Below are 72,089 nucleotides of genomic sequence, written 5' to 3'. Positions count from 1 at the left end.
CCTTCTGTGGCAGGTAGGGTTTCCTGTCAACTTGAGCAAGGGGTGGAGTTAAACCGGTCAGTCAGGTCATAGTCAATGATGCCTTATCCTGAGGATTTGGAGAACTCCTGTCTTCCTCCCTGAAATTGGGATCCACACTCTCACTTCTTCAAATTCTGTTGACAAGCCAGATGGAGCCATGCGTATGGCAGCCAGAGCCCTGGAGCTGGAAAAGCCACGCACAGAGAGCCACTCCAGTGTTGAGATGCTTCCACAAGGCCTTTTCAACCACTGGCCTGTGATCTTCCTGCATTTAGCATCATTGCATGTGCTGCGTGAGTCTGAGGAAGAATTTATGGACTAATATTGGACATATGGGCTAATGTCAGGCTTATGAGTGAATATCAAACGTATGGGCTTGGTCTGGACTAGGCCAGGATGTTTTCCTAACATGCAATTACTCTTGGATCCAAAACTCTCTTTTACACACTTATGAGTGTCTCTGGATTTGCTTCTCTAGTCAACCCAGACTAACACACCTACATTGGCCCAACATTTCTCTCTCAACAGGGCTTTAAAGAAATAGTACCAGTCGGTGGAGGGGAAGCTATTCCAAGAAAACATTAACAGAAGATAGTTATGCCTTAGGAGGATGATCCATAAGACTTTCTACCATAAATTAACAAGGAGATTTTGAAAGGGAGCTAAAGGCAGATAAACAAAAAGCAAAAACATAGAACCAGGAATGGTTTGGGGCTCACAGTAAATTCTAGCTCCAATTTAAGAACAATTAGTATGGGTGCTATCGCAAAATGTTTTGAAGAAATTAAATGGTGCCTGGCTCTCAGATAAAATAGCCTCTGGGGCCTTGAAGTCTTGTCTCCAAACAAACAGCCATCTAAGTAAGATGCCAACTCAGTCCACGTGAAAGAGGCACAACATGAGTCATCAGAGGATTGTAAATCATATAATCCAAAGTCAAAGGAGGGATGAGTAGCAGAGCCTAAATTGTGAGAATCTGGTGTGCAGACGTACATGGATGACAGTGGGGGCCCCAGATACATTTGTAGGAACTGCATTAGAAATAAGCCTCTGGGGATTTCCTTCTAGCCTTAATAGAGCGAGAGGAGGAAAGTGGTCACTGAATCAAGTAGTGTATTACAGAGATGACCACAGGACATCAAAAGGATACATCTGACTTGAATGGCTAAAACTTTGTCAGTTGATCCCCCTCTAATGCCCATTAGGCCTGATCTGGTTTTAAACAGTTTCTGTATTTTTATTCTATTTTGTTTGTTCATATTGGGGCCTATCTCAGATGTGTTATGCCACTGGGGTCACCCTCTTGAATGTGTTTTGTATTTTTCTGTTTTTCAGTAAATGAAACCCAGGATTGGTGACCTTATAGGGACAGCACGTAGAGTAAGAGTTTCTAGGGGAGTGTCGTGGTGGTGGTAGTAAAAGGAGCTGAAGTCAAGGAGTCCAGGAAGGAAGAGAATGTCTTGAAACTGATTCTGGCACCAATTGTACAGCACTGCTTGATGGGACTGAACTGTGGGATGGTATGATATCAGTATTAGCTCCCCAGGGGGGAAAATTGAGGACTTATTTATATATTTGTTAGTCACATGGATATCCTCATTTGTGAAGAGCATTATGAAATGATATGTGCTTCATAAGGGGGAAAGGTCATGTGTCCTGCCATGCTTCAGCAAACACCCTGAGGGATGACTATTAGCACTATCATTTGTAAACCATTGCCCGTGTTTGTACAGAGAGTTAGGGCAGAGGCTCAGGCTTTATTTACCACTGAATTTTTAGAGTCAGCAGAGTATTTTCCCATAACTGATCTTGTATTTTTTCCTTTTACTAATGGAGTTTTACAATAGCAGTTTCCTTATAAAGACTGTTTTAACTTTATCCCACTAATTTTTGTATGGTGTGTTTTCATATTTAAAAAAGTAATAATTGTGCTTCATTTCCTCATAATTTCTTCTTTGCTCTTTCAGCTACAATAGAAAGTCAAAAAATTGCTACAAAATCATAAACATCTCAAATAAACAAAGTATCAAATTATGAAGTTATCTTTTCTTGACATAGCCTCCATTTAGGGTTCCATCTCTTTAACCCTCCCCCCAAAGAATTCCGTGTTCTTTGATTTACAGCACATTAAAATGGCAGTGTTCACATTCCTACGGGACTCAAATTGGGTTCCTTTTCAGTGTTCTTTGCGTTTGGGGAACCCGAAGAACTCTGAAGAAGCAAGATGAGGAGGGAGTGGTGACAGTGTGTGCTTTCCCAACGAAGTCCACTGAGGAGAGTCCCCGCAGCCCTTGCACAAGGAACAGAGGCACAGTTGTCATGGGAAAGAAAAAATGCTCAGGACAATTTCCCGTGGCCTGTTTCCCACCAATGCAGGTCTTTCTGTTTTTGAACTTGATACTAAGTTTACATGTCCACCCGGTATCGTCTGAGAACGTAGGAACGAATGCATTCCTGTGGGATTACAAAAAGGACTCGCCATCACCTTCGATACCTTCCATTAAAACTGGCTAAGCCCATCCCTTCAGAAGTCACTGTTTTTATTGCATCATTTAAATTACGTTATGGGACCCTAATAAGACAAAGACAATTGTATTACTGAGACAACGTGTCTGCTACTGATGGCAGACATACGTTTAAGTATAGAAGGCCCTCTCCCATCATCTGGGGGCCGAATCTTCAGTGCTCTGCAGGGGTAGGGAAGGGACAGAGAAGAAGGCCAACTTTTTGGCTCTTGCTAATTTTTTAAACAGCCTCTTGAGGAGGCTATTTCCAAGGCACTCAAGGTTTCAAGTACGTCGCCCTGGTTTCATTGTAGGATGACATGGGTGTTTTGACGCAGAGTTGTCTTAAAAACTCACTGACCGCTCTGCAGGAGAAAAAGATCAGGCTGTTTGTTCCCATAGAAATGTACAGTCTAGTGAGGCCTACTCTGTCCTGGCTGTCCACTGAGTCAGAATTGATTCAACGGCAGTGGCTTTGCTTTTAGTATTGGTAAGGTTGTAAGTTCAGCATTGGTGGAGGGATAGTGAAAAACTAACCAATTTGCCTGGAAGCTTTACCTTTGCAAGGTTTTCTTGCAAATCTACTGGTTGTTAGGTGAAGGAGTTAGTTGCCAATTTTTTTATGTTCTCTTTTCCCTGCATAGCCCTCTTAAAACCAAGAGCTGTAAGAGGTCCCAATAAAATGATTTAAAGAAAGAAAGAGAGAAAAAAGAAAATGATGATGGCAACATATGTACAAATGTGCTTGACACATATGACTGTGATAAGAGCTGTATGAGTCCCAAATAAATGATTAAAAAATAATAATACCTATCCAAATAAAAATAAACTTAACTTTCTGATTTAAAATACTTTCAGTGTTCTAAGGCCATGCTTACATCCTTTAAAATGTACAAAAGGAGAAACATGGGTGAAGGGAGACAGCAGACAGGGTAAAATATGAAAATAAAAATAACATAATCAAGGGTTCATGAGGATGGGAGGGTGGGGGAGGAAGGGGAAAAAATATGAGCTGATACCAAGGGCTCAAGTAGAAACTAAGTGTTTCAGAACTGATGATGGCAACATATGTACAAATGTGCTTGATAAAATTAATATATGGATTGTGATAAGAAATGTAAGGACCCCCAATAAAATGATTTATTAAAAAATAAATAATTTTTTTTATAAATTATTTCATTGGGGGCTCATACAATTCTTATCACAGTCCATTAACCCATCCATTGTGTCAAGCACATTTGTACATTTGTTGCCATCATCATTCTCAAAACAGTTTCTTTCTACTTGAGCTCTTGATATCAGCCCCTCATTTTACCCCCTCCCTGCCCACTCCCCTCCCTCTCACGAATGCTTGATAATATATAAATTATTATTTTGTCATATCTTCCACTGTATGACGTCTCCTTTCACCCACTTTTCTGTTGTCCATCCCCCAGGGAGGAGGTTATATGTAGATCCTTGTAATTGGTTCCCTCTTTCTACACCACTTTCCCTCTACCCTCCTTATATCGCCACTCTCACCACTGGTCTTGAAGGGATCATCTGTCCTGGGTTCCCTCTGTTTCCAGTTCCTATCTGTACCAATGTACATCCTCTGGTCTAGCCAGATTTTTTAGGTAGAATTGGGATCATGATAGTGGGGTGAGGAAGCATTAAGAACTAGAGGAAAGTTGTTTGTTTCATCGTTGGTGCCCTGCACCCTGACTGGCTCATCTCCTCCTCACGACCCTTCTGTAAGGGGTATCCAGTTGCCTACAGATGGGCTTTGGGTCTCCATTCTGCACTCACCCTCATTTACAATGATATGATTATTTGTTCTTTGATACCTGATACCTGATCCCTTTTATACCTCATAGTCACACAGGCTGGTGTGCTCCTTCCATGTGGGCTTTGTTGCTTCTGAGTTAAATGGCTGTTTGTTTACCTGCAAGTCTTTAATACCACACATGCTATATCTCTTGATAGCCGGACACCATCAGGTTTCTTCACCACATTTATTTATGCACACATTTGTCTTCAGTGATCATGTCAGGAAGGTGAGCATCATGGAATGCCAATTTAATAGAACAAAGTGTTCTTGCATTGAGGGAGTACTTGAGTAGAGGTCCAATGTCCATTTACTGCCTTAATGCTAAACCTATAAATATATGCTCATAGAAATAATTTTTTGAAAAAGAAAAAACAAAAAATGTATAAACATGTATACCATGTTTACATACTTTAAATATATCTGTGGTATGTAAAATGACTTCTGAAAAATGATCTGGAATTAGGTAAATATGTCCTCACAAAACTGATGCTATGTGTTCTAGTTACACAGAGACAGTGCCTTATCTCTACCAGGTTTTTCCATCCTTACGTTTGTTCCTATGGAAACTGACCTCTCTCTCATACTCTCTGGTATCACTTTAGGAGCAGGTTACAGTAGCAGTGGCCAGAAGGAAACATGAAATATTCATAGAGTAGCTACTCAATGACTCCACTCTCATGCATCTAGGTATATGCTTTCTCTTAAAGGCCACACACAAATGTGTCTACCCGCACAACACATCTTTACTTCTTGCTAACAATCTAGACCACAAATGTGAAAAAAAAATATTTTTTTTCTGGCTTGGTAATAAAACACTTCAGTGATGAGGCCTTGTGGTCTAGCAAGGCATGTGTGGAAGTAGATAAGCCATAGAAGTGGACAAAGCAGGGATGGAGCTGTAAGATGAAGTTACTGACTGGGGATTTTTCAATTCTGAGACAGGATGAATAAGAAGGTCCCATCTGCACTCTCAAGTCTCTCATGATGATCCAAAAGTTAGATTAAAGGCTCAATCTAGTGATAAATGGTCTTAAACTGGCTTTTCAAGGATTTTGAGAAGGGCTGCTTTTTTTTTTCTTTCAGCTAAGACTACAACTAAAGGACAATAATGTCATAAAAGAACTAGCCATTTGATTTGGAGTTATCTCAAAAGATATACTGAATTACATTAGAACAAGGTGTCCAGTCCAAAGTGTTATTGAGAGAATCATTGAAATTTTCTATTTTATCTATTTAATTAAAATTTGTTAATAATTTTCTAGGCTGAATTACCTGGATGTAAATGTTGGTGAGTTAAATTCATTGAATCAAAGAATAATAAATTTCTTGAGAGCACAGATTTTGTTTTATTCATATTTTCCTTTGTAAATCCTAGAACTGAGAAGGACTTGGATCGGTTAAATGATTCTGAAATCATAATGTTTTTAGGATCACGGATAAGCTGAATGCTGTTCAACCATTAGGACGTGAACTGGGAGTGAAAATTCTATTCAGTTTTTGGTTATCTGTTCTATTGTTTATTTTTAGGAAAAATATGTTTTAATAAAAGTGATAACAACACATAATAAGATTAATAAGGAATGCATGAAGATATAAAGGATGATCTGGAATTAATGAAGAAGGATGGAATCCTGCATTCTCAAGTTTTCAGATCACCAGTTACATAATCTATAAAGTAGGAATAAGAGTAGGCTGAAAAAATGGCATGAGGGCCAGGTCTAATCTCTGACCACACAGCCGAGACTGAGAATCCAACTCCGTATCTCCTCAAGGATCATATGCCTTCTAACTTCTTTTACCCTTTTCTGACACCAACTATTCCTTCCACTTCTCGCGTGGGTTCAGCAATCCATTGCAGTGACTGCCCAGAACGCACAGACAGTATTCATGATTGTGGAGTTATTAGGGAAGCAATTAGGTTACCCTTATTAAGGCTAGAGTTGTTTGGTCCACAACACTTCTCAGCCATTCTGGCAGGCATGTCCCTCTCGAAGTCCCTTGATCTCCGTCCTGCTTGGGCCAGTTTTACAACAAATCTTTAAGGCTTATAGTGCCAAAGGACACCTGATTCTGCCAGCCAGCAGCCTGCTCAAAAACACTCAGTTTGATTCATCCCGTGGACGGAGAAGCTCCATGTCCTGTCTCATGGTCTCGGTGTTACAGCCTCTCCTGCCTCTTCAGGCAGGGATCTCACGTGTCACTATTCCTTTGTCATTTTCCTGGGATTCCCAATTCTTAAGACGGTCCATTGGAATGACCAAATTGGCCAATGCCCGAGTTCGAGTTTTCCACATCTTTTTTGAATCTCCCATCCAATCATTTGGTGGAAGTTGCAAAGACTATGGAGAGACAAGCCATAGGAAGCAATCTCAATTCACCACCAGCCTCCATCTTGATATATCAGGATTTCAGCACACTGCTACTCCTTCATGGCTGGCCTGACATTTCTTCAGCGCTTGCTCTAAATGCCATATTCTTTATGCTATGGTATATTTAATATCTAGTCAAAGATTGATTATTATTTTCATAAAATGAAGCAATTTATTCTAATATAAATTGCTATACTGAAATCCATGAACTAAAGTATACATTCTGACTATGTAAGACAAGTGTCATTGTCATCTCCTGGTGGAAGCTAGCAGAATTAAAAACACAGCAAAACAAAATCATTGCCTTTCAGTGGATTCTGACTCATGGCGACCCAGCTGGAGTTTGGTGAAAAAATACAAATTTTGAAGAAGTCTCGACAGACCATCAATGTAGGAGAACCACTGTCTGAAAACTTTTTTTAAAATCTTTAATTTATCCCAGTCAGTGGAGCTACACTCTCAGCTATTTATAATGAGGATGTCAAAATGTAACTTTCTTAATCAGCATGTTCTAAATATATTCATTAGCCATGATAAATGGAGAAAAGATTGAAATGGTCAAGAATTTCATCCTGCTTAAATCCACAATCAATCCTCAAGAAAGCAGCAGTCTCCAAAACCCACTGTACGTTGCGCTGGACAAATCTGCGGCACAAGACCTCATTAATGTGGTAGAAAGCAAGAACCTCACGCGGAGGCCAAAGGCACTCCTGACCCGAGCCCAAGATACTGGCAATCACAGCGTAGGCATGCGAAAGTTGCACACTGAAGTTCTCAAAGTTTAGCAATTGGGGTGTGGTTGCAGAATGAGATATCTCAATTGGATCAACTTTGAAATATAAAGATTTACATTTATGTTTCCTGCATACACAGTTCTACCATTTTTTGGCTGATTAGTTAAAAGTCAAAACTCTCTTTTTATATTATGGATGTGGAGACAAGTATAGACACTACCAATATTTGTTGTCTCCAATTGTTTGCCTCTTATTTATTCTAAGGCGGCTGCCTCAAACCCAATCATGGGTGACTTAGGAGTAAGGAAAGGCAATCTGCTGTTGACAGGTCATAAGCTGGAAATCCTACGGAGAAGTTTAGTCTGCCCACTTGGGATATCCATGAGTCGAAAGTGACTTCATGGCAACCAGCAGCAGCAGCAATTGGCTCTGAAGCTCACTCTCATCAGGCTTTTTTCACGCCTGCCAGTAAGCCTCTTAAGACTTTCCTCACCAAAGTAACCCACGGCATTCCTGCGATACCAAGGGTTTTATTAATATTATTATGTACATGTTGTTTACTTTAGAGTCAGTAAATGGTCACCTTTACTTTTTATCTTTTTTACTCAACATTGTACTCAAGTTGAATGTATTGGTGATGGGATTTGCTTGTTATTATTATTTTTTAAGTTTCCAATTGGCAATTTCTCCACAAATTTTCTGAAATTTGTCAACTTTCTAGCGATCTGTTTTTTTTCCAGATGTCCAAATATCTTAGATACTTTCAGTTTAATTTTGCTCCAATTGCCATTTCTATCACCATCCCCCCAGCTCCCTGCTCTGGCAGAACTGACTAGTTAATTTCTGGGTCTGGTGACAGTTGGACTCCCGAGACTTCTCTCCCTTCTTCCAATGTCTTACACGCAATTAAAAACATTCTTTGTCACCTACTTGCCTGTTTACTCCTTCATTCCCTGAAATCGATCCTCTGGTCTCTCCTACACTGGGTCTTAGCCAAAAAGACCAGAGCTGGTTCCTGCAGGACTTCATCACTTGCTGCTCTGAGGCCAGTCTGATGAGCAGTGCCTCTCTGAGTCAGAGTAGAAATAATACTAAGGGAATAAACAGCCTCATCTTTCTCCCACACAGTGGCTGGTGGTTTTGAAGTGCTAACCTTTCAGTAAGGAACCCAAACTGCATCGCCAGCACTCCTCCAATACATCTTAGACATCATGAATTTAAAAATTTCCGTCCTAGAGCTGTATCTCAAGTACTTAAGAGTCTAACAGTCCTTAACACCTAGTAGGCACTGGCTAAATATTTCAAATGAGTAAATTGCTATATATATTTATCTTTTTATTTCCAGAAATTATTTCTTATTTTATTGCTGTTTCTATGCATCCTGTTTATATTTTGTAGATGAAGTACTTTAACACTAGGTCTTTAATTATACATTTTTAAAAGTTTCTTTTTCCTCATAGATTTTTTTCAATAGTTTTCTTGGCATATAATTCATATATCCTATAACTCGGTAGTTCAAGCACATCAAGAAGGGTTGAACAGTCATCATCGCAATCAGTTTCAGAAGATTTTCTTTATTCTTGTCCTCATCATTATTAGCTCCTCATTTCCAATCTCCCCTGCCATACCCCCAATGAACCCTTACTTCATGACTCCATAGATTAACCTATCCTGGATTTCAAATCCAGAAGAAACATTAACAAACAAAGAAAGCACTCACAAGAATAACCAAGTGAAATATAGAAATTTCAAAAATAAGAAAGGGGAAAATATTAAAAACCAGGACAAATTTCAATGGATCATGAGGGAGATCAAATGACCAGGTGCTAAGTTTTGATCTAATTTCACCTGCACCAATGCACTTTTCAATGTGTTCTGCATGTCAGCAAAGTTACTCACACCCTGTTCTCTCCTCATGACATTTTTGTGCTTCAGTGTTTGTCTTGTTTTCCTTCCCTGTTTTTTCAGTGATGGTTGGCTCTTTTCAAGAAGCCCTGATGGCGCAGTAGTTAAGCACTCAACTGTTACCTAAAAGGTTGGTAGATGGAACTCACCTGCATCTCCACAAGAGAAAGGGCCTTTTCTCTACAGCGATCCATTTCTTCCATGAAGAAACATCCGGTTTCTCCCTGATGAGTATATATGGGGGGGGGGGGGCACATGATATCAGCTCCTTATAGGTGAGACTTTAATGTGGCCCTGTTTTAAGCTTGTCACCAATTGTGTTATATTCTTCCAAAGTGTAAACCTCCTGTGTTCTGTGAGGTACAGGTCGAGAGGAGGTCTCTAGGAGATCTATGTCCATACTTCCTACCGGCTGATGTTCGTTTCTGAAACCGCTTCTGTTGCTGTTAGCTACCACTGAACTGGCCTCAATCGGGATCCATGAGCCTTCATGAGCTGAATGTTCTTAATGTGAAGACTCTATGGAAATGTGTTCAGCGTCATGGAAACACATAAACCTCCACTGACAGATAAATGGTGACTGCATAAGTGTGTTGGCTGGAAATCAAACATGAGTCTTTACATCCCAAACCAATTTGTTACCATAGTCAAAATCTATCCCTGCTGGACAGAGTATATTTTCCTGTAGAATTTTTCAAGACTGGAATATTTAGGGAAGCAGTTGATAGATGCAAAAAACCAACTAGTCACATAGACATTTAATAGTATTTCACCATTTCACTACCAGGCCTCCAGGTCTGTTGCTTAGAAGGTGAGAATCCTGCCATGAAACCAGGAATGCTCTTGTGCTCACCTTCTTGTAGCTATTGAAATGATGCTATTGTTCTTCTTAGGTTCCCTGAGTCAATTCCAACCCACATTAATCCTATGCACAACAGCGGGAACCACTGCCCAGGTCTCTGCCATCCTCACAATTGTTATGCTTGAACCCATTGTTGCAGTCACTGTATCAATCCATCTTGCTGAGGGCCTTCCTCCTTTTGACTGTTCCTCAACTAAGCACGGATGACGTCCTTCCCCAGGGACTGGCCTCCTGACAAAGTCTTACCATCATTGCTTCTTAAAATACCTACAACTTTCAAATAGTTGACTTCATAAGAATTGCTTTCTCTCTCTCTCTTTTTTAGGTACTTAGAGGAAAACTTTCATTTCTTGATAGTTAATATTATCACATCTATTCTTTTATTTAAAATTTCCCTATTTTATGAGTTAGCATGTAGTTGTCCTTTTCTACGATTACTTTACTAAAGTAGCGTTGGAAGGGAGAATGTTTAACTCTATGTGCTCAAGCAGCCATGCTTAGCTGAGAGGTTTTGCTTCGTCGTTCAAGTAAAACTAGTAAAATGATTTGTGATCAACAAATGCAGAAAGCCCATTGTTTACTGAATGAGTTTATGAGACAGTTGTCTAATCAGTAACTGGCTTCTATCATGGTCAATTTTCTGATTTCACAGAAACAACTAGTCAGATAGACATTTCTAAGCTAAAGATCTGTGAGCTCCACACGACATGACCGGGTTGTAATATTTGGGGATGAGCACAGAATGTTCAATTATTTGGCAGAAGAAATTGGGCACAGTTGTCTGCTTTTCCTGACTTGCTTTCCCAGTGAGAGAGTCGCGCATTCAGAAGTCCTGCGAGTGATCAGAAAGCACTGCAGGGTTTGGAAGCTTCAGGAAGAAGAGGTCTGCTAACACCACAGAAAGCTAAGGACATGCTATTTCCCTTAGACTCCAAACTGTATTTTTTAATTCAAGTGAAAAGTGGGATCAGAGATAGAATAATGAGTGGGTAATTGAGGAGATAAGTGATCATGCCCAGAAAATGATTTTAGTGAAAATATTAGAATACGTGAAGAGGCAATTGTAAAAGTGTTAGTATGGGGGGCTATAAAAATGCTATAACATTTGGAAGAAAAAAGTGTGCCATTACATAAATTACATAAATTGATTTAAGAGAGAAGGTTACTGATTAAATCAGGTCACATATATTGCTGTACTGTATTGTAGGGAAATTTATGATTATTACAAGGATTCCATTAAATGACCTTTGTTACAAAAGGAGAACAGATTTCTTAACTGCTCAGATGCAGACTATGTAAAGATTCCTTTGCTAAATATTAATTAATTGTTATGTAGCCTGGTATGTGAAAATTATTTATTGATTTATTTATAATTTTAAGATTAATAATGATATGTAATCATAACTAAAATGTTATTTTTAACAAATAAAGATTATTTACATTCTTTTTTTGTTGTATTATGTATTTATACATCCTAAAATATTGTCCACAATTTCCAAATATTTGGGTATTGTTTATGCAGAGATTCTGAGTCTACATAGAGATATAGGTATAGATTTAGGTATAGGCATAGCTATAGATATCATGATGGTTAGGGATTATGTCAACTAGACACTCCTGGGTAAGAGTAGGGTCAGAATTCAACCTATCAGTTGCATGGAAGCCCGATGATACCACCTTGGTGTCATAGCCTTTTTGTATAAGAGGGAGACACGAAGCAGAACTGAATCTTCTTTGGTTCTTTACCTTCAGCCAACGCTGACACTTTTGTCTGGTTCCTCAATCTCCTTTGTATTCTCTGTGGATCCCAGAGCCGTTCAGCAGACTGCTGAAGGTGGATTTATTAGGATGACTTTGGATCTCTGCTTCCATCAACCTGTGTTCCCCCTTGGCACCCCATCTCTGTACATCAGCTTCCCTGAGTTAGGGGAGCCGGACTTGAACCAGACTGGAATGACTTACTTCTACAGCTGTGTAAGCCGTTTCTTGACATCAGTTTCTTTCTACAAGCAACACCTCATTGATTTTTCTTATCTAGAGAACCCAAACCAACACACACAGCGATACCAAAAGCCAGATTCACTGCCATTGAGTCAATTCTGACTCACAGTAACCCTACAGGAAAGGGTAAAACTGCTGCTGTGGCTTTCTGAGACTGAAACTCTTTACAAGAGTCAAACCTCATCTTTCGTCTGAGGAATGGCCAGTGGATTTGAACCCATGACCCTATGTTTAGAAGCCCAACACATAACCACCCACCATCAAGACTGATAAGAAAGACAAGGCTTTCCACTCCCATAAAGAGTTACAATCTTGGAAACCCACAGTGAAAATTCTACCCTATCCTATACGGTCAGTACGAAACAGAGTAGACTTGATGGCAGTGAGTTGGATAGATATGGAAATTAATGAGGAAAAATGATAATCAAATAGGCAAAAGATAAATGAAGAGTTAAAATTATGAATAAAACTAAAACTAGTTAGTCTTTTTCTTTGAAATTAAAGAAAATATTATTTTGTAAAGAAGATATAAAAGACTCAAAGTAGAGTTATAAGAAAACAGGATAAAATGAAATTTAGATAGCAGAAGTCGTAGAAACTCAGTTATGTAGACGCCGGGGCACCAAGGAATGGAGCAGTATTAAGAATGTTGCTTTTCCCATATCTCGCTCACCATTAATCCTAAATGAAAAGAACAATATGATATTTATGTCACCATGTCTACTAGTCCTAGGTGAGAAAGAAGACGCGCCAGCACGGGCCACAGTGATATTAGGAAAGCATCTTCACGGTATATAGTGCTAAGAAACAATTTGGAAATGGACAAAAAAGAGTGAAACTTTTTCTCTATAAATCATTTTATTGGGGGCTCATATAGCTCTTATCACAATCCATGCATCCATCCATTGTGCCAAGCACATTGGTACATTTGTTGCCATCATCATTCTCAAAACATTTTCTTTCCTCTTGAGCCCTTGGTATCTGCTCCACATTCTTCCCCTCCGTTCCTCACCCTCCCTCCCTCACAAACCCTTGATAATGTATAAATTATTATTATTTTTCCACGTCTTCCACCATCTGATGTCTCCCTTCAACCATTTTTCTGTTGTCTGTCCCCCCAGGGAGGAAGTTATATGTAGATTATTGTGATCGGTTCCCCCTTGCTCCCCGACCTTTCCTTTCCCCTCCTGGTATCTCTACTCTTATTATTGGTCCTGAGGGGTTTATCTGTCCTGGATTCTCTGTGTTTCCAGCTCTTATCTGTATCAGTGTACATCCTCTGGTCTAGCCGGATTTGTCAGATAGACTTGACATTGATGAATTAGAGGAAAGTTGTATACTTCATTCTTGCTACACTGCACCCTGACTGGCTCATCTCCTTCCTGTGACCGTTCTATAAGGGGATGTCCAGTTGCCTACAGATGGGCTTTGGGTCTCCACTCTGCACTCCACCTCATTCACAATGATGTGATTCTTTGATGCCTGATACCTGATCCTATCATCATCTCATGCTCACACAGGCTGGTGTGCTTCTTCCATGTGGGCTTTGTTGCTTCTCAGCTAGATGGCCTCTGTATCTTCAAGCCTTTAGTCACCTGTTTATATTTCTAAAACTCTGGGAATTACATGACCCTTACAAGTGATGATGAGCCAATTATAGATATTTAAAATGTATATTGGAGGGTAAAGTTATAGGGAGAGGTGAGGACTAGAGACAAAAGAAAACAGATAAAGTGGTCCTAAAACAATAGTATGAATAATGCTGAATGCTTATAACTATTTATTAAATATCACATAAAGTTTTAAATGATTTATTCCTATTCACTTAATCCTTATGACAATCCTAAATTATCTCTATTGTGCATACTAAGGCACACAGTAGGTAGAAATGTGAAGTAGTTGAATATCTGTTGGCTTGATCTCAATGCCTCTTTCATTTCCATATTCCTGAATTCTGAAAAAGAAAATTGAGATATGCTAAAGGTTAAACCATTCTGGGTGGTGCAAATAACCAACATGATGAGATGCTAAGAGGTTTGAGACCACTGAGAGCTGCTTCTGAAAAAAAAAAATCAATCTACTCAAAAAAAAATCGCCACCATGAGTTGGAACCAACTCGATGGTGACTAGTTTTAATGGGCTATGTGGGTGGAATAAGAAACGGGAAGCTATGCTAAGTACAGAGACTACTTTCGTTTCTGGGCTCTAATACCCCTTTCTGAATGGAAAAACATACCCTTGATTTCTGACTATGAAAATGGCTTACTGTTCTTTGTCTTTTTAAGTGATAGCATAAGTAGGTACTCGTTATTGGCACTTGCTCCCACAAAGATTACTGTGGAGGTGGGAACATTTGAACAAACAACTGTTGTTAAACCATGTCTATTATAGAAAGACAGTTTGTTCCCAGCAGTCTGACTTAACACTGTAAGAAAATACTGCAAATCAGACAAAGGAGAAAAACGGGACATGCGTTTGGCTTTAGCATCTTGGAGGGGAGTTTTGAGAACTGTGGAACTTTGGGACACAATCAAATGGACCACCATGTCATTCTCTTTCAAATCATATTTTTCTTGAAGTTAATAAATTCTGTTGTCTCTAGGAGGAGTAAAAGGCTTTATGGCAGCAGGTTTGTCCTTTGTGGGGGCAGGAGTTATTGTCTACTTAATATAACAAAATCATTTTCACTCAGATTGTATTCATTCAATTATTCCTGTATTTACTGACCAACTTCTTGCTAAGGACTTCTTACAAAATGCTTACAATGGGTTTCTAGCAAGTATGTAATGCCATATTAACTTAATTAATTAAAAGTAAAAGCTCCATGAAATAAGTGAGTACAATGGTCCTGCAAAACAAAGATTTATGAATATTTTCTGAAATGGGAGGGTATGTAGTAATTTTTTAATCGTTATGTTATTCAGTAGTGCCCACTATATATATGGAAATCTGGTTTGCTTAGCCCCACTGCCATCAAGTCCATTATGACGCATACAGCGCTCTATGGTTTCCTCCCTGTAAGTGTCCTCACTCCTGAAGGTCACACGGTAAAAAGGAAGACAGAGAGCTCATGCACTCTGGAGTTTCTCCTAACAGCAGCGTTTTGCAAAACGATGTGATTTCACAACCAAAATCTTGACATTGGCTCAGATTTTCCTGTTCCATTTTTATTCATGATCAATATATGTTTACTGCTATATAATTTTATCATGTTTTTAGGTTGTTGTAACCTGCCATAAAATTATATCCCGTGTGCAGGTTTTGTGCCCACTGTGATCCAAACCTGGAGCGGCTCCCTTGCAAGGATCCCGTGTGCTGCTCTTTATTTCAGTCTTCCTTTTCTCTCTGAAACTTCTACCCCTCCTCACCTTGGCGGACCATTGATTTGTTGTGGATTTCTAGAATCTCATTATTTCAGGAACATTATTAAATAAAATAACAAAATAGGTGACCTCCTAGGATTATTTTCTTCATTAAGCTTACTTCCCTTGATAGTCACCCAAGTGTTGATGTGTATCCATGAGGAACCCTGGCGGCACTGACAAGGAAGCACTGGAGTGCTATTCAGGGAAGAGGAGCTTCAAACCCACCAACCACTCGGTCACAGAAAAACAAGGTTCTTGACTTTTGTGGACCAGGATTCACAGATTCAGAAACCCTACAAAACGTCCCTATGATTCAGAATCGACTTTATGCGGGTGAATTTAGTTTGGGGTTAACATTCCCTAATGTGGATATACCATAGTTTGTTTAATCATTTGTTTGTTAGAAGACATCAGGAGTACTTATAGTTTGCCTGTTATGAATAAAGCTGCTACGAATATTCATTTGCTACTTTTTTGGTCAAAAGATCAGAAGATGTGTTACATTAAGTAAATCTGCTGCACAAGACGTCTTTAGAGTGTTGAAAAGCCAAGCTGTGACTTTGAGGACTAAGGTGCGCCTGACCCAAGCATGGTTTTCTCCATTGCCTCATCTATATGTGAAAGTTGGACATTGAAGAAGGAAGATTATAGAAGACTTGAGTCATTTGAATTGTGGTACTGGAGAAGAATTTTGAAAGTGTAAAAACTGCTAAAAAGGACAAACAAGTCTGTCTTGGAGCAGGACAGCCAGAATACTCTTTAGAGGCAAGGATGGCAAGATGTCGTCTTACATGCTTTGGACATGTTGCTAGGACAGACCAGTGTCTGGAGAAGGCCATGACGCTTGGTAAAGTGGAGGGACAGCCACCAAGGGGACGCCCTTGCTGAGGTGAATTGGCACAGTGGCTGCAGCAATGTGTTCAATGCCGGGGCTCTTGTGAGGATAGCTCAGGACCAGGCACTGTTTCATTCTGTTGCATATAGTGTAGCTAGAGGTTGGAGCCTATTTGGTGTCATCTAACAATGACAACATCTTTTTTTGTATGTGTGTACATAGATGTTCATTAATGTTGGATAAACTCCCAAGAGTAATTTCTAGGTCCCATCATGAGTCAGAATAGATGCCATTAAAACTGTTTTTAAGGCCATTGAATGTCACAGTTTCCCATCTTCTACTAACCTAAAGGGCAGTAGATCAAATGCAGCCAGCATAACATAAAAAATAATGGCCTCGTGACCGATCTGTTTTCCATAGAGATTACAGTCAAGACAACCCTATGGAGTAGTTTTACTCTGTAAATATACAGACTTGTAATGAGTTCGAATCAACTTGACAGTGACAGGTTATGCAAAATGGGATATCTAAAAAATTCCTAATAATACCCCTTCTGTTTTACAAATGCAAATTGATGTCGGTGAATGCTTGGTTTCCATGGACCTGAAAGTTTTACAGCTACAAGGCTTCTAAAGGATTTTTCATTATTCACTACATCAATTTCCTTTTCAATCTCTTTAAATTCCTTTTGATTTTCTTCCATTATATTATTTTAATCAAGTTACTCTTTGAATCCGAGTGCATGTTCTTGTTCTCTTTAAACGGCAACATGACCTGTCCTGTGAACGACGGCAATGACACGAGCCCACACAGTCTCTTGCTTCTGTAACTAAAAGTGCACCCACCCAAGGCCTCACAGAGAAGTCATGGCATTAGGGGCATTTGGTTACAAGTCACCCAGAATACAAAGGGGAAAAGTGGTTGATGCAGACTTCTAACATGCCCAATAAGGAACCTGATGTGATCCTTAGTCAAAGATGGCATTTTCAAACACGGAATAAAAATATCCTTGGTGGTAAGGAACATTCATCAATGTCAAATTTTTCTTAGCGCAACATTAAATAATGTTAGGGCTTATTATGATTGGCATCTCAGTTGGTTGAGGAAGGTATAGAATTTGTGACTTTTAACTCACCATTCTACAGTCTTTCTCCTAAAAAGTTATGAATTTAATGAGTTGAGGTTCATGCTAACATGTTCAGCAGTTCTTCTATAAGACAAGTTATAGACGTTCATGTTCTCTCTGAAGTCAGAAAACAAAATGCCCCAGTTTTGGTGAAGAAATCTAATCTTTATTTCTATGATGTTAGCACAATATACTCACACAATAGCTTTGATCTGTACTTAACAAAATACATTTATAGCACTTTACAAACTTTTTCAGTTTGGAAAACATTGCATAACATTTTATTAAACACAATACTTTATATATATTATATATATTCATCATTTATTTACTTTAAAAAGATAATTAATTCTCTTTATTCAATACTTGATTTTATCAATAAAGCACAGCCTAACAAAGGAAGAAGTGCTCCCATTAGCAAATGCAATAGATAGAACGCTAAGAAGGGCTACCACCTGTCAGTCTGATTTATTTCAAATTAAGGTACCAGTGGAATGTAAACAAATATTTTTTGTAGTCTTTTAATTTTTTTTACAAAAGATGTGTTATCAAATATACATGCAGAGGTCTGAGTTCTAATGACTATCATTATTTTTCCTTAACAATGTGGTACAATTTGTTAAGTCATTAAAAACTGTAGCCTTTGGCACTTTGAGTAGAAAAAGAATATATCAATATTTATGTAAAGAAAAAAAACTTCAATGACTGCAGAAGTACTTTAAAATCCTTTGTAGAAATAGGAAAGATTAGGAAATACATAACATACTGCACCTCAAATGCTGCAGTGTTTGCTTGTTTGTTTGTGAGTTCAAAGTACTAAAAGCAGCCCACCTGTCCCTCCTCATCAACTGGCCAGAGCCAGCAGGAGTGTCCTGATGGTGGTGGTGGTGGTGAGGGTAGGCAAGGCATCATTTACTCCCACTTTCTGAGAAGGAAATTGCTAGAAGGGATGTGGTTGAGTTTGTTTTTATTGCCAGAGTTTTCACTTCTGCTGGTTTTAGCGAAATCCTTCATGTCTTTAGGAGGTGGGTTTCTCTACGACAGCTCTGCCCTTTTCCTAGGGAAGGTGAAAAGATCGCAACTCTAAACCATTCGTTCTGTTCCCACTGAAACCTGAACTAAGATCAGGTCAACCAGCGGTGTTGGTCTGTTTTATCCCTTCAGCAAGTGTCTATTAGAGTTCTTAAGAAATGGTGTAGAAAAGGTTTAATATAAATTTCAAGAACCAAGTGTTTCTTCTTACTGAAAATATCACACACGTGTTTAAATTGGAAAACACTTCAAAATGTTTCTTTTTATGTTCCTCTTACGCATAGTATTGATTTCCGTTGATTTAGGCTCAAGGCTTCATTCAGTATAGGTAGCAAAACCTGTTGTTGTTTGGCAAATTAAGCACTAAACTGTGCCTATTCACATGTTTTCCAGTATCTAGCTCTTCTTGTTGATGTCTAATTAACAATAATATTTTGGGGGCGAGAGTAAAACCCCACCACTGTGGCTCTGATTTGATAGTTGTCGGGGTACCAGAAACAGTTATTGATCTGGAACCAGATGGAAGCTTTGGATTATTTGTTAAGCCAGCAACCCAGGCCAGCTAATTAGTGACATAGAAGGATAGGCTTGACGGCTATTATTGGCCATGTAACCCAAATGTAAAGTGTTGGTTCTGACTATTTTGTTTGTATTTGTTTATAAGCTCACAGCTGTATACTTTGCTCAACTGTTATCATTGCTTTTAAAATAGAAACTATCTATAGAAACTATCTATAACATCAAAAATTTTAAAGTCAATAAATAAAATGCCGTAAAATGCAAAATATGATCACAATAACCGTGAAAGACTTTATGAAACAATATGTATTTAAATTACTCAAATTTACTCACTCAAAAAAACAGATTCTTCATAAGCAGTACCAATATGTAAATAAAAGGTAAGCAGCAGAGAAAGTATGCAGGAATATAGGAGCGAGTCCCTTTCACCGACAACATGTCTAGGCGACTTTTGTTGTTGAAGAAAGCATAATTCTGAAAGAAATGCACAGAACCTTTTCAATGTTTAAGTGTGACAAAGCCTCCAGAGCGAAGGTGCAGGGGGGGGGGGTCCTATTCTAACACAAAGCAGCCAGCATCTTCTCAATAAAGTAGCGTTTCTTTGACAAGGAACGGCACACCACTATTTCACAGCTAAATGGTTTAAGAGTTTACACTGCATCTGTACCATAAATATCAGCACCACGCCATCTTGAGCTTTCGGTGCAGATTCTCCAAAATGAATATATAATACTGCATGGCCTAGGTTGTAAGAAAAACAAAAAAAGCGTGTTCTTGATTCCCAGGTAATCAGGAAGACACTCTCCCCAGAGTTGGCACGCTCAGGAAGTAAAATGGTATGCGTCGAAGGAAACCATTCTTTTGATCCTGCCCTTGGCAAGACCTTCATGTTGAAGACTGGTCACCTTCGTTAGCTTCTCGCGGTGCGCTTCCCCGCCCCTGGGGGTGTGCCTTCTACGGACCAGTCCCGGGTCCTGGTGTGTCATCGAGTCTGGAGAGAAGGCTTCTCACAGGCTGCGTCCCAGCACAGGTCGATCTAGTGGTCGTCTGTTGGGAGGGGTCCCAATCACTGGGCCTCACTCAATCCTTGTAAGCGCGCGTGGGCGAGGTCCCTTTGTAGAAGATGTTCCTGGTGTTCTCGGGGCTGTTGCTTCGCTCGGGGATGAGGATGATGTTGCCCTTTCTTCTCAGGGTGGAGTCGCGGGAGGAAGAAATGGACAAGGTCTCGGAGCCCATCTCACTGCCCTCGACGGGGGTGACGCGGATGGTGGTGATGGCGTGGTGGTGGTGCTCGCTGCTGTCGATGTTGCTCCTCTTGCGATCGGCAGAGCCCAGGCTGTCTTTCAGGGACTCGCAGCTTTCCGAGTCCCTGTTGAGATCGTTGAGCTCGTACGTCTGGCGAAGGCTGCCTTTCTCGGGGGCTTTCCATTTCCAGGAGCCACTGCCTTCGCCTTCCGTGGAGGGGATCTGGATGACCGGCCGGTTGCTCTCGGGGTGCGCCTCCACCCTCACAATGCCGCCGGGCTCGTGGTCCGTCAGGGTCTTGTAGCGAATGGAGCCGGTGCAGGAGACCGAGCTGCCGTCCGTGTTTTTGGGACTGCTCTGCAGGACGCCCTGCTGCTTGGACATGGCGATCACCTGCATGATTCGGGGCTGGCTGTTGCTCCTATTACAGGCCACCGTCTTCTCGGCAGCTTTCAACCATTTAGCCCGAGCAGAGCTACTTTTGGGGGAGCTACTCATGTTTTCCTGGGTCTCCTCAGGGATGTGCACCAGCTGCGAGGAGCCGGGGCGGGACTGGATGGACACCCGGGGCCCGCCGGACATGCTGTTGTTGCAGCCGGGCACGGTGCCAGGCTGGAGCTTCAGGTACTGGTTGCCAGGGCCGTGGTGATCGCCGTTCACCCCGACCCTCGACGGCTCCGAGCTTGAGCGCATCTCTATGGACCGGGGCGGTGACTGGCCAGGCTCGGGCTCTATTACTTGCAGGGACAGCTTCCGGCTTTCGTTTTTGTTTTTCCACTGGGTGAGAAGCTGCTTTGACCGAGCGGAATCCATGGAGGCGTGGATGGCCGCATTTCTTCTGACGGGGTCTTCCACCGACGGCGTGTTGGCCCTCGGCAGGGTGTTGCTGAAGGTGACCATGTTCTCCTTCCCCATAGGGCTGCGTGGGGTGATGACTTCTACGTCAGCGTTTCCCCTTTTGAGGTTGGTCAGGGAGCTGGCGTCTCGGTGGTTGCGGTTGAGGATGCCTTCAGTGTGAGCAATTCCATCGCTACTGTTCCCGCTTTTAGCAGACAACATTCGGCTGGGGTCTTGGCTAGGATCCGTCAGAGACCTGAGAGCTTCTCTGTGCTGAAACATAGTCTCATCACTGGGCAGAAAGTTTCCCACGGCATACAGACCCTAGTGTTCAGAGAAGAGAGTCAGTCTCAGAAAATATGTTTACCCAGCATCCCCCAGAACACTCACTAATGTAAATCAATCGGGTATTGACAACTATTTACTAATACGGAAATCAGAAAACCAAACATTTGATTTTTAACTCTGCGCATGGTTTGTAAATTATCACATACATCAGCGAACTTGTTGCTAGGTATTGTGGAATTCATTATATTTATTATTAGCTGGACTTTCCTTTCTCCACTCATTGAATATATCTCTCTATTGATATATACTGACTGATATATGAGTATATCAATATCAGTAACTATATCTCTACATATCAAATCCTTCCCTGTGTATATTTTGAGCAGAAAAATCAGACAGAAATAAGGACATTCTTCTGCTTTTCAAAACATTTCACTTTGCCTCTAAGAAATTTTGTTGAGTGACAGCTAAAGGGTGTAAATGATTGATTTTACCTTTCATTTTCAAACTGACTGTAGGATGGAAAGCAGAAGAGGTGTGGAAAATGTAGGTCAATGGATGAAAAGTATGATATGATATCAGAGTTTGAAATGAGGTCAGAAGCAGAAATCGCTATAGCTCACACTGAGCACGCCATTATGTACCTGCACTGTATATGTCGAATACTCGCGGACGGGAGAACAGCCAGTCATAGATTAACTCAAAATTATCCCTGCCATCAAGTTTCAGACTCACAGTGACCCTGGAGGGCAGACTTGAACTCTCCTGGCGGGTTTCTGAGCATATAGATCTTGAAGGGAGCAGAAAGTCTCTCTTGGGGAAGCTGGTGGGTTTGAACCACCGACAACTTGCCGCTAGATTGGTGCACCTTAATTCTTTCCTGACTTAAACTTTGAAAGTAGTATTTTATTGGAAAGTAGTATTGGAAAATATTTAATTGGAAAGTAGGATTTGATCGATTTAGGACTATTTTATTTAATGTTGCCTTCATATTCAAACTATTTTGTTTGCTTGGGGAATAAAAATTTGGAAAAGACTAAAATTCAGATTCAAATGCTTTACCTTTGTTTTACACATCAAATATTTAATCTCCCCCTGGATTTTCAGGTTGTGAGATACTTAGTTTGGAGGTATGATCAATCAGAAGATGCTTATTTGTGCTAAGTACAATAGAATATAATCACAGGGATGTTTTCTAAGTCAAAACAAAGACATTTCTTGGATCTACCATTTTAAAGTGTACTTAACAATAAAAAGCAACTTGGTTTAGAAGGGACAAATTATGACTTCAGGGCACTGAATGCACACAGGAATGAAACAAACACCAGCTCCTCTCTCTCCAACTACACTTGCTGTTAAATAACAGGTCTACGCTTTCACTACCAGAGTTAAATTAGTAAGTTGGGGAAAATCAATCACTAGACTATAAATTCTGTCTGCATTGATCATAACTGTGAGGAACAACTGGAAGTACCAATCTTGAGTTCTATGAAGCTCATGCTATTCCTAGGATCTATGAAAAATCACACACACACCTTGTGCAGGTGAGAACTGTGCACGTGAACTATACAGCAGCAGCTCTCAGACTTTATTCCTCGGTGACAAACATCGCCAATTAGCACTCCATGGGGAACCCGAGGTTATGCACACATCCTGACACATTTGCTCATTTCTCCTCCACAGATGAAAACACGTAAGGAGAAATTGGTTGAATGTGATAACTCAGACTATGCTATTTTGTAAAAATGAAAAAAAAACCCAAATCATTGAATACTTTTTACAATTTTATTAAAACAATTATTGTTCTGGTGATACCTTTCATGAGTGTACAAAAACCACGTGGCCGAGAAGTGCTGCTACAGATAATCCATTCTTACTGCTGTCAACTCCTTCTTCATTTCCTTCAGTACTGCCTTTCCCTGACTGCTGCTTACGTATGCACGATCTCTGGCTCTTTTGTATTCTTACAATATTGACCCGTCTTTCAAATGGCGATAATACTTCTACTGCTGATGCTGATTCCTAAGTCTATTTCTCCAACATGGGTTGCTCTTTTGAGCTTCAGACTCAATTCTTCAACAAAAATATATAAATACTACATGAAATTGCCTCTACCCCACCTGCTGTACCTGAGCTCACCTAGCCCCACAGATCCCTAGCCCCACCGATCTGTTTGCTGTGTCTCAGACCTCTGGTTTGCTAACGAAGTCACCATCTGCCCAGGCTTCTAAGCTAGACATGTGGCGTTCATTCTTTATCCGTCCTGTTCCCTCACCTCCCTATCTACTTGTTCCTTCACATGTCCGCATCTCCACATATGCAGTTTCTTCTGCTTGGATGACCTTCCTCCTTTCCTTACCCGAAATTCTCATTAAACGCAGGGCAAAACAAACAAACAAAAATCCACCCCCAACACATCAGTTCTATGAAAAGTCCTCTAGCTTCTTTAAGGAATTTGCTACTTTCAAGGTACTTGGCTCATGCATACCATTTTGCATATTTTAACCATTTATGTTTGTTAGTTTTTAGATATTTAGTCTTTTCAGGGAGACAGCTTCTTGCTTATGTAGTGCCTGGCACATATTAGATAGTAAACTAAAAAACTGACTCATAATGACCCTATTGGACAGGGTAGAATTACTTCTTTGAGTTTCTGAGACCTTAACTGTTCGAAAGCCACATCTTTCTCCTGTAGAATGCCTGCGGGTTTAAACTGCTGACCTTCCAAATCAAAGCTCAACACACAACCACTATGCCAGGGAGTGACTAGATGCATGCATGAATGAAACAGACAAGTTTATTTCCTTGTACTGAGGCTATTTCTCTTGGAAGGAGGATAAAATACTATTAACTCAATTAAATATAAAAGTAAATTAGATGATAAATTAAATATGTGAGATCATAGTTATATCCAGGTGCTATGTTTGTGTTGTTGGGCAAGCAATATATCTGTTCTATACATTAATTTACTCACCAATAAATTAATAGTAACTGTTCATACTCCATTTTTGTTGTTGTTGTAAGGATGAAATGAGAAAATCACTTCTAAAAATCAGCTTCTGGCCCATAGTAAGAGTTCAATAAATTATGTTATCGAAAATGGGTTTTGTGTTTTGGCTAAGTATGAAATACCATCAGAGATTTTTCTTATTAAACCAGTAAATTACTATGTTGCGAAATATTCCATGGATATATTTTATTTAAAATTGTAGTGTATCGAATAATAATGAAACATTATTTACCAAGTACAGAGCGATTCCTCCTCCTATTAAAAAGCCGCAGTAAACATCAACCGGGTGGTTCTTATACTGAGTTATTCGTGTTAGACCACAGATGATCCCACAGATGATAAATGTAAAAACCAGGAGAGGTTTTAGAAGCTTAGAGGAATCCGTTAATGTTGAGTTGAAGTACATCTTAAAAATGGAAAGAAATAGGTTAAGCCTACTACAAAGACATTTTATATGAAGTTATAATCAAGTGAAAGCTACACTTAAAAGCCTAGCTGGTATAATCAACATCAACATTGCTGTTTTGTTCTCCTTTCTCTGCACCTGTAGAGAAATATGTCAGAATTCATCAAATAAATAAAAGTTTAGTCAAATATCCACTTCATCTCCTACTTACTTGTTACATAATTTTTGGTTGGTTGTTCTCACAAAAGACTATGCACTATTGTGTTAATCAGCTACAATGACTTCTTATGCAACATTTATCAAATTTACACTGACTTAGAACCAATGTTACATGAATATTGACTGTAAAGTGTGTGTGTTTGTAAGAACTTGAATCGGTTTTAATTTTGTTTTGGGAAAGGTAACCTCTCACAGTTCACACACTCTCCTATGGAGTCTAATATATGTCAATCACATAGACATGGTTGTTGTGTCCATTCTAACACACAGCAACCCTATGTCCATCATAGCTGACCACTTCCTGGTCCAGTACCATCCTCACAGTCATGCCTATGTCGGAGCCACTGTGTCAATCCATCTTGTAAAGGGACTTTCTCTTTTGTGCTGATAAATATTATTATACTGTAGGAAAGTTCTTGTATCAGACTGTGACATTTACAGTTCTGTTAGTACACGATCATATAATGTAGGCCCCTGGAGACAACACTTATTCCTCTGATTTCCTGAAGGACGCAGCTTCAGTGAGAAAGATCCAGTTACTTACCGAAACGTACACAGCTGCAAATGCCGCGAGGGTCGCGTGTTGAGAAGGAAATGACTTTCTGCCAAAGAAACACAGTTAAATTATGCCTTTTAATTCAGATGTGCCACTAGTGAGCATCTCTAATATCGGGTGGTTAAAATGCTCAACTTTAAGCCACAAGGCAGTGAGGAATAACTTTAATTTCCATTTAGGGTGTTCTTTTGTTTTTTGTTTTGGTGGAAGAGGAGCTGTGGCCCAAGTGTGCTAGTGGCCCTCGGGATTCAAGGGTTTCATGTTGCGCTAACATAAATGCACATGCCGCATTCCTAGGTGAAGGACCACATGTTTAGCCCGTTGAAATGCTGACTGAAAGGGAAAACTGATTGGAAGACATTGTAAATTGTTCCTACATATTACAGACATTTTCGCTTTAGAGTAAAAGTTGAAGATTTTGGTGTTTGGGGGCTTTTGTATTTGATCTGATTGAAAAAAAATCATGCATAGGCAGAGTCTTGACAATTCCAGTGCTTATGCAAGGCCAGTAGTTATGAAATATTCCAGGTTTTTTAAGAAATATAAAATCCCAGGCGTTATTGCTACCAAAATTTACATAATTAACGATCATACTCAGAGATGTAAATATCACAGATATCTAGCCATTCAGTTAAACTAGGGCAAAACATGGAATGTCCTCAAGCCACATTAAATGCCATAATGACTGTAAACCGTTAGTGATAATAAATATGCTAAATGAAACCGATTGGGGTAAACCTGAAACCAAAGCAAGAGTAGGGTAAATCACAAAATGTCAGTGGGGGACTGGAGATAAAAATGTGAGACTGCAATTCAGAGACAGGAGGATTTGGAAGGCTCGCCAATGGGTTTCTGTGAATGATCACTAAAGAGATCATGAAATTGAGGAGAAAAAGAAGGCCCAAATCATTATGACCAACATAGCTGGGTTTAAGATAATGCACCAACCAATTATGGAATTGACTTGGAATTGGTTTCGGTCTCAGTTTCTAACCTTCCACTGTTGATAACTGTCAGGTCGGATCCTGAGCAAATATCTTCTACAATGTAGGCATTTTCTTTGCAAGATACATTCAGAGAGGTATAGTTCGGCTTACACACAGTCAGAAAGTACGGTGCCTGATAGCCTGTGGACAGTTGTATGATATCTGTAATGAGAGCTGTAGAGCAGAGTCCAAACACATGAACACCTAGAGAGTGAGAGGAAAGAGAGTGTTATTGAGTAGCTAATCTTGATGTTCAGCCACCGCCAGCCATGTTTACTTACACGAACGTGCCAACTTTAGAACCTGTCAGAGTCATTTCCTCTAAGTTCATTTCAAGAAGCTCTAAATAAATAAATTAATAGAACCCAAACCAAATTCCCTGCCGCCCGTGGCATAGTGGGTCACTTGTTGGGCTGCTAGCCACAAGGTTGGCAGTTAGAAACCACCAGCTGCTCCTTGGATGAAAACTGAAGCTTTCTTTCTACTCCAGTAAAGATTCACGGTCTCAGAAACCCACAGGGGCAGGCAGTTCTACTTTGTCTTATAAGGTCACTATCATTCAAGAAGTTATAATTTATAAATCTAAATGGTTAAACTTATGAACAAATGTCATTAAGGAAAAAAAATGACAAGTATCACCAAAGGACTAAATTGAGGCACTTTTCTCAGAGTTTGACTAACCAGGGCCAATTCTTACTGCTATCAACATCTGTCAAGGCCACTTGGAGCACACTAAGTTGACTGTGTTATTTGAGATGCACTAAATGTGGGGAATGAAACAAAATTCAAAAAATAATTTGTAATTGTTTTTTATATTTGGACTAGTAGGGCTCTCTACCCCCCTATGGTCCTTAAGTTAACCATAGTTTCCAAATCCTAAAATTGTTTGCTGGGTGCCACCGAGTACATTCTGACTTTTGAAGAGAAAGTTCTAATTCCCTACAAGTTTGTGGTTACATTAACGATGTTAATCAAACCAAAGTAGAGAGCAGCCAAGCCCAGTGCTGGAGACCACCCCACCTCCCCAGCTTGCCTGGATGTTTGGAACGCTCCTTCTTGGCTTAAACCATACAACCACAGAGCTTGACGCTTGCCCGCATACCATTTCTGCAGGAGGTCCCTTTCCTGGCCCGACCATTGGGAGTCTAGTTGGCTGCTCACACACACATGGTTAGCAACTCACATGCTCCATGCGGGTTGCCTTGACACTCTGGATTCTGATTCGTGATATTTTCTCCCATCAAAATCATGATGAATTGCCCCTGGGGATTCTTCAGTGAACTCTTTAAGACCAAAGCGGTCAGCCTACACATCACCCTTCTGTAGCTTTCCTTCTCTCCTCTCGTCACCCGTCATCTCCTTTCACCCACACACCCGGGCTTCGTGCCACAGGCCTTTTCTGTGCACATTCGCAGCCCATGCAAAGTCTGGGAGAGAAATTGGGATAATGAGAGAAACCCACCTACGTTTACTTTTGGAGGACGAAAATCCTTGCCCCAAGCCCAGCAAGAATGAGGTTGCCGAGTGTGAAGCCCGGCCACAGTGGTCCTCTAGAGCACGGGACAGTTCACTGTCACATGCTACGCATTCTCCGCATTTTGTTACACAAGAGCAATTTTCTCAGGCACTAGCTACTTGCCCATGGGTTTGATTTCCTGACCTCAACTTGTGACCCTGCTAAGATGTCTCTGTTTGGTCTATGAGTTTGATCTACATTGTTGAATGGAACAGATTAGCTGTCAGTGACTGGACCTCAACTCAAGGTGCCCATGTACTAAAGGGTCAGGCAATTGTGACCCATAGGTTTTTCATTGGCTCGTTTTTTAAGAAGTAAATCACCAGGCCTTTCTTGCTAATTTAGCTTACTCTCAGCACTCTACTCCCCTGTGTTGAACATCGCAGCACCACGTGAGTCTCCACTGATACACTAGCGGTGGCCTTGCTTGAGGTGGGTTGGCCAGGAATGGAACTTCCCCTGATCCACGGGGTTTTCTCTGAGTTGCCAACAACAATAAAAAAAAAAAGAGGCAAAGCCAGAGAACAAATCTGAGCAAAAAGAGTACGGCTGCTGTGTTCTACGGTGGCATTTCATTTGCAGTAGCGTCTGCATGCAAATACTCCAGGGCAGTGAAAGATGCAACCGTTCTTGTGACCAGCATAATTTTTGAAGCATTACTGGTTCAAATCAGCATGTTAACATTTGTTTTCTGTGTTAAAACAAACAAAGAAAACGGAACACACATTTATTGAGACAGTTTTCTTTGAAGTAGATTCGTTTCAGCCTGAGCTAAGACAAAACATTCTTAAGTGTATGGCCAGCTAGTGCTGACAAGAAGGGGTGTAACTGTAAGTAGCATGTTTCAGATGCAAAGCTCGACTCTTGGTGTTCTCACAGTTTCTTGAATAATGTAAAGCTTATTGCGTACTTGTAATTATATATGTAAATTATAGCTTTAAAGACTTAATACATGCACTTAAATATAAGATTGTTATTCCAGAAAAAAACTGCCTTTCTTTGTATTTGGTTCCGCACACCCACCCACGAATCTAACAGCCCTTCTCAGGAAAGAGTTGAAGTTGCAGCCTCCGGCGTTGATGTTGGGCTCCAGTCCAACCCCATGCCTCCTTTTGGACAGGCAGCAGTAGAGGATTCCTTCCCCGACCATGATCTGCAAGACACGAGGTGCGTTACGAAGGAGCTCAACACTCACAGACAAATCATATGTCATTTCTCAACACTTCTTCAATTTTCCAAGGTGAAGCTGTATTTTTTCTCAAAAGCTTGGGCAGTCTAATGCAATTTCTCTGGAGTGAGCAAGCAATGAGCGGAAGCAGTCAAGGGCACTGCGAAGGGCATTAGCTGGGCATTCCATACCCTACAGGCCGTTAGATGTGTCATCTTCTGGCATCGCAAATTGACACTCTCAAGTGCTTGCACCACTCAAGTTTGGACCCTTTGCCCAACAAGACCGAATGATGCCCACTAGATTAATCACGTCGCGATTGTCTTTAACTTTAGAGTCTTGACATTTCATTGCCTCCAGAAGACAAAACTGACAGCCAAGGAGTCCATTCCTACTTATAGTGACCCCACAGGACAGGATAGAACCTCCCCAGCAGGTTTCTGGGGCTGCCAGTCTTCACACGAGCAGCCAGCCTCATCTTTCTCCCAAGGGAGGCTGGCGTACTTGAACTGCTCACTCGTCATTAGTAGCCCCAATGCACCACACCACTAGGATTTATTCCTACAGTCATGAAAAGATGACATTACCGGAGAGAGAAGAAAACAGGCACCAGAGTTTGATCAGCTATATTTAATAAGTAGATTAGTGAAGTAAACTAATTGGGGATTGAGGACAGGATCAATCCATGGGAAGTAGATGAAAGGGCAGGTGCTATTTAGAGTAGAGTGGTCCAGTAAAATGTTCTGCAGTAAAGGGAGTGTTTTCTGCACTGGCTCATATAGGACTGTTGGATACATAACAGAAAGCTACTAAAACTGAGGAATTATACTTTAAAGTTTATTTTAGTGCATTTAATTAATTAAAACGTAAGCAGATTTCACGTAAATCAGTTTAATATTAATTAGCCACATGTGACAATGGGCTACCACACTGGAAAATGCAGGTTATGATTAGAAAATCTGGTGAGCGTGGACATGAAATCACGCTGTAGTGTCAGGACTGCCTCAAAGGAGGAGGAGCCTCTAGAGCAGGACCGCATTGAGTCAATGAACTCATACTTCGGGGATGTCAATGTCATCAGGAGCTCTTCATTGATGTCTTTTCCTACAAATGGAACTATGCCCCCTGGCATCTTGCCTTGCCCTCTAGTACAGCTTGATTAAAGTGTACTGTATTTATTCTTTTGAATGTTTCTCACTAGGCTAGGATCTCTGGGGGAAGAACCACGTATCATGTGTTTTTACCGTCACTCTAGTCCTGTACCTGACACTCTAGGACTCTTGGTTTCCACCTAACACGGGCATTGAGGTTGTCGATTTCTCTGTACAATAGCAGCAAGATTTGAAATGAGTTTTTGTTTTATAAACATTTTTCAAATACTCAAGAAGAGATTGCTTGGGAATTGGATATTGTTTGCATAAATGAGAGGAGAGATGCAAAGCAGGATTGAACAAATATCAACAGTCCCTTAGGGGCAGTAATCAAGCCACCACAAAGAGTATAATAACATGAAGTGACTGAAATAAATTTAACAGGGGGAAACTCTTCTCCAAATCTCATTACTAGCATAATATGTATTTTAGGAAGTGTTTAAAATTATAGTTTTTTTAACCCATGCCATTAATAATATGATCTCTTGCTTCAAACTAGTAGGCACAATTTGAACTCAATTTATATTTAGTTATACAGTTAATACAATCTGTGTACAATTCTTCAAATGTTTAAATCTGTGTAATATGAATCACCCATTTAAATGGAATTATATCAATAACTGAAAAATCATGTGACATAGGTGTATGGTAAACTACTTTAAGATCAATCATTGTAGAAAGAATCAAAATGTCATTTTCTCATTTATTGAACATTAAATTGATCATTAGTTCATAATGGAAAACACTACCCTACATTAACACATCAAGTTAGACGTGGAAATACGCTTGGCCTATACTCAGTGAAGAATCACGTAACAAGTCTCACCAGAAGCTGAAGTTGGTTTAACATGCTCAAACCACATTTGTTGAAAGAGTGCTTTGATTTCAGTGGAAGTGGTGATGTACGATGGAGGCAGACCTTTTGTCAGTGTTTTGACATCACACAACTAGCCCTTCCTCTCAGAAGCATATTAGTTTCCTCCTCACACTTGGATTCATTTAACCTTGATCTCTATGTCCTTGCATGCATTTTCAAAATGACTTCCTTTGCTTTCAAGGTAGGATACTACTAAGGGGGAGGAGAGACACTTCCTAACTCATTTCCTCACTCTGAAAGGCATACTATTGTGCTGCAATGTGATTTCAGGGTTCAAGTTTTGACAATAAAATATTTGTTGTTGTTTTGTCCTTTATAAACTGAAGGCAGTTTATGACAAGTATCATCTCACAACACGCTGTTTATGCTGTACATAATCCTGAACAGAAACAACAAAAATGTCTGTTGTTCAAATAACGCAGACAGGTGTTGGGAGATCCCATGGAGACTCAGCTCCAGAGAAGATATTGAAAGGAATGCCTTGTTTATTATTGTATCACTATTGCTCTTGAGATGTCTGTCACTGGGAGAACTCTCTATTTAGAAACTCTTTCCCATGAAAACAGCAACAAAAGCATCAAGGAAAAACAAAAAGCAAAAAACAAACAAAAAGCAGAACAACACCCACAATAGTTTAATGCTTATTATAGTGTCTACAGTATTCAAATTTGTAATGATTGGTTTTCGGAAACCCCAATTAGCACTGGGGCTTCTAATGTGTACTAAAGATAAGGATCACTAATCAAATTTTAATAGAATTTTACCATAAAATTAAATAGAGTCACCCTCTACTAATATAGAATCCAAGTGTATTGTCAGTGATAGAAAATCATTCATTTTTTTATTTATGTGATTTCCATGGCAGTTTATGATAAACTCCCATATTCCGTGTTTCTTTCACTGAGAAATGGTCTCCCAAGGACCCAAGAACAGCGCTTGCCTCACTATTACACTAGAGTAAGTGAAGATTGACTATTAAGGAAACATTTTCTCATTTAAGGAAAGTAATATTAATTTCACAGGCATGGATAGTTTCACATACAAAAGGTGTCATGAGTGATATATATTTTTTAATCTCTCAAAGAATGGAGGAAATACCTGAGAAGCAAACAATAAATGATCAGTGCAAAAAATCAGTTGATATTTCTTTTGTTCATAAGAATGTCCTTTTAAAGATTCTTGTTAAAATGGCATTTCTCTATTGCTTTGTTTTCTCCCCATGTGAACTGAGTAAACATAGAAACCCTTCTCACACAAATTTATTCTAGAAACCATTTCCACACCGCCCCACTTTTAAATAGGCTGCTGTTACCATGACTATAAGAGAGAAACAGCATCCTTGGAAGCCAGGGGCTATTAGTCTGTTGGTGATTTCCACTTTTAAGGTGGGGAACAAGGCAGAAGAAGTGGTAACATGTGTAGTAAGATGAGAAGCAGAGTGGTAGAGGCTGTAGCAAAAGATGACTACAGAAGCAATAGGGCAGCCGTTGAGAAAATACTTGTGTTGAGAGAAGACTTTACAGAAAGAAAGAAAATTACATTCGAAAAAAATTCCCAAGTTTTTGAAGAGTCATGTGAGTATAAACATTTGAGTGGTGGAGAGCAGCAGAATCAACATTTGTCTTACTACCAAGTGATTTACCTCCAACTCGTGAGCATCTGGTGATGGAGAAGCCCTGAGAGACTCGAGGTATGCACGTTCCCTGGTTCACCTCTGATTCCCTCAAGCCACTCCCCAGCTAGGGCCCCTGTGGAAAACCAGGGATTCAGTATCACCCGAATGGAGGAGCCCTGGTGGAAAGTGGCTTATGGCCGCAGGAGAAAGATGCGTTTTTCCTCTTCAACAAGATCAACAGCTTCAGAAACCCTCTAGAGAGTCCGAATGGACTCAATAGCCGTGAGGTTTCAGGAGCGTTTGCCTCTTGGTAGCACAGGGCAAGATGTTTGTGGAAGTAGTGGGGACCAGGCACCTACGGCCCAGTTTGGGGGAAGTGGTCCACAGCAGATTTTCTTTTTCACTTTTCAGGATTTAAGAAAGAAAGATTCAAAGCAGAATCTTTCAGAAAGCCCTCCCAATCTACCAATGAGTCATCTTCTTTTTTTTTTTTTTTAACAGGAAAGGGCATCAGTGATGGAGTCCAGGTTCTTGTATTTAGGACATGTTACTGTGTAGTGAAGGAAGGGATATCTGTAAACGGTGCTGGCAGACTGCGATAATTAGACCTGCTTTCCTAGAAATTTGAGAAAAGACTCTGAGAAGCGAGACTGGAAATAGAAAAGGTAAATTATTAAAGTGGTTACATATTTACACAATAAATCGATAAAATCATGGACATTTTTACAGTGTTATATTCTACTTCAAATATATTGATAATCATGGATTCAGACATTACAATTCAATATAGGAGAGATGCTTCCGGGTTTGATAGATTTAAAAAATTTTGCTCTTCTCAAATGACAAGATGATACATTTTCTACTGTGGCTGTTTTTGTAAGTCTTTAGGGAATTAATAGGGAAATGGTGCTATCCTGAGCAATGCTGCCCTTTTAGAATGTTTTATTAGGCTCAGAATCTCAGCTACTTCCAACTACATCATTACCATTCTAATAACCCTGGGCTCACTGCAGCTTGAATAGCTCATTAATTTGCAAAGTACCTTGAGACCTTTTAACTGTGATAAAGTTCTATGGAAACCTGAGTTCTAATATCTTCAGAGAGTATTTTACTTTATGAATTTAGTGTGTAACTAGGATGCTATAATTATTTAACGTATGGGAAACTGAAAAAAACAATAAATCAATGGCTAAACAAAAGCAGTTTCAAAGATCTAAGGCAAAGTTTGTTTGTTTTTCCCTCCTTAAACGGATGATGTACACAGCTGGAATAGGTCAATTCATTAAGGAATCTTGTAAAATCTTCATTCAAACACCGTTTTTAATTTAATAGCCACTATTCTGGCGCTCACAAGCATGATAAGAGTTGCTACTGGGAGAAAGAAGTATTAACCTTGAACATGATTTCTTTTTTTTCCCTCTAACTAGTATTTTGGGAGTAGAAAAATGATGGAAAGGGTTTATTAGTTTTTAATCTATGATTTTTCCCTAAATTATGTTCTATAGGCATATATTAACTTAAAAACAACTTTTTTGTTGTTCAATTCCAGCTGGCTAGTGCATTCCTCATTTATGTTACATGTTTAAAATACAGATGTCTTTTCTGAGTCTGAATATCTAATTCTTCCTGTGTATCTGCCAGGAAAGTGAATTCGACCAACTTACATTTCAATTTTGATGCTCAATGCTCAGAATCCATTGAAAAGGATATCTTATACACACATAAAAATGAAAACGCTAGTGGTCGAACCGGCTACGTGTTGGTGTGCTAAACAAAAAGCCAGCAGGTTGAACTTAGCAGCTGGTCCATGGGGAGAGAGGAGGCTTCCTGCTCCAGGGACGAGTTACAGCCTCAGAAACCCACAGTGGTTCTGCCCTGTCTCCCCTACTGGGTCTCTATTGGTTGGGATAGACTCCGTGGCAACGAGTTAGAGAAATGATATTAACATGTACTTTGGGCAAGACAGGTAATGGGAAGTGCAATTATTTGTCTTTTCTTTCCCAGAGCTTTCCAGACTTCGATACCAAATAAACACATAAAAAGACAGAAAATAGTGTTTGTCATAAATGTCATATTAACCGCTCAATAATTACTTAGTAACAAGACTTTTCTAGATTAGTTTATGAATGTCCCTATTCATGCCCCTCCGCCACATTTGTAATCATATACTCTTCTTTAACTTTTAATATGAATGTGAACAGTTTCACACTATGCCTACAGAAAGCAGTCTAAACACTTTGGAGATAGACTTATTTCAGTTTTTGCTTTTGGTTCTCCCCCACCCAACTTACGGATTACACTAACATAATTATTGTTAGGTTTGGGGGACTAACAGGCATAATTTGGGGCAATTCTTACCGTAATTGCAGGTCCCGCAAAAGCCAAGCTAAGCAGCATGAGGAATGGTATTGCCTCCTGGGTCGGTTCAATGTACGGCATACTAAGACTGCGGTCATAGCAGCTGAATCCAGAGTGTACGGGTTTGAAGACATCCGTGAGTTCAAGGAAATAGAGGCTAACCACCGATGATGCCAATATGGGCAGCTAGGAAAGAAAGTCACAGAAGCTCAGTGCGTCCTTACATGGAGGGGCATAAGTAAAACCAGTGCATCTTAAAGTAGGAAACACCCGGATTTCTCCCTGTTTCACATTACATTTTTCTTAATTCCAGAATTAAAATAATTCATAAGTACGTTTGTTTCTGTTTTCAAAATACATCTCTAATTCACCCACCTCAGCCATGAACCTACTGAAGTCCAAGCCATCCCTTATCTTTGTTTGGGGGTTGCACCTGGACTGGTGGCAACTCTACGTTCACTCTGCCTTCTGTGTGCCTTTTCTACCTAGCGTGGCAGTCATCTTTGGAAAACATGTCTGATCACTTTGCTCCCTGTCTTAACCACTTCCAGATGAGCAGCCTTAACGATTCATCAATTCAAATCTTTAATGCAGTCATCCTCAAACCATTTATTCGGGCTGCTACTTTCTCATAGGCATTTCAGTGGATTCTCAGTATATTAAGTCTCTGCTGTGGAGTGTGGGCCCAAAGGGTTGGATACATCTCTCTAGTGGTTTAATCCAAATTTCATATCATGCAAATCTCTATGTGATTTGGTTCATGATTCAGTTGCCTACATCTTTCTTGTACCAGGATCTCACCACTCCTTCCTCAGCCCCTTTCCCCACGACAATCCAATGCTCTCAATTTCTTTTTCTTTGTACAGCCAAATTGATTTCTGGTTAGAGTAATTTTGTTTGCTATTCAGCCTTCCTTTCATGTCCTAGCCCTGGCTTTTTGCACAACTGACTTCTCAGGACAGAGTGGCACCTTTCTGAACCTCCCCTTTAGGCTGTCCTTGGTCCATCTTCCCTTGGGTGCTTCAGTGCATTTACTTGTGTGGCTCTGCTAGCCAGAGCCTTTGGAACACCGACTGATTGGTCGTGGAGGAGCATGGAGGAGCTTCACGAGATCCTGAATGGGACTGGGTCAGCTTTGGCATTTCACTAGATATAAATGAGCCACCCGAGAAGCAGCAATGGGAGTTCTCACTCTCATCAAGAACGAAGATCCAGGAGTATGATCTTTGGATCCAGATCCCTGTACTGAACTGCCTCAATCCAGGGTAGAGCTGTGATGTCAGACAAACAGGATTGTGATGAAGTGAAAGAGAAGCAGCAGCAGCGGAGGGAGCAGATTCAGGAGCACAAGACAGAGGGGAGCAGAGAGTTCTCTAGCCCACAGGGGCTCATTTGTGGAGTCAGGTGGCTCGAGGCACTTAATTGGAGAAGCAAAGTTTGCTAATGCTCAGAGCTGGAGGTGAGAGCCTTTAGACCAGAAGTTCTCAACTTGTGAGTCACGACCCCTTTGGGGTCGAACAACCCTTTCACAGGGGTCGCCTAAGACCATCAGAAAACACATATTTCCGATGGCCTTAGGATCCAAGACACCGATCCTCTATCTGTCTTCAGGCGGGTCTGCCCACATGCAGATATGCCCACCTATGAGTACTCGGAACGTGAAGACTATTACCCATGCTACACCATGCTTAAAGACAAAATTCCATTTACTTCTAATTAGAAATAAATATTTCACAATATGTAATTACATATTGTTTTGTGATGAATCAGTATGCTTTAATTATGTTCCATTTGTAACAATGAAAATACATCCTGCATATCAGATATTTACATTACGATTCATACCAGTAGCAAAATTACAGTTATGAAGTAGCAATAAAAATCATTTTAGGGTTGGGGGTCACCACATGAGAACCTGTAATAAAGGGTCGCGGCAGGCAGGTTGAGAACCACTGTTTTAGATGGAGGCTCATAGGGTAGTGGGGTGCTCTTGGTTGCTTGTCAGAGCTAAAGAATCAGGTAGCATTGGCAGAGCAGGGCTGAGGCCAATACATCCAGTGGCTGAGAGGAGGAGCCATGAGAGTGGGCATGCCGGCGGCCTCTGAGAGGAGGTTGCCTTGACAGGAAGAACTGTATCCTGAGCATTTCTGATCCCAAATTATAAACTGTTACCTTCCCTGAAAAAACCCAAAATCATAGGTATTGCTTCTGAAGTCTGTGTGACCATTGCAATGGACTTCAGAACCCAATTCTCAAGTAGAACATGTGTGGGAGAAATGGGTGTGAGACTTGGTCGAGGAGAGCAGAGGTGGTGGTGTGCTCTCCCTTCACCTCATTAAGAATCCTCCGTGGCCTGTTGGTGACAGTGATCTCCACAGTCTCCCATGAAGCCAGAGCAGGGCAGACACTGGCTAGCTTGACAAACCTCTTTATCTTCCCACATGGTCTACATGGTATTTACCACAGACTTATACCTTAGTTTCACTTTCGTACTTGCTCATTTTTCATCTTCCCCCATATCTCACTGAAATCCTGCTCTATGAAGTGGGAGTCGGCCAGCTTTCAGTCTTGTTGGGCTCTTCATGTATAGACATGCTCCTGGCAAATCGTAGGGCATCAATCCATCACTCATAACATAGGAAAGAGTACTTGTTGATAAATGGCTAAAGGAGTAGGTGACTATGCTATAATTTCACATGGTAAGTTACTATAGTTACCAGATTTAGCAAATAAAAATACATGTCCTGTACAATAAATTAGAATTTCAGATAAATAATTTTTAGTAGAAGTATCTCTCCTGCAATATTTCTGTGATACATTTACTAAACAATTAGTCATTTTTTATTATTTGCCAAGTAGATGCCAATCCATGGTTGACCCCATGTGTGAGTGTCCCTTATTTTGCCTGACAATCATAAACCTAACACAGTTGCCTTTCTATATTTTGTGTTATAAATTCAATTATTCATTTATACAACTCATGACATGCCAGGGACTGTGTGACATGCTAGCTATCATACAATGAACAAGACAAATAGGTGCTTGGTAACTAAGGATCATAAGTTTAATAAAATATCCGTTTTTACTTGAAAAGAAAGCACTAGAGGTGCTATTGCAAAAAGGCCTTTCAGAACATGAAAATGCTGACTTACTGAAAATTGAAAAAATGTTCAGTTTGTTAGTTGTGGAGGAGTCAGTAGTTATTAACCAACAAGACAGGTGTTTGATAAAGATAATACGAACCACCGATGACTGCTGGTGGTCTGGTTTTAGAAAATGCATTTACAGCATAGCATTGTGTCATCTATTCCAATGAGCTCTCTGCACAGACATGAGATAATATGCAGTGTTTACTGTGGCATTTTCTTTGTGCTTTCAGATGACTATGCACCAATGTCAAGAACAAAAATATGTCAAACCACTCCCATTTTTCTTAGAAGAATGGGCATTCACTGGATCTCCCCCGAAGCTGGGGGTGTCCTTCTACCTATCCTGTAGTGTAGAGATAGTAGCTTTCAATCTATCTACAAAAATCACTGTTTTAACTTGAGATTGTCACTTAAATATATTTAAATTTTAATGTTCCGTATAACACAGTCTGTGCCTAACTTTTTTGTAATTAATTAAAATGTTTATATCATTTTGGTTTTTATCATCAAAAATATTTCTGCAACATATTATATTTGTGCTTACATGTTTTCAGATTATATCTGGAAGGATATCAAAGGAATGCTGCAGAAGTTGCATCTTGGATTAGATTCTAGACAATTTTTGGCGATTTGTTCTTTTTTGTTTTTATCATCTACAAGGATTAGGTAAGCCAATGTCAAGAGGACAAAGATTGTATGAGACCACTATGGTAAGGAAAAATACCAGGACACAGTCTGGAATCTGTTCTGAGTTCAGACAGTCATTGAATCTGGTCTCCCAAGCAATGTTGTGGCATCTCTGTCTAATGCTTCTGAACCATTTATTGCTCCTTCCTTTGTACATCTTGAAAATCACTTCTTCTTAAGAGGCCACACCTCAGCATGGGTCAAATTTTCATTTAGTGTGAACTTGGAAAGGATCAAATAGTTCCTGCCCAATAGCACTTTCCCATGGTCACCTCGATTCAATAGTGTGTGTGTGTGTGTGTGTGTGTGTGTGTTTATAGGCTTATGCCAAAGATACCGTATTTAAACATGTCTCTGAGAGTAGATGAAGACACCAGCATTCTTCACCAAATTTACTTATGCACTCATTTTGTCTTCAGTGATCCTGTCAGGAAAGGTGAGCATCACAGAATGCCATGTTATTAGAACAACGTGTTCTGCATTGAGGGAGGACTTGAGTAGAGGCCCAATGTCCATCTGCTACCTTAATACTTAACACATACATATATGAACATAGATCTATTTTCCTATCATTATATATTAGTATATTTACATATGTACATGCCTATAATTAGACCTCTGTAAATTAGACCTCTGTGGGGTTTGTTGACACCTCATTTCCTTTCCCCCACCTCTCCCTCTCCTATGTCCCCCTGGAACTGTTGGTCCCTTGTTTTCTCCTCCAGATTATTTATCCTGCCTATTTTATCTAGATAGACATGCATAAACAATAATAATCACAAAATCAAGGCAAATAAAAACAAACCAAGAACGAAAAAGAAAAGCCTATAAATTGTTTCAGTTCTGTAGCAGTGTTTTCCAGTTGAGTCTGATGGGTTGCCACACCCTGGGCCCAAAGTCTATTTTCATGGTATTTCCTGGGGACTTCATTGCTTGGGTCCCCTTGCTGATCTGTGGCACACCTTCAGTGTTTCATCCCAGTGTGATGGGGTCAGATCAGGTACAATTCCTGCACTGTGTCTCCAGTGTTATCTCCTGGAGTGCTATGGGTCAGTGAGGGAGGTCATGTCTTTGTCTTGTGGAGGAGCTGTTCCTATAGTCCTCTCTATGCATTGGCTGCCCTGAGCAGTAATATTGTCCTCAGGGCAGGTGGACTCTCTTCATTCAACAATGGTGTCAAGTGAACCTCAATGGGAATTTAGGACCAGAGAGGTGGTGATGTGTTTGTCTTGGAGAAGATAATTTCACTTCTGTTAGTCGGACTAGGAAAAACATGTAACATGACTTGTTACACATAGGAAAAACACATAATATTACTTGCTACACATAGGGAAAATGTAATATTACTTGTACAGGTGCCCAAGAGAAGTAACCACCCTGTATTACATTGCTAACTGTGGTAGTTATATAATCTGTTGTCAAATTGAGACTTAAGAGTGAAGGGGTGGAATTTAGCCTATCAGGTTGCACCTTGAAGACCTCATTTGGAGGCACTAAGGAGATAAATAGCTCATTGGAGGCAAGACACATGCACACTCTTTGCAAGACAATCCTGTTGAGAAGACACATGGAGCTATGCTGATGCAACTGGAGAAGCCACATGGAGAACCATGCCAGCGCTGAGATGCTTCCAATGCCACTGGATCCACAAGACTTTCCACCCACTGGCCTGTGATTTTCCTGCATTCAGCATCATTGCATGTGTTTCATGAGTCTGAAGAGGAATTCATAGATTGATATTTGACATATGGGCTGATATTGGATTTATGGATTTGATCTAGACTGAGCTAGGATGTTTTCTCAATATTCAATTGCTCTTGTATATAAAGTTCTTTCTTATGCACATATAAATTTCTATTAGTTTTGTCCCTCTAGTCAACCCAGGCTAACACACAAACTATGAATTTTTGATCAAATTTTCTTCTTTCTATTGATGATCCAGGGCTTGGGCTATAGGTTAGCTAGAATTTAAATCTTATTTCAAGATATATAGCACAAATCATAGGTCACATCAGAATGATCCAATTTGGAAGCCCTCGAAATGAAACAGACTTTCCCTTAAACATACCCATTACCAATGAAAGGAATTGAAATACTCCTTTGGATTTAAACCAGAAACAATCTCAAGTGAGAGGGAACAGATGACTGATATACCAACACCAGGGCTTCGAAATCAATGGACTTTGTTTCATGTCTTTTTTTCCCCAGTTGTCTGTTAATCGACAACTTAAGAACACCATATATTTTCATATGCTATTTGCCTTGTTTTGGATGTGTCTTAGTTCTGCAGGCATAGTTATGCTTTAGTGAATGAGCATTATCAAAAATTTTACCTTATGGGCCAGTCCTAATGGCAACTACATGGACGCCACCCCTTCCCCCAGAAGAATTTACCTCAGATGACATCACTGAAGCTACAACTCGGGAGAGTGACATGTTTGATCAGAGCACATGGGAGCAAACAAAGGGGGAGGGAGAGATAGTGGAGCAGATCCTGGCCCACCAAACCTTTTGGATGATATTCCTGCTCAGAGCAGCCAAAGTAAAGAGAGGACCATATGGCCGGCCCCACTATGAGACACAACATCCCTCACTGACCCATAACCTTACAGGGGACAACACTGGAGACACAGTGTGGAAATTGCACCTGATCTGGCCCCACCGCACCGAGGAAAACACTAAGGTTGTGCAACAGAACAGCAAGGGAAGCAGTGCCAGGAAGTCCAGAGGGAAGACCAAAAATAGACTTTGGGGCCAGGGCGTGGCACTCCATCAGACTCGACCACAAAACACTCCTAAAGGTCAACAAACAGACCTTGAACTTTTTACAGGCTTTCCTCTTTTTTTGGTCATTGTTTTTGTGGTTGTTTTGTTGCTTTGTTTTGTTCTTGTGCATATTATTTCTGCAGGTCTATCTGGATAAGATAGGCTGGATAAACCATCCAGAGGAGAAAACAATGGGACCGATGGTTTTGGGGGGACATGGGAGAAGAGGGCAGCAGGAAAGGAAGTTGTGCTAACAAACCCAGAGACAAGGGAACAACAGGTGATCCAAACTCAGTGGTGAGGAGGGTGTAAGAGGCCTGGTAGGGCTTGATATCTGAGAGGAATTACTGAAAGCCACATGAAGGCTGGACATGATAGTGGGACAAGAGGAAAGAACTAGGAGGCAAAGGGTATTTATAGAGGTCTTATTACAGGCATATACATATGTAAATATATTTATATATGATGATGGGGAAATAGATTTATGTGAATATATTATAGGTTTAGTATTAAGGTTGCAGATGGAAATTGGGCCTCCACTCAAGCACTCCCTCAATGCAAGAACACTTTGTTCTATTAAACTGGCATTCCACAATGCTCACCTTCCCAACACGATCGCTGAAGATAAATGTGTGTATGAGCAAACGTGATAAAGAAAGCTGATGATGCCCGGCTATCAAAAGAGATAGTGTCTGGGGTCTTAAAGGCTGACTGTTAAACAAGTGCCCATCTAGCTGAGAAGCAACAAAGCCCACATGGAAGAAGCACACCAGCCTGTGTGATCACAAGGTGTTGAAGGGATCAGGCATCAAAGAATAAAAAATCATATTTTTGCGAATGAAGGGGAGTACAGATTGGGAACCAAAAGTCCTTCTGTAGGCAACTGGACATCCCCTTACAGAAGGGTCATGGGGAGGAGATGATCCAGTTAGGGTTCAGTGTAGCAACAATGAAACATACAACTTTTCTCTACTTCTTAAATGTTTCTTACAAATCTTACTAGACCAGAGGATGTACACTGATACAAAAAGAATTGGAAACACAGGGCATCCAGAACAGATGATCTCCTAAGAACCAGTGGTGACAGTGATGATACCAGGGGGGTGAGTGGAGGGAAGGTGGGTAGAAAGGGGAAACCGACTACAAGGATCTACATATAACCTCCTCCCTGGAGGATGGACAACAGAAAAGTGGGTGAAGGGAGACCAGACAGTTTGAGATATGACAAAATAATAATGATTTATGAATTACCAGGGTTGATGAGGAAGGGGGTGGCAGGGAGGGAGGGGTAAAAATGAGAAACTGATACCAAGGGCTCAAGTAGAAAGCAAATGTTTTGAGACTGATGAGGGCTACAAATGTACAAATAAATGTTCTTGACACAACGGATGTAAGTATGGATTATGATAAGAGTTGCACGAGCCCCCAATAAAATGATTTTTTAAAATTACCTTGCATCTAATGCTCTTTGTTTTCTTAAGCAGTTTCAGTCACTTCAATGATGTAGCTTTAAGCTTTCAGTTATTACATAAGATCATATTATCCAGACACTGCGAGGTAGCAGCAGTGGTAGGACTTGAGTCCATGAATTTTAGCTCCAAAGTCTTGTTCATGAACCAGTACACTATGCGAACTCTCAAAAAATGGGAGCACAGTAGTAGAATAAGAAAATATAATGAGAATCAGCTAACTGGTTTAGCTCAAAGGTATGGTCAGGAAAGATTCTAGTTGCAAACTTCAAAAGGCAAATCAAAAGCCTTGGTGGTGTGAAGGTGAAGTTCTTGGCTGTTAATCTGCCCACAGCTCCAAGGAAGAAAGATGTGGCAGTCTGGTCAGCCTGGCTATATCACTGGTTATATCAGCTCTAGGACAGTTATAGTTTGTCCTATAGTGTTGCTATGGGAATCCTGGTGACATAATGGTAATGCATTTGGCTGCAAGGTCAGCAGTTTGAAACCATCAGCCCACTCAATGGGAAAAAGACAAGAGTTGAAACCTCAGAAACTCACTGGGTCACTCTACCCTGTCCTATAGGATAGCTTTGATATTTAGAAAAATAGCATTTCCCTGAGTGAAACTGACTGCGGGACAGAAGTTTTAAAATTTGCAAACTTTAGTTAAAAATATGCAGAACAATATGGTTTCCATAAGCCTAGAAAATGGTTTTATTCCATTGATTTACATTTAAAATTTTGCCCTTTACAACTAAATTGCATGATCCATTTTCTTCTCCCTGTTTCTGATATATTTAGATCATATTTTGAATTTTCCATTTGTATTTTTCAAGTGAGAATCAGATCTGAGATTTTAAATTCCCATCCAAATGACATCTTATGTCATTTTTCAATGCTTGTGCTCCGATAAAGTGGGTTTTAAAGAAAGTTAAGCAACATTTTATCAACCTGACCAATGTGAATTGAAACAACCTTATCTAGTAGCTATGTTACTCGCCATTGAATTTTGTGGGTCAAAAGGGAGATCGAATGATAAGGTGGTAAATTTTAACCTAACTACATCTGCTATAATCCACTTTCCAATGTACTCTGCACAATAGTGAAACTGTTTATGTCCCTGGTGTATGTTCTAAGGGGATTCACCAGAGGCTTAATCACATGTAGGAAATGAATGTATTGGTAGCAGCCCTGGTGGCACAACAGTAAAGCACTAGGCTGCTGACCAAAGGGTTGGTGGTTCAATCTCATCTGGTGCAAATGAAAAAAAAATAGACGTGGTGGTTAAACACCCACTTTCATCAAGTCAATATTATGTCATAGGAATCAAATAGAAACACAGAAGATCTGCCTCGTAGGGTTCCTACATCTATAAATCTTTGCCGGAATAGATTGTTAAATCCTGGGAGCAGCTAGTGGGTTCAAACGACTGACCTTTCAACCAGCAGACAAATGCTTAACCACGTTGCTAATAGGGCTTAGAAAAACTTATGGTTTTCTACACTGTCATATGCAGTCTCTTTGAATGAAACTGAATCCAAGGTCCCTAAAAAGAATAACAGCAACAGCAATAATCAGAAACATGTGAGGCTAAATTAGATATTGCAGGCAAAATTCAAAAGTGTGTAGTATGTAGAGTAGTTAATAAACGTTATTAAGTAGTATTATTGTTAATAAACACATCAAATATTCAAATATTAATAAACCTTTGCTTGATAACACTTTTGGAGAATGATTCTTCACTCTTAATTTCAAGATTAATTTTTTAAAGTTTCAAAACCATTTTATTGGGAGTTAACACAATTATCCTATCTTTCCATAGTTCAATCACATCTAGCAGTATTGTACAATTGCTAATACAGTCAGTTTCAAAACATTCTTTTCAATCCTGAACTCCTTTACATCAGCTCCCTTTCACCCCGCCCCCAGCTCTCCACCACCACCACTGCACCCCACCAGAAACTCTTAGTTCACCTGCTCTCCCTGTAGGCATACCAATCATGGGTTTCCTGTACTGAAAAACAGAAAAAATATAACACAACTTCAAGAGGGTGACCCTCAATGACATAACACACCTGAGATAAACTCCAATATGAACAAACAAAAAACAAACAAGCAAAAATACAGAAAATGTTACAACCAGGTCAGGCTTAAGATGCATCAGAGTGGTCAACTGGTGAGGTTTTAACTGTTCAAATCCAGTTTATTATTTGGATCTTCTATATTTATCTCTCCCATGCACTCTATTTGGTAACCACTGTCCTCCTAGCCCTCCATTGCTATCAGTCTTAAATTTGGTATTCCCAGGCATAGTAAACCATATTATTATCAAAGTCAAAGTAACTAAATACCAGTCTATTTCCTCTCACTAATTCCTAGTAGTTTGGGTTTGGGTTTTTCACCAGGAAGTTTTTGCACACAATTTCTATATTGTACTTATTTACTACCATTTAGTTATATCACATGAGCGAAAAGTCGGAGGTTTGAGTCCACCCAGAGGCAGAAAGTTCTGGCAATTTCCTTTTGAAAACCCAATAAGTGAAAATCCTACAGGCACAGCAATATTTGGGAAGCACAGGAGGTTTCCACGAGTCAGAATTGATTTCCATGAGTCAAGAGCAGCTATTACTGATATGGTTTATTTACAGAGTTGGCTCAATTGACTTTGACTTACCAACAAGAAATGGCCTCAAGGTTGGGAAGTAATCTGAGTTATTTCTATTTTTCTCCAAGGAATATAGGAGGGTAAGTAAAAATATTGCTATAAAATCATAGAACTATTTTCTGCACAAAAATGTCAAAATGTGAAATTTACCGACCTAACTGCTGTGGAGAGCTATATATTTCTGAAGGTTGTGTTTGCCTTTCTCTCAGCCTACCTCAGATACTTCCACCACGTCAAAATGGCTACTCTGGCATCCCCAAGCGTTTACAATTCCGTTCCTTTAAAATTTTATGTATGTTTTGGGAACAAAAAGAGATGTCTGAAGTGACAAGATTAGGACTGCATGTGGATCATCAACACTTTGCAAGAAGAGCTTCTAGAACAGCCCACGAGCCTAGAATAAGGAGTGGGCACACTGTCCTGATAGAAAAGGTTTTTTTTTAAAACATAATTTCCATGGCCTTTTTCTCACCAGTGTGATTTTTAGGATTCTTAAAGCGTATTTACAATAAGCACCTATGATCATCCTGGCCCTTTGACAAAAATCCGTCAAGATGATCTCTTTGGAATCTCAAGACAGTTGCTCCAACACAGTGTGAAGCCTCCATGCCTTGAATTCATGGCTGAGGTCTTGCTAGCCTTTCTGAAGATGCTTCACTCATCTTGAAACTGTTGTTGTAAATGGGGCAGCATCCTTTCACACTGTTGAAATGCTTCCATGATTTGTGAAGATGTACATTTGAGCTTTTGATATAAATTTGCTGCTAGCCCTGACACCTTTATTTGAAGGCACCCTTAAGAATCTAAAATATGCATCCTACTGAAAGGATTTGTCTGTAGCATAAATCATCTTTGTGTGGAATAAACTCAGGTCCCTCTAAAATGAACTCTATTACAACACTTTCTAGTTTACTTTTACATTCTTGACTATCTACATCCAATTGTATATTCCAACTAATTGGGGATAATTATCAGCTACCTATGTACTTGATATACAAATTAATATTTCTATAGCTAATATTCTGCATGCTAGTTATCTCAGAAATTAACATTCTTGAAATTTCCAGTTCTTGTTATACCATTTTTCTGAGTATTAATATCATTTGGTTTTATAGAAGTCTGCTTCAAATATCTTTATTTGTTTTTAAAATAAGTCATTATTCTACATTCAATTTTAGTATTTATTTTTTGTTTTTAAAAATAATTCATCTTTCATGCTTCACATTTCATAATGAGTTTGTATTAATGATTTGAGCAAAATATTTATAATGTGTGAAAAATTAATAATCTTATCTATTGTTTTCCTATGCTCAATAATACCGAGCAAATCCTGTTGTATAAAACATTTCAGTTGTCATCTCTTTTGAAACAATTGTGTTTTTTCCTTTTAAAAATTGCTTTATTATTTTTGTTCTCAAGTTCCTTAACCAATGACAGTTTTAAGACTCAATTTTCATGAAAAATCACTTGGGTCAGTGACTGTAATAATGTCCTCAAACAACAATGGTGAGGGTGCTGCAGGACTTGACATTGCTGTGCAGTGTTGCGACGCGTCAGAAATGACACGATGTCACATAACAACCACTCTGATGGTAAAAGCCTGATAGCCTTGAAGAGACTGTTGGTAGACTGGAGGCCATCGCGGTCGTTCTGGTGGCGGCACAGACGGAAATGAGGTGGGCCACAGAGAAAGTCTGTATTACATTACAGAATAGAAATAAGACCAGGACAGAACATTGCTAGGAATGTGGATATTAAGTGTGTCTCTGGTGAGATTTCAAAGTAAAATGATGAATATGTGATTATTAAATTGAGGAAAGACAATGCTTTTTATGCAATGGCAAAGAACTTGTATAAATTATACTAAAATGTTTTGTGGACGGTAGAACTTTTAAGTGATTAACTAGGTTATATGCCTGATACAAGTAAGATCTTAAAGTTGCCACATGATTGCTCCTTGCTCCTTATAGTAAAATGGGAAAGGATAGATTTAAAAGTGAATTTTACAAAATGAAAAGAGGACTTAAAGATCTGAAAAACTCTGAGGTACAAATTTAGGGCATGGCTTAGAATGTTCACCAGTCCTATGTGAAAGAGATTATGCTGGAGACTAAAGGATCGAATCATCAGAAAACCCATCAGTTTAAATTGGATGGGACAGAGAGAGAATGGGAGGAATGACCGCTGTCTGCCTCTTGAATTCTAGAGACAGGAATCAGGCTAAGGGGCTACCCCTGTCATCTTCCAAAGGAAAGGAAAGGGCTTTTCCCAGCGAAGCGCAGAGCTCATCAGAGGGGTTGGAAGGAGCGCAAGGAGCAGGCCTCCTGGGTTTCGAAGGTGGAGCCGCAAACTCTTGGATCCCAAAAGGTGGGGCCACGCTCTCCAGATCTCTCAGATCGTTGCCAATTTTGTTTTGAAGTGTGGGCACCAGGAAGCTGTGCCAGGAGAATGGGGTCACCACCCAAAGATGAACGGGTGAAGGAGCTATGCTCAAAGGACCAAAAAAAAGAGCTTGCTAGGTCCACTGGGATGGACTTAAATGGGTGAGGAGAATGGGGCCACCCAAAGCCCAGAGTAGAGTTGCCATCCCTGTAGGTCTGGAAGATGGAGCTGAAGCCCAAGGTCAAGAGACTCCATCCAGAATCTAAAAGAGGCTAACACCTAGAATCTGGAGGATAGGGCCATTGCCTGAATGATCTAAGACACTGTTTTCAAGCCTAGAGAGCTAATTTAACCTGTGCTGTTCGATTTTGGACTTACATATTTTTAGTGCTTCGTTTCTGCCAATCTTTCCCATTTGAACTGCAATTGTCTATCTTATTCTTTTTCCAGCATTGAAAATTGGACACGGATAGCTTTCTATCTAGATTTTTTTCATATTCATAGGTAAAGAGGCAGCCTGTCCCAGGAAGCAATACAACTAGTCTCGTCCCTCTGTGATTTAAATCCTTCAGAAAATGAAATTTTTGGATTTGGACTTAATTTAAGATTTTTGTGAGGATGTGAGGGAGTGGACATAATTTGCATGAACATCAATTTAGAGAGCCAAAGGGGAATGCTTTTTAAAATTATTTACCTCCAAAATATACATTCTAAACCCTAAGCTCTATACCTGTGGTTATAATTCTACTAGAGAATGGGTTATCCGTATTATGTTAATGAGGAAGGATTAGTGTAGGGTAGATCCTGGGTCCATCTCTTCTGAGATATAAAAGAGATTAAACCAGCAGAGCGGAGCAGAGAAGGGGAAAGAGAGATGTAAACTACATAAAGATTGCCTAGAAGCAGACGCTTAGAGAGGACAAGGAACTTCCTTCAACAGCAGAGAGAGAGAGAACCTTCCTCTAGAATCAGCACCCTGGATGAGGATTTCTAGTTTTCTAAACTTAAGAAAATACATGTATTTAAAAATCACCTGTTTGTGATATTTCTTTAATATTAACACTAGCTAAATAAGACAAGTACCTATACTTCTGTCACTGTGCCATATTGTGGTGGCTAGGGTGTTTTTTGATGCTAGAAACGATATCAGCGGGATTTCAAACACCAACAGGGCTACCTGTGGTGGCACAGGTTCTGGAGGGGATTCCAACAAAGACAAACTGGGAGAAAATGCCTAGTAATTTACTTCTAACATGGTGAGCGCTTAAGGGTGGAAGACTTTCAAAATAAACCGTGGCAACAACAGTGGAATCTTGAGCATGCCACTAATCGTGAGGATGGTGCAGGACCAGCTAATGCTTCCTTCTGTTGGACATGGATCCACCATGACTATGAAACCGCTAAAGACAGCAGCACGAGCGGCCACATGCTACATGCTAGGAGGACAGCAGCAATAAAGCAGACACAGCACTGCCTCTTGGAGCTTCCATTCCAGTGGATGCATGGCTTTTCTAAGAGTCCATGTAAAAGATGGTGACAGTTTCTATTAGGGTGCATTACAGGAATAAAGAGAAGCTGACCAATTCCTTTTCTTATTATTGATATATAACTTATTCCATAGTTCAATCACATCTAGAAGACGTGTACAATTGATACTACAATCCATTCCAAAACATTCTTTTTCTACATGATCCCCTTGACATCGTCTCCTCTTCACTCCCCCTCCACTCAAGAACAGCCCCCCCAAAATCCCTTTAATCTACTTGCTGTCTCTAGAGGTTCATCCATCCTGGGTTTCAGGTGTCTAAAAGTGGAAAAACATATAACACAACGTCAAGAGGGTGACCTCCAATGACATCACACCTCTGAGATACATCCTAACATGGACAAGCAAACACCAAGCACAGTAATACAAACCAAAGAGACAGCCGAGCAGTTCTTGATGTTGTTTGGAGACGGCAATGACAGGAATTGTAAATTGGATGGTGAGTGAAGATAAAATGATTGGTTCTAAGAATTTGGGCATATGCTATTGGACCAGTAGTCTAATTTACCGAATAGGAGAAAAATAGAGGAAGCTTGGATGGGAGAAACCTAGAGTTCTTTCTAGGAAACAGTAAACTAGAAATGCCTTTTACTTAATCTAAGGTCACTTCTTATAAAAAGATAGGATTTGAATTTTTACTTCAGGGTAGAACCATGATGAGAGCAACAAAACTGAGAGTCATTGGTACACAGATGATGCAAGCAGCAGCATCTTCTCTATTGAAGAGCCATATTTAAACAGATCATTTCAAAGTTAAAAAATTTTGGTTTGGGTATGAGTAGTGCTGTAAGAAGTCGAGTAATTTAATTTCATTTTAATGAAAGATTATGCAAAAGAAAATATCATTTGTTAGACTAATAACATTTAAAATGGGAATCTGAGAGTCAACTTGATAAGTATTCAAAAATATAAAATGTGAAAATGAAAACATGAACAGACTATATCAAAATGCAATCACACCAGAAGCAAAGATGAGCAGATGGAAGTAATTGTGATGGAAGCTAGTTGTAAGTAAGGATGTCGTCACAGGCGTGCACAGTGGAGGAGGGGTTTTCTACTTCCTATGTGGAGTCCTTAATGAAATGTCAGTAATTTTTCCTTGTCTTTAACACATATATTTTTCTTCAAATATTGAAAATAATAACTTGTTTAAAGACAAAAAGGCTGAGCTCACGGAGATTATCTCCTGAAGTCCTCCCCAGGGTCCGCACTCAGGATAGAGCTGCTCTTGTGGGTGTCCGAGGGTGCACATCGCTATGGGAGTAGAAGACTCCTCTTTCTCCAGCACAGCCACTAGTTGACCTTGCTGTTAACAGCCTAGCTCAAAACCACGACACCATCAGGATGGATAGAGGTAAGTTACACAGATTGTTCGAGGGTCACGAAACCGGTGTGTGTGAACGCCTGGACTCCAACGGAGACATCTAAGCCCAGCAAACATGCTCGGAGGTGCTTCACTGGTCGGTGTCTCCTCGCCACTGCTAGATTTGCTGTAATTCCCAAACGATTGTTAAGGAGACTTGTGCACTACGAAAGCAGCTGCTGATAAAACACCCCAAGCGCAGTCTCTGCCTATTTCTTCCCCATTACTGAAACATGGAAATCATTTCTTTCACGCCTCCTAAAGTCTACTTCACTCTACTGAATATATTGAACACCTACTGAAATCTAAAAAAGAAAAGATTGTCTATTGAATATTTAGATATTTTCCTCATAAATACCTAGCTTAATTCCCAAACTCTCCTTGGAAGATATAATTCACATTTTAGGAAGCAGATACTGCCCCAGATAATCTAAGCAGCTTGTCTAGTTCTCAGCGGCAAGACTGCACTCTGATCTGTGGAATTCCTGAAAGCACGTGCCCTACTTCATTGTGGCGTCTCTCTGCCACATGTCACCATCTGGCAAGAGTAGGATGCTCTCTAGGAAAGGATGACCCTGTGAACGCAGCTTACAGGACAGATGGCCAGGGCTGGCCCTGTGGGCAATGGGCTTCAGGAGAGGAAGGCCCTTTCCCATGACCTTCGCGTGGCTATGCAATGCTGACGTACTGAAGGTGTTCCTGTGCAGCTCCGACAAAGTACTTTAATGGCGCATATGTGCAACACCTTGTTGTGCTCTGAATTGTATTGGAACTGCTTCTGATTCACAGGGATCCCCAGGTGCAAAGTCGAGCTGCTCCTTAGAGTTTTCAAGGCTGTGACCATTTGGAACCAGCTCAATGGGCTGGTCTCCTGAGGTGCTTCTGGGTGAGCTTGAACTGTGAACTGTTTGCACCCCACAGGAGATCTTGTATACTCTCCCGAGAGCCTTTAGTGATACAGCTTGAATGTGACCTGATTTTAGTCCCACTTTGGCCTTCCTTAATAAATGGCTGAGTATTAAAGCCCGCGAGTGCTTCCTTTGGATCACAGCAAATGCTCCTGTCACAGCAGCTGTCAGCCAGGGCTGTTATTATTGCTTTATATTCCCTGTCTATTCAATGAAAGATTCTTGAAAGCAGAGCCACGATCTCCTTCACCTTTCCAGCCCCCAAATGTGGGGCAGGACCATGCATGCTCGGTGTCCTTGATGTCGGTAAGCGACCGCATGTGCGTGTTAGTTGAACAAAGATGCCGAGTGTTTAGATGCTTTTCAAAGTTTGTTTAACATGAGAAAAATCTCCTAGTTAAAATGCCTTTTTATTTTTAATATACCACACAAAAATACTTCTCTGGGATTCTAATGATATTGTTAGCATTGAAGAACACAAGAAGCTCAAAGCGAATCCTCTAAATTGTAGTTGTAATTAACAGTGAAGGCTAATAACCCTTAATATATATTATATCTATTGGAGAGATTCTATTCTATGTCCTGATACCTGAGTATGAAATACAGTTTTACAGCTCTAAAAATGAGTAATTACGCCCATTCAATGATGTAACTGTCAAGTCTAAAATTATGACAAGTGACTTTTTATTACTAGGATATTGATCGAGCATTTAGCTTGGGGTAGTAGGTTTTGTGATCACCGGCCTTAACCTCAGTGCTGAAGATTACTTCTTATATATAATTAGACATTGAAGAATGTTCATGGTCTTGGAAAGCAGTGCGTTCTTTAAACCAAATGAATTAGAGGATAAGACCTGAAGCAGAGGGTCTATATTTCAATTGTTAGCGTAATTGACTTTAAATTCTTTCTTTCAGCTATAATTTCTTTTCCTTAAGAATTTATAGCTGTCAGTACAAAATATGGATACTAACAGCAGTCTAATTGCACCTTATATTTGCGGGGTCCCTTATAAAGAGCCTCATTCATCTGTCAATTTGTTGTAGTGTGGGAACTTGTGGGTTATTGGTAGCTATGCCACCAATATTACAAGTGACCACAGACCAAGCGGTAATCATTTGAACTGAGCAAGGGGTCTGCCTGGTGCGCATCAGGGTAATATCTCTCCACTATTTGTACTCAACCCATCTGCTGAGCGAACCATCTGAAAAATTGAGCTGTATGAAGAAGAACGAGGCATTAGGATCAGAGGAAGGCTCCCTAACAACCTGTCGTATGTAGGTGACTTTATGGTGCTGGCTGAGAAGAAGGAGGGTTTGAGGCACATGTGAGGAAGATCAGCAGAGACTACAACCAACTGGAAAGAAAACACAATTTCTCCCAAGACCAAGAGGCAGCCCCATGAAAAAATGGAGAAAAAATGAGAAGTTGTGAGGATATCATTTTCTTACATTCACAATCAATGCTCATGCAAGTAGCAATTCAGAAAGCAAATGACTTAGTGCCTGAAGTACTAAGTATAGCCCACTCTGTCTGCATTGATCATGACACCTAGCAATCTATGGGCAAGAGGGGAAGTGTCATGGGGTTTCCAAGGCTGTACGTTTGTAGGAAGTCCAGGGCCTCCCTCATCTTTCCCCTGAGGAGCTGCTGTTTCCTGGCAATTTCCAGTCCAACACATAGCCCCTAGAGCCCACCTCCCCCGCTTCCTTGCTAACCGCATGCTGTATATACTGGTGTATAAGCCGAGGTTTTGTTTTTTAAATCATTTTATTGGGGGCTTGTACAACTTTTACCACAATCCATCCATCCATCCATTGTGTCAAGCACATTTGTACATTTGTTGCTATCATCATGCTCAAAACATTTGCTTTCTACTTGAGCCCTTGGTATCAGCTCCTTTTCCCCCCCTTCCTCCCAAACCCTTGATAGTTTATAAATTATTATTTTGTCATGTCTTACACTGGCTGACGTCTCCCTTCACCCACTTTTCTGTTGTCCATTCCCCAGGGAGGGGGTTCTATGTAGATCCTTTTGATGGGTTCCCTCTTTCCACCACACCTTCCTCTTACCCTCCTGATATCTCTCCTCTCATTATTGGTCCTAAAGAGTTTATCTGTCCTGGACTCCCTGTGTTTTCAGTTCTTATTTGTACCAGTGTGCATCCTCTTGTCTAGCTGGATTTGTAAAGTAGAATTTGGGTCAAAATAGTGGGGGCGGGCGGGAGGAAGCATTAAAGAACTAGAGGGAAGTTGTATGTTTCATTGGTGCATTGCTGCACCCTGACTGGCTTGTCTCTTCCCCAGAACCCTTCCGTAAGGGGATGTCCAGTTGCCTACAGATGGGTCTTGGGTCCCCATTCCTCATTCCCCCTTATTCACAAGGATATGATTTTTTGTTCTTTGATCGACACCTCATGATCACACAGGCTGGTGTGCTTCTTTCATGTGGGCTTTGTTGCTTCTCAGCTAGATGGCTGCTTGTTTGTCTTCAAGCCTTTAAGACCCTAGACGCTATATCTTTTGATAGCCGGGCTCCATCAGCTTTCTTCACCACATTTGCTTATGTACCCACTTTGTCTTCAGTGATTGTGTCGGGAAGGTGAGCACTGTGGAATGCCAGTTTAATAGAACAAGGTGTTTTTATAAGCTGGGTTTTCCAGCACATTTTTAATGATGTTTTTGTGGTAAAATTAGGTGTCACGGCTGATATTCGGGTTGGCTTATACTCAAGTATATATTGTACTTAGATGCTTATTGAGAGCCCAACTTCAAGATAGAAGATTTTCCAACCCCCCTTGAATTTACCTTTGAAAGGAATTGCTGTGCAGGAAAGAGAAATGGAAAGAGATCTGTTAATGTGAAACCTTAGCATGTACCCCAATTTATTGTCCAATATCCGAAAAATATAATTATATGATATATAATTGTATTATAGGTCATTGTGAGATGCATCAAAATGTTAAGAGAATAACATATAAAAACCACATAATAGGAATATGGAATAGTACTACTTTTACAAAGAAGAACATTTAATACTAAGTGCTTCAGTGAATAAATTTAACTATGAAGTTAGATTACTTAATAGGCACATTAACCTGGGAAATGTGTATTCTAACTATAAGTAAACAAGATCAGACACCAGGTAGCTGCAACCTAATTGAATCCCCCTTTCAGCTCCTTTAAGCAACTTAACATTTCACCTGATGTTCATATCTTTGTCCATACAAAATAGCCAAGCCAGTTTTTTCCCCCAGTGGATTCTGACTCATAGAAAGCGTGTAAGACCCTATAGGACAGAAGAGAACTTCCCACAAGATTTTTAAGGGTGTAATCTTAATAAAGTAGACTACCACATCTTTCTTCCATGAGTCGCTGGGGCTTTCAACTGTTGAGATTTTGTTAGCAGTCGAGTATACTTTAGAACTTTGTCAGGGTCCAAAATAATAGGAAGATCCTTGTATTGACCTTTACGCAGTGCTGTTGTGGCTAGTGAGAATTTTAAAGTGAACTTCCACCCATTCATTTTCAAGGAATATTCACACTTGAGTTAAGCTCACAGGGTAGCCCCTGATCATTGGCCAGCTTGGCCTACAGCCATAGCTATCTGTTGCTATGATGCTGAGTCATGCCACCAATATGTCAAAGATCAGCAGGCCATCCATAGTGAAAGGGCTTCAGAAGTGCTTCCATACTAAGACAGTCTAGGAAGAAGGAGAGGCAGACCACTTTTCAAAGTGGTACCATTGAAAACATTTTGAATAGTAGTAGAATCAATACATTGTAGAAACAATACATGGTTGACAAGGAAGGATTGTGGGACTGAGGCACCGTTTGTAGGCCTTTTGTTTCTTGGAAGCACCTCTTATGAGCTACATAGTACTTCTTTCTGTATTCTAATTGACACCTACAATCTTGAGGAACCAGAGGGGCAATAGTGAAAAAAGAGAAGCTTGTCCAGTCATGTGAGCAGTGAAATTAGAATAAACAATTCTTAAATTATTTTATATCCTATAGGGACCCAATCTTCAAGAAGGTGCTCAGTCATGTGGGAACACCTAACTGCACAGTGGAATCTTAGAGAGTTGTCACCTCTTTCTAGACAGGATTGGAAGGGCCTCTGTCCTTCAAAATTAGCTAGAAAAGATTAAGGCCAAGGCCAAGAGCAAAGCTGAGGTTGTGTCCTGACTCTATCTCCCCATCTTTAATAAATATGTTAAAAATGTATTGATCAACACAGAATTATAGCAAAGCTAATTTACCAAAACTATGTTATGTGTGACCCCATCCACTTGCATTGTTCTAGATAGAATTTTAAAAGTAATAATAAAAGGAACTCTATATTAGCTATTTTCTGTTCTACCTGTCTGTATTAGTAAATGTTTATATTAATAAGTGTATATAAAATAAACCTTACTAATGAAATTATCTCATTATTTTGGTTATTTAAAAATATTTTGATGATTTTATCATTGAATAGTTTTGATTCACACATGTCATACTTAGATGGACACTAGAGATCAAGTGAGACTTTGGTGTAGGAGAGTGTTTATAAGCTCATCTTTCTGTAGTAGTTCATTTAGTATAGATTGCTACCTTTTCCCAAGGCATTCCAGAAAGAAGACTTCATAACCTATGTCAAAGTCTTTACAGTTGGAAGCGCTCTCTGTTGAAATCACACAAGCATCAATTGATACAATGTGGAAGCCTCCCTTAATTAATTACCTTGGGTACATCCATCCTCTCCCCACCCCAAAAAGAAGCCCATCTTAAAAAATAAACTACAGTCATTTATTCCTAAATTTGGATTATAAATGGACTTTTCCATTTACGACAGTTACTGTTGATTTCAATTCACATCATGGTTGCCTTGTTCGTATCAGTAGCACTACTTTACAAGTGACTCAAACTTCTAACCCTTTGGTTCACAGATGAGCACCTAATCATGTGCAAGTTCACAGTTCAGGTTCACAATTCAGCACATTCACTATTTGCGCCACATAGCTTCTCCATGTAGGGAGTATTCTTTCCTTTATTTGATAGGTAGTCGATAAAGACAGGAGAGAATATGTAATTTGCATTTGGCAGTCCTTGCAACTGACAAGTCCAGGTGTGGTACCATAAAACTGAGGGAAATGAGCACGGCAGTCTCACAGAGTGTGAACCTACCAGCCCGCTTGCAGAGAGGAATTGCAGCCGAATATTACATTAGTATCTAAATGTGAATTATCTTATGTTGTATAGATCAAATAAGAATACATAAGGCTAGTTGTGTTTAGTTTGTGAATGTGTGAATATGCCTCTATTAATAAAACATGAGAACGTATTCCATAAATATGTTCTTTTCATCCTTATACACTATAATGAATTGCTTTATCATTATATGCACCTCATTAAACATACATAAATGTGTGATAAGAAAGAAAAGGAAGATAACCCCCTAACTAGGAATCTAGTAATATCAGAAATCACAGAGGATGTTTTCTTTGGACAGAGGTAGGAGTAGGGGGTCTCAGGAGCCTGGTCTCAGGAGATAAGTGGGGAAAGAGAATTTATTTTCTAGGTGCTGACCGAACCCCCCCCCCCCATGTTAGCTATTCAAGACACTAAGTGGACCATAATATTTTCAGCATTTTACAAGGACAGGAAATTAAAGGTTGGAGGAGTTGAGTAATCTGGCCTAAATGACAAGAGTAATAAGTAAACCAAATGATAAGCCTATATTCTTTCTTAAGAGAAAAAAATGGCATCTAATAGTAAAAAAGAAAAGAAAGAGATATTTCCTAGTGGTTCCTCTTTAAGCAGGATGGGGCAGGGTTTCGTTATGTTGTCCATGGGGTCTCCTATGGGTGTCAGCGACTTGATGGCACCTAACAACAACAACAACAACAACAAGCTCACACCAAACCATGTCTTTGTTTACACGTGTGCCTTTAGACAACGGAAATTGTTTTCTATGAAAATCAATACTTTCAGTTCTCTGCTTCAAGAATGGTTTCCACTGAAGCCCTAAATCTCAAATAATATACAGGTGCGCTTTGTATCATAAAATGCCCATAGACGTAAGTAGGAAATAAGAGCTCATATAGACTTTCGATGTTGATTTAATCATTGCTTGTTCGATGATCTAGAAGGCTGAACAATATATTTGACAGGGCAGGGATCAACATTTACTTTTTACATAAAATGTCCTCACAAAAAGAAATAATTAAGTTCATAGTTATTTTATTCCAATGACTCGGTGACTATTTATTGAAATTATACTATGGTTCAGCAACTGTGCCAGTAACAGCTATATAATATTTCCATTAATTTGACCAAAGGACAGGTAATAAGCAATCCATAAATATTTATCAAATGAATAAATTAGTTGTTTTGAAAGGACAAGCAGCTTATGCCTTAGGATTTAAGTTTAGCACTCCTTATTGGAGGCCACTGTGCATGAATAAATGATTGGGCTCTTTTGGACTTTATCCAGAGAGTGGGACTGACGTTATTAGCTACAGTAAATTAGGCTCCAAATCATGGTGACCCCTTGTGTTAGCAGTCATCTGTATGGAAGCAGTTCACCAGGCCCTTCTTTCATGGAGCCATTGGGTGGATTTGAACCACCAGCTCCTAGTTTGGCAGCATTTTGCAAACTGCGTGCCCCACGAGGCACCACTCTAGTACAACTAGAAGTCCTTCTGTGGCGAGTTGCGCTCTAACGCGATCCCACCATCTAGGGTTTTGGAAAGAGCTTTAAATTGCAAACAGTAAGTCCATGAAAATCTCCATTACTTCGCCAAACATCATCATGAAGATGTCTTCCACTTCCACAAAATACATCGATTTTATTTATTTGCGTTCACCCAACTTTTTGAATCCTGCTTACATAAATGTTCTAATGCTATTTTCTGAATTGTGCCTAAGTCCTCTTTTTCACAGCACATCAGACATCAATTTTCCTCCCTTATTTTGATTTATATGGGTTCGTGAATACAAAACAAAATTAGGAAGGAGAAAAAATGTAATTAATACAAATAGAAGTAAAGGAACCATTATTTCAGTGTCTAATACTAAGAGGTGAAGCACCTCAGCATTAACAGTGTTCAGTTCGGCACATCTGCCCTTGGTACCCATATTATAAAATCCACCACACTGAAAGGAAAAGTATTTCAATTTCCTAAGTACATTTCCTGAACTACATTTCCTACGTAATTCATTCCAGATGAAGCTGCAGAAGCAGGATGTTCAAAACTCGGTACTCGACAGTTGATAATCAGTTTGTTGCCAAGAGACCAGCAGTACCCAAGCTTTAGGCAAGTTCTTAGACCTTCCTAAGTCTCAGCTGCTCAGTTTTCAAAAGAGAATTAACATCCATCTACTCCTCGGTTGCTGCGTAAAGGAGCAAAGGAGATAATAGATATGAAAGCAATACATCAAACTGTAATGGAAAAGTAAAAGTTGTATTGTAGGTAATGATGTACATTGTATTCTTACTCCTTCCAACGTTTATTCTTAACTTGTCTGTGAAATAAGGGGAGAGTGATTATATAAGAAGAGAGATCCCACTTCCTAACTTCTGCCAGGTAATGCTTTGCCTACTGTGAGTTAGAAACAACCTACTGGCAGTGGGATCCTCTGGCCTGATGGACAACCTGCTTTCAAAAGATTAAAACTCTGGAAAAGGAAAAGATCTACTCAATTGCTTTAACAGCTTGTTTAATAAGATATGATGCGATAAAATATGTACCCTAGTTATTTAGGTAGAACTTTCAAACAGCTAGCACAATTTGCTCACATTTAAAGTCAGAATGACCTGTATTTTAAATATTATAATCCAGGGGGAAGCCTTCTAATATGAGGGATTCTAGAAATAGTATTAATTAGGAAAGAGCACTAGAACAGGAGTCAGGAGACCTAGGTTCTATTCCTGACCTGACATCAAACTTCTGGTAACTTAGCCAACCTTTTAAACTACACTTTTCTCACATGTGATAGAAAGAAAAATTCTAATCAAATGACCTTGCAAGTCTCTGCCTGAACTTAGAGTACATGGTTTTGCTCAACTTAATTATTTAATACATTTTCTCTGTTTTTAAAGTTTTATTGGTATATAATTCATATATCATACAATTCAATCACATTTTTTAAACATTGTACAATCATAACCACAATAAATTTTAGAATATTTTTTTCTTTCTTGTACTCATTTTTATTAGCTCCTCCGACTAGTGTCTATAGATTTACCTATCCTGGATTTCATATACAGAAAAAATATAAAAACAAAACAAAAAACCTAACAGCAATAGCAAAGTAAAACAGAGAAAAGTCTCAATTGAAAAGAAAGAAGACAATATTAAAAAATAGAACAAATTTAAAGTGGGTAAAAAGGAAAATCAAATGATAAGGTGTTAAATTTTAACCTAACTCCACCAGTAACAGTCCTCTTTCCAAATCATTCTGCATGACAGCAGAATGGTCAGAGGTGATTCACTAGATGCTTAATCCACTTTTTTTTACTACAAGGTGGATGAAAATGGAAATCAAATGATAAGATACTATAGTTAGCTACATTTTACTACATCTGCCATCATTGACCTCACAATGCTCTCTGTTTATAACAAGTCTGTTCACAAAGAGTATGGTCAGAGAGGATTCACTCAAGACAAACCATGTGTGGACCCTACAAATGGATTTTGGACTTCCACTGCCATTAATGGCCTTCTACAAACCAGGTGTTCACAATTTAAGCTCTGATACCATTCCCTCCTTTGGATGTGGATTTTATTTATAATCCTTGGATCACACAGGCTAGTTTGCTTCTTCAATGTAGACTTAGTTGATGCCTCACTTAGATGGCTGCTTGTGTTCACACAGCCTTTACAAACCCAGATGCCATGCTTTCTGATAGCTGAGTACCATTTGGTTTCTTAGTCACACTTTGCTATGGCGCCTGTCTTTTGAGATTATTCATAATGGTTAGCATCCAGCAGGGCTGTGTCATAAGAATTATTTGTCCTTAGATTCTTACTGTCATTGAGTCCATGTTGATTCATAGTGACCTCCAGTAGGTTTCTGAGACTGTAAGTATTTACATGGTAGAAAGCTCAGTCTTTCTCCCTCAGATTTGCTGGTGATTTCAAACTATCTATCATGTGGGTCGCAGCCCACCTTGTAACCACTACACCACCAGAGCTCCTCTTGGTCTTAGATTAGGGCTAGAATTAAGTTTTAGCTCCAAATCTATTCTTAGAGCTGTGAATTAGAAGAGTCTCTTATTCGTTCCAAACTCAAACAGACTGCCATCAAGTTGACGACGACTTGTCATGACCTGTAGGACAGATTAGAACTGCCTCTGTGAGGTTTCAAAACTGTAACTCTTTACAGGAGTAGAATGCCCCATCTTCCCCTGAGGAGGAGCTAATGGTTTCGAACTGCTGACTTGCCGGTAGCAGCCCAACATGTAACGCCTACTCCACTAGGTCTCTCCTGGTTCACTTTAGAGAGATCATTATCTTTTTATGTTAGGTGGCATTATCAATCATCCCCCTGGGTATAAGGTAATTTTATTGATAGTGTCATTAATTTAGCTAGTAGTATAGAATTTAAAACACTGTTGAGAAAAAGAAATTATATACATGTAGGCCAGCTACAAACTAAAATGCATGAATTATTGACTTATACAGATTAAACTCTTAAGTGACTGGACACTGTTTACACAAACAATGAGAGTCGGTGATAGAGCAAGATGTTCGATGTAGCATTCATTCACAAAGGCATACCATGCTTACTAGATTAATACATGTCATAATAAAGCAAGGAGGGAATTAAAATACTAAGTATTAAGGTAGTCTCAGATCACCATTCACTGGGCACTCTTAAGACAAGAGATCTGAACCAAAGACCAATGACTGCCAGGTCTATAGCCAGGGCCTAGCAGTCATCTGCTCCGTCTCACACTAGGGAATTTCAGTCTTAGAGCCAAGAGCTCCATGTCAGTTTGAAGTAAAGCCAAGTTCACTTATGGGGATTCCACATCGAGTCCTTCTGGTCAGGCCTAATTTTGTTGTTGTTGTTTTGTTTTATAAGGGAAGGTTTTGGACCAACAGGCTACTGATTAAACTGACACATGCTATGAGAAAATCTATTTATTATGAGTATTACTTGTAACATATTCTCAAGATAAACAGTGATGGCTCTGCCCCCATAAGCTGGATTAGACAAGTCAAAAGGTCGCACCGATGTTCATTATTTGTTTATAGACTGGATTCACTCTAATCTTTTCTTCTCTTAATATTTTAAGTCATGGCCTCTCTCTGCTTTTGTTACCTGTGTTGTTACCTCTTGCTTCTATCATCTATAATTTTCAAAGACCTACAGAGTCCACTTAAGCTTTAGCTTACTATCCAGTTTTCTGTCTCACTCGCCCACAGTTGCTCATTGATCTCCACAGGGGACTCATGGGTCATTATATACCAATGTCAGAATTAAACCGGTTCCTAGTATAGCATATAGTACTTGTGAAGTCATTTCAGTCCCTGGTGAACATGAAATCTGTAACCATAACTCACATTGAGTACTGACCAGATTTCTTCCCAAGAAAAGGAGTCATCAGCAATTTCAAGGAAAAATGGAATTTAAAGATAATGGAATTTTTCCATGAACTTTTTGAAATCCACTCACACATGTCTTCAAATATTGTAATGTTAGGCAGGTCATGACAGGGACAGACATGTTCATTCTATGTAATTATAAATTTAATCAGGATTGCTGAGAGTCTATGTGTTGCAGTCTCACCATCCTTGCTTCTAAGGTACCTTCTGGTGTACTTCTACAAAAATACATGTTTGTTCTTCCGGCAGTCCACAGTACATCCAATGTGCATGCCTTAGGAGAGAGGATGGAGGCGTGGTCACATATACGTTGGACATGGTATCAGGAGAGGGACCAGTCCCTGGAAAAGGACATCATTCTTGGCCAAATAGAGGATCAGGGAAAAGGGAGAAAAAGACCCTAGACAAGATGGATTGACAATATGGGTTCAAACATAACAACTGTGAGGACAGCCCAGGGCTAGGGCATATTTTGTTGTACATTGGATCGCTGTGAGTTGGAGTCAACCCTAAAGAACAAAAAAACCCTCCAAAACAAATAAACAACAGCATGGAATGAAAGGTGGTATAACAGATGGGCAAGGTGGATGAGTATGTAAACCCCAAAATCCTCATACCCCCGCTCAATTGCTGTGTACCTCAAATAAATATATTTATCTTGCTAAGCTACAATTTTCTAATTTGGAAATTGAGGATACTAATACTTTCCAGGTATGGGTAGTTTTTGAAACTAAAGGTAATCTATCCATAGTCTCTGTCACATAAAGAAAGCTTGAAAATTTACAGTTACTGTTATTACTAATTTTGTAATCAAGAATGTTATCTCAGTCTGAAGATGATAGAAGTTAACATTTTTAATAAATAGGACAGAGAACCTTGTGAGAGGTTTAGCTATGGAGACACAGTAAGATAGTGAGGGAACATAGGAAGATATAATTTTATAATGAAAGACCTCTATCCAATAGAGTCTTGTTACTTGTAGAAATGTCCTTATCTCTAGAAGTTAGGATCTATTATTCTCTTTTTCTTTTCTATCAAAGGCTTTGAGTTCTGTGATTCTAAAAGAGGAGGAGTGATTTGCCAGCTCATCTCAGTTGGCAGAGTTTACAGTAGTTCTTTGAGCAGACATCCTATGGAATCTAGAAAAGGGAACAAAGCTACTACTATTTTTGTACATACAATGCAGACATACGATTTGGTAAGTCCTACTCCTAAAGTTTAAGCAAAAGGAAGTAATCTACAAATATTTCTCAGCAAGAAGATCCAATGGGTTACATAATCTTCAGCTGGAACAAAAGTTAGAATGAACAAATTCTAGAATCAATAATCTGTGGACACTTTCAAAAAGGAACAAAAATAATATTTGGGGCATTACTCAGACATCATAATTTCAAGATTGATACTCAAATTGACCTAAGTAAGATATTTTTGCTCAAGAAAAGACTTTTCAAATTTTCCCAGATAGGACTACAATAGAGAAGCAACAATTTGTGCTCCTAAACAAACTGTCTAGCAATTGCCATGGTATTTTCAATAACCTCATATGCATGGGAAAGCTGGAGGGAGAATAAGGTAGAATTAATGCATTTTAATTATGGAGTTGGTGAACAATACTGAAAGTACCATGGACTTCCAGAAGAACAAACCCAGCTGTCTTGAAAGAAGTGGAGCCAGAATGTTTCTCAGGTGCAAGTCTTCAAGGCTTCATCTCCCATAATTTGGATGTGTTGTTAGCAGGGACCAGTCCTTGGAGATGAGCAATAGACTGAGTAAAGAAATGAGTCAGTGACAAATAGAAAGACCTTCAGCACCATGGACTGACCCAGTGGCTAAAACAATGAAGCCAAACATAAAAATGATTGAGAGGATGGCGCCAGCCTGGGCAGTGTTTCTTCTCTTGTTCACGGGTTGTGACAAGTCACATCTGACTCAATGGCTGCTGACATCAGCAACAGCCTTTCTCACCATGGCAACTAACCTGCAAGAACAAAATCCTTAACTACACCCCTTGCAGAGAACAACACCCATACTACTGAAAGCCTGGCATACAACTTTAAGTGCATTGCATGACATACTCTTAATCCTGATTGGGTTAGATACTGGTACTTTATACTGACTGGAGACATGACAGCATCATTCTCTCTGTGTTCGTGCCCATGCGACAGGATCTGCGGGGAAATCAGGAAACTACCAATTTTTATCAATGCTATTGTGAGGCGTCATCGAGTCTATTCCAACGAATAGCAGCCCTGCATGCGCACAACCGAAAGTACAACTCTCCGCTGCCTGTGGCAAAACATGCTTCCTGTACCTTCATAAAGTAACATCAAAGCAGTATTAAAATGTATACCATAAAGCAGGATATTTCCCATTCTTTTATTTTTATTTTAAGAATTTATAACTTTTTGGAAAGGTATTTTTTTCATGTGTTCATATTTCAAACTGAACTGATGTGAGTTCCTATCTTTGAAACCAGGGCTGATGAAAACAAATGATCACTCTGAGCACAGGTTAGTCCATTCACTTTGCACAAAGAAAACGCATGGGGTGTACAGCAGTCAGCCTTGGGTTCTGATATCGAAAAGACCATGTGCTGATTCAGTGTCTGCTCATGGCGGAGCTGTCACTCTAGGCAATGCAGCCACCACTTGGCGCGTGCTCTGGAACTTTAGACAAGTGAAGCCTTCCATGGAGCATCTTTCCTACCTACCTTTTTGTTCAGCTTGATAAACGGCTCTGCTGGACAGTACAGTTTAAGGTGCCCTGTCTTTTACCAAGTTCACAAACACCCAGTTGAATCATCAAGCTTCGTCAGGCCATGAGGTCTGAAGAAACCATTCTGTGCATTCAAATGGCCATGTTATACTGATGTAATTAATTGGTGGCACACACAAAACTCTGTTTTAGCAAATGATTAGCAGCAAACCCCATTATGTTCGAAAGAATTTCATTCTATCAATTCATTTATGGTTTGCTGAGCATTTGAGTTTGATAACGTAGGACAAAATTAGTTGCTTTGAGTGGCTGGACAAGCTGTGTTCTTGGTTTCCATAGGAACCCCAAGGGTAACAGAGTAGAAGTGTATTCCAGTGGATTTTCAAAGGTAGAGCTTTTCAGGAACAGATTTCCAGTCCTTTCGCCTGAGAGACCTTCTGGATGAGTCTGATGTGCCAACCTCTCAGTTATTAGTCCACCCTTAACCGTTTGTAGACATTCTGACACACTTTGCAAATGGGCTGCCAACCTCTCTCTCTCTCTCTCTCTCTCTCTCTCTCTCTCTCTCTCTCTCTCTCTCTCTCTCTCTCTCTCTCTGTCCCCTTCCCCCCACTGGGTTTGAGGACTTAGTGAGGGGATGCTAGCTGCTAATTAGTGAGTCAGAGTGGAGGGTTAGCAGTACACATTGTCCAACAACTCTTCTTTCCTCCAGGCTTCCTGTGGATGAGGAACCAAACTGAAAATGCTTGTCTGTTGCCAGAAAACAAAGTATATATATATATATATATTTTGTTAGTATGCCTTTGTTTAAGATGATATCCTCCTATTTGCTCTGATGAGAAACCACCGGCAGTCATTTTCTCTATATACTGGTAATCAGTTTCTCAACAGTTGAGAGAGGCAATTTTGGCTGTAGTTGAGAGCATGAACTCTGAGTTAATACCCAGCTCTGTCTCTGCCATTACTTTCTACACTTGTGAAAATTGTTTAACTTTTGTGAATTTCAGCTTCTTCTTTAAAGTATGAATAAGGATGGCTTCTTGCAAAATGTTTCTTTCTCCTCAATTCCCTGTGAAGGTTTCTTCATATCGCATCCAGACCACGAGTAGTAGTTGAAAGCAGTCTGAATACCTGGAGGACAGCCGGCACTTTAATTGTCTATGATATCACCAAGTTGAGACCTCAAATCATTTTCCCTCAAGACCTGGTCTGCTTAGCTTCCTTTTGTTATTTAATTATGATCTGAAGTAGCAGAATAGGCTTGACATATATGATTTGAGCTGACATGGGACGGGAAGGGGTTCCTACATGGTTGGTTGGCTTTCTCATATAAAATGTTAAGACCTTGGGAAGCGATAACATGACGCAATGGGTCATCATGCTAGAGCATCTTGTGAACCCAGGTTATAGTTATTCATTTTCAAAAGGAGACGCCAAGCTCCTTCTCACCAGCTTTGAAAGGACTCATTCCATAGGAACTCTGTCATGAAGTTGAACAACCTTGACGTTTGGCATTCTAGTTTTCGCCAATTTTCTGGAGCCTTGTCAATGGTTCACGATGCAGTTAAGTTTCAGGGAGACCATTTGCTGTACAAGCTGTTGACGCTTCATTGGTGTTGTACCAAGACGTAGTGTCATCAATAGTCATTCAAGCTCAATGAAAATGAATATTCAAGTAGTTGTTCTATAGTGTGACTGCTACAGAATTCATAGAAGCCATATGATTATGCCAACACGAATGTCATGAGCATGGGGTATTTCTTTTCATGGCCAAGAAGTAACATTTGTGAGATATTTGTTCATAGAGATGGAATTTAAATAGACTTTAAGGTGTTTTCACTTAAAAAATTCTAGATTAAGGGACATGCACTCCTAGAAGGGGCCTCGAGTGCACAGGTAGATATTTCAGGGGCCAGTCTTCATTTTCTGGTCTGTATTATCTTCCTCCTTAAAAGTAGTTTACTCGGAGCTGTGAAACTTCTATTGACCTGTGGGGCACTTCTGGCTGACCTGAGGGGTACTCTTTCCTGGAGATGGAACTCAGCAATTAACTCACTTCTCCCAGACAAGCAGGACACATCCTAGTACAAAATGAGGGTGTCTGATAGTACAAGACCACAGTCGATCAGCAAGGCGACAAGTGGCCGGACAGGCTTTAATCTGAAGGTAGGTATCCTATCTTCCTCTTCCTTTACCATTTCCATCCTGGGATTGCCGGAAGCCAACATCTCCCTCCACACCCTTGTTTGCTTTATATTATTTCAACATAATTACCTAAACAATGTGAATCCCCCCCTAAATTATTACCAACTCTTTATGGAAAGAGGAAGGATAAAACTTAATAAATAAATAATTTTGAGTAAAAAGATCTGATATTTTTCTTCTTTTCTTTGAGTCACAAAATGAACCATTCAGCAATCTTGAGACTTATGCAAGCAAGTCACATACACTTTCCCAGAAACTGAAATTAATGTTTGAATGTAGTACACCTAAAAGATATTTGCAAACATATTACTGTCTATCAGCTAGTTTGACAATGATCCTTCCTCTAAGTTTCCTCGCCATCGAATAGCCTAACAACCACCAACTATGGAATCTAGTTGTCCTGTCGATTGGAAGTCCAGAACCTCCATGTTTGCCTGGAAAGATGCCTAAGGAAGGATATTTATAATTCAGCAACAGTCTTTGTAATTCTCCATAGAACCCAGAGTCTACTTATACAGAGTCCTGTTTTCTGCCTGAAACATTTTGGTTTCCCCACACCTGCCTGAATACAACCCTTTCCTAACTGCAACTGAATACACAGCTTGCTTAGCAATGTCGTCCTAGTGCAATGGATCCCCATGCACAGCATCACTGTGCCTGTCAATCTCTACAATCCTCCCATAAATTGTTCCTCACTCAAATACTGCATCTCTGTGAGTTAGAGGTTCATTTTAAATACATCGGCATGTTAACTGCTTCTCTGTAGTGCTGCTCTGCATAGAATATATACATACATACAAAGCATGCAAAATCAGTGATGTCATTTGTTATTAGCATTTCATCTTATTTTTTGCCATGGAAAAGGCAGATCCAATTGTAGAAGCAGATGTTAGCACCATAGTAATTATCATAGGTAATGGCTGGTGTTTTTTTCAAAATTATTTTTAACTTGATATGAACTAGTCCATAACCCTCACTATACCAATAGCCTCCACACTCATGCACAAGGGGCATGGAGTGTGTGCTCCAGAATTTACACTGGAAGCTCCAAGATGCACCTCCACAGACTAAAGCCACCAAACAGGAAACAGCAGCATCACGGCCCCCCTGGGGCATTGACAATTGTGCGCCCTGGGTGGACAGGAGGGTCAGGGAACTAGACCCCCACGCACTCACACAGGTATCCCTCCCCTGCAGGGACACCCCTAGCGGCAAGAGCCCAGGCCCGCTGGGGAGCTCTGAGGAATGCTAAAGGTCAGGCATCTGAGGCCACAGTCTCCTCCCTACATGGTCCCCGACCCGAATTCGCTCCACCGCTGCCGGGAGGATCCGCATTACGCCAAGGCGGGGAGCCAACTCACCTCCACGAAATAAAAGCAGGGCAGGAGGGTGACGCTGTCCTTGACCACTTTTCCCTTCGGCCTCTCCTTCGCCGACATCCCGGCAGCCTGCGGGGGTCTACGTGCGCCCCCGGGCGAGGTGTGCACCGCGCAGCGGAGGCGAGCTGCCTCCTCCAGCCGCCCGCACCCAGCGCCACTGAGGTCACGTTCCCCGCGGGCCCCGCGGGAGCCCCCGCGCGGCATGCAGCGTCCCCGCCGCGGCCCGCCCTCTGCTGCAGCAGCGCCGCGCTTCTCAAGCCGCTGGTCCGGTCCTCTCCCTCCTGGATCTGGGCTCCGGAGCCCGTTGGGCGAGGCTGAGAAGCGCTCCGCTCCCCCTCCAAGCTGTTGCTGCAATGGCTTCTCCTCCCTGCCACCCTCCTGCTGCTCTCCACCGCCCTTGCCGGGCTGCACAGCTGCCTGGGGGAGCTTGACGTCAAGAAGGGGAGAGGGGGGCCTGGGTGAGGCTGAGAAGCCTAAGCACCCCTCCTTCCCCAGCCTTCTAGGCCCTGCAGGGAGCAGAAACTTCAGGATAGCTGAAGAGCAGCGCTCACTCCTGAGTGCCCAGGCCCAGCCAGAAAACCCGCATCTTCTTGCCCACGTGAACATTAAAACCTGGAACCCATACTGGGAAGCAGGCCATCGTGGGAACTCACTGAGAGCTTCCTGCCACCCCGACTGCCTGCCCCCACCCCCAGGGATTTCTGGTCTCCCAATATTCACCACCCCATCACCAGCTGATGAACCCTCCCCTATCAGCTCTCTGGGAATGGGGGGTGGTGGGGGCGGTGCCTGAATCCAGGCACATACAGGCAATGGCATAGTCACAGAGCCCAGAGGTGGCTGTGTTTTAATGTAGCCATCACGGCCTCCGAACAACTTGGGTATTGCAGGACTAACCCTAAAAGGGACTTCTTGGGACATTTGTCATCTAAACAAAGTCCTGGCACAAGATGTGCAGGGCTGGCCTCAGCATTGTGATTATTTGGAGAACCCGGAAACGAAGTGAGATGCATACAAAAATAATGTACAGGCCCAGGTGTTTGCCAACATTTTTAAATGTCTCCTTTTCAAACTGGTAACAGCAATTCCCAGGCCACTTTCCTTCCTTCATCACTGGGACAATAGGTCTTAGACAGCAGGTTAGCACGTTCCTGCAACCACTCTGTGCTCCCTGCACACTCACCTGGCAAAATCCCCCCCGCTTGACTAAAACCCACCCCACAGTGAACAGAAGCCTCACACTTCAGACTAAAGTAAAGCCCACTACCGGCGATTCACAAAGTGTGGTCAACTTTCCCACTCTCTCTACTGCTTTCTCGCACACACCTCTCTTCTTAGCTAGTGACTTCAACTCTTATTTCCCTAATCAAATAAAAGAGAAAAGAACTATCTCACCATTCAAAACGGACTATCCCTGAGCAGTCCACCCACAGTGACCACCCTCCATTCCCTGGAGAGCCACCTCAGTCTCCTAACTGGTCTGCCCACTTCCAGGCACTGCTGCGGCAAACCAGCCCTCCATTCTCCACCCAGCTACTAGGCTCGTCGCTTGAAAAGTAAAGCCAGTTGTCTCCGTCCTTTGTTCAAACGCTCAAAAATGATATCACAATCAGTGCGGGCAAAAATGTCACCCTTCTCCTGGGTCCGGCCTGTGTCTCCGACTTGTTCCCTTTGCTCAGTGTACAGTCCTCGACAGGGCTGTGCAAACATTGTTCTTCTGTCCAGGAACTCTGTCCTGCCAACGTTGACTAGCTAAAGCCCTCAGGACACACCTCCACTCAAATGTAAACACTTCAGTAAAGTTCCTTTACCTCTTCGTCTATGCAGCATACATCGCCCTATTTAAGTGTTCTCTTACGTCTCACACTATTGAACTTTTCGTCACAGGATTTCATCACTGTCTGATGGTGTAGTCAATATCTTTGTTTTTATCTTTGCCTACCTCTCCCACTAGACTGAACACTCCACAAAGACATTCACTTTGTCACCATTATATACATCATATCTAGAACTGACTGGCAAATCAAAGGCGGTCATTAAGTATTTGTTGAATAAATTAGTCCATTCCTAGAATTAAAGGATGCATATAAAATCATGTACCCTCGTTTGCCTCTATGTTAAATTGCCATTGGTTGGTTTTGCTTGTTAACTATTAAGCTATGAAACAGTGACTCTATTTCACAAAAATAATATGAATAACTTTTTATAAAATATGAATAACTTTTTCAAAAATGGGACTGCCACAGCCCTTAATTGTTCTAATCCTGAGCCTGCGCATAGGTCAAGAGACAATCATTTGAACCGAACCAGGGAAATACGTCATGGTTTAAAAGCGGGAAAGACATGTGTGTTAGGGTTGTGCCATTTCATCACACTCAATCTGGATGAGGAGCAGGTGCAAGGGCAGTAAATTAATTCATGTGATGCTTCCAGCCAAATGATTGTTTCCTGCACAGGTCTAGTAAGAAAGTGGGGGGAGGGTACTTTGAAAGAATTCACCCATGAGTAATTGGTCACAAGATTCCCTGGAGTGCCATTCTACCTACTGTGAGTAAAAGGAGCCCTCTAGGAAGCAAGAGGAGGGATTTCCTTACCAACAAGAGCCACAAGTGGAGCTCATCCTGTGGCCTGGAGATTCCTACTCAGTGCGCCCCCTGGATGCAGGAGACAGCGATAACATTAGAGGGACGGCAGCATGGGCAGGAGCCAGAGCCTGGAGCAGGGATGGACCTCCCAGCCCACTGAACATGGACCTCTGAGGCTTTTGTACAGGAGGCTGGCTTGCTGAGAGAGGGAGCGGGGCGCCTCTGGGCACTTAGCTGGGGAAGTGAGCCCTGCTGACCCACTGAAGTGGAGCTGAGTTCCATTGGGTCCAGGCTTCCTGGAGTGAGTTGCCTGTGGGCACATAATTCTGGGAGCTGGCTTGCTGACGCCCACAGCTTGAGCCGAATGCCTTCCAGTTG

The 72,089-nt window shown here is 40.5% G+C and overlaps 1 protein-coding gene across 2 annotated transcripts; it reads right to left on the bottom strand.

Moving 5' to 3' along the window:
• Positions 1 to 20,163: 20,163 nt before the first annotated feature.
• PLPPR4 (phospholipid phosphatase related 4) lies at positions 20,164 to 69,330 on the bottom strand. 2 transcript variants are annotated; one of them, XM_075540267.1, is made up of 7 exons: positions 69,109 to 69,330; positions 35,316 to 35,501; positions 29,170 to 29,299; positions 26,639 to 26,834; positions 25,633 to 25,690; positions 24,696 to 24,869; positions 20,164 to 21,489 (listed from the first exon to the last, which is right to left on the bottom strand). In XM_075540267.1, the coding sequence occupies exons 1-7, from the start codon at positions 69,328 to 69,330 to the stop codon at positions 20,164 to 20,166; spliced, it is 2,292 nt and encodes a 763-aa protein (XP_075396382.1). The 2 variants fall into 2 exon arrangements, with proteins under 2 accessions (XP_075396382.1, XP_075396383.1); XM_075540268.1 differs by lacking the exon at positions 24,696 to 24,869 and having other exon boundaries at positions 69,109 to 69,186.
• Positions 69,331 to 72,089: the final 2,759 nt, after the last annotated feature.

Source organism: Tenrec ecaudatus, chromosome 1 (genome assembly GCF_050624435.1).
Source record: "Tenrec ecaudatus isolate mTenEca1 chromosome 1, mTenEca1.hap1, whole genome shotgun sequence".
NCBI classification, from domain to species: domain Eukaryota; kingdom Metazoa; phylum Chordata; class Mammalia; order Afrosoricida; family Tenrecidae; genus Tenrec; species Tenrec ecaudatus.
The sequence above is the reverse complement of the archived record's forward strand: the minus strand, read 5'-3'. Positions and strand labels throughout refer to the sequence as shown.

Coding starts and splice junctions, on each gene's coding strand:
- PLPPR4 (XM_075540267.1), bottom strand. CDS start 69,330: ATGCCGCGCGGGGGCTCCCGCGGGGCCCGCGGGGAACGTGACCTCAGT. Junction 29,300..35,315: donor TTGCGGGACCTGCAATTACG/GTAAGAATTGCC, acceptor CGTGTCTTGCAG/ATCATGGTCGGGGAAGGAAT. Junction 25,691..26,638: donor ACAGTTATCAACAGTGGAAG/GTTAGAAACTGA, acceptor TTTCTTTGGCAG/AAAGTCATTTCCTTCTCAAC.